This window comes from Gossypium raimondii, chromosome 7 (assembly GCF_025698545.1).
Source record: "Gossypium raimondii isolate GPD5lz chromosome 7, ASM2569854v1, whole genome shotgun sequence".
In the NCBI taxonomy this organism is placed as follows: Eukaryota; Viridiplantae; Streptophyta; class Magnoliopsida; order Malvales; family Malvaceae; genus Gossypium; species Gossypium raimondii.
In genome coordinates this window covers 17,877,296-17,949,384 of record NC_068571.1, presented here as the reverse complement: position 1 = coordinate 17,949,384, position 72,089 = coordinate 17,877,296, and the positions used below count along the sequence as shown (strand labels likewise).

At 34.2% G+C, this 72,089-nt stretch overlaps 1 non-coding gene across 1 annotated transcript; it reads left to right on the top strand.

Annotated features, from left to right (window-relative positions):
- Positions 1–52,374: 52,374 nt before the first annotated feature.
- On the top strand, positions 52,375–52,481 carry LOC128042669 (small nucleolar RNA R71). The gene has a single exon (XR_008198184.1). It is a non-coding gene; the product is annotated as a small nucleolar RNA R71 (small nucleolar RNA).
- Positions 52,482–72,089: the final 19,608 nt, after the last annotated feature.

The window sequence follows — 72,089 nt, the reverse complement described above, 5'->3', positions numbered from 1 at the left end:
GTATCCTTAGTATTCCAAGTGATTCAACGGGCTAATAAATAGATGATGTTACATGAAAGTTCAGGTAAAAGCCTAATAGGCAAGTGCAGGTGAGTTAATAAGATTAAGAGTATCTCAGTTATCAGTTGAGAAAAGAAATTTCAGCAATGAAGGAGTAAGTTAAGCAAGCAAGAAAGTACACGAGTGTGAGAGTAAGTAAAGAAGAAAGTAAAGATCTTAATGCTTAATAAAAATTTATGAATATAATTGTTTATGATAAATGTTGTTATTTATTTACTTGTAAACTTACTAAGCTTTATGCTTATTTCTTTTATTTCTTTTTCTTTCATATATTATTATCAAGCATAGTCGGGATCTTGAAGACGTCAGAGAGCGTTCACACTATCAACCACCACAACTCGGTATTTTAAGACGATAAATGTTTTGAGCTATGGCATGTATAGGGACTTGGTCATTTCGATTGTATATTCTTAAGATATGACCAAAAGATGATATGTAAATATTTGATGATGAATAGTTACTAAAATGGCTAAGTATGAAGGTGTTTGTTGTTATAAATGTCTAGGTGATAAATTATGCATAGAAATCATGAAAAAGTAAAAATTGGTAGTGAATCAGTTTTGAGACAGTAGTAGTGACGTGATTTTGAAAAATCACCAAGGATAGTAGAAAATGAATTAGAAGGTGGATGAGATATATAATTAAATCTTATTGAGTCTATTTTCATTGAAAAATAACGGTGTAGACAAAGGAATTATGTATTCTGAGATATTTGTATTTTAGTTAGACAAGGTCAAAGTGGTTTTTGGAATCCCCTGTTTTGACTTTGTAAAATCATTAAAAATTGTACAAAAACATTTATGAGTTTTAATTTATATTTATAGATTCCTTATTGAGTCTATTCTCTGTAAAAACAAGTGAGAACACCATATGAAGTTTGTACAATGAGATAATTGAATTTTAGTGACGAGAGGTCAGGACAATCGATCAGTGAAATAGGGGAGACTTTAACTAATAAACTGTACTAATTGGCTGAACTAAAAATTCTAAAAACTTTATGGTAAAATGATATATGAGTCTAGGTTCAGGGAAAATTTACGGATCTAAATTTTGAGTTTTGTATCTCGAGTTATAATTGATTTAGTGACTGCTGCGCAGGTGGACAGCCTTATTATGAACAGTGAAATAACTTTTAAAAGTAAACTTTTATGCCCCGAACTTTTAAGTTAAGTCAAGTAATGCCTCATGCTCGACTCTGGAAATGGTATCAGGTAAAGGGTGTTACAAGTTTTTAAATGATTGCTATGCCATTGTCGAAACTGCTTCAAAAAGATGTCAAGTTTGAATGATCTAAAAAGTGTCAGCAAAGCTTTGATCAATTGAAAATGTTGTTGACTGAAGCCCTTGTATTGGGTCAGCCAGAGTTCGGTAAGGAATTTGTGATTTATAGTGATGCTTTGTTAAATGGTTTAGGCTGTGTGTTGATGCAAGAAAGCAAAGTGGTAGCGTATGCTTCTCGATAATTGAAATCGCACGAGAAAATTACCTGACTCATGATTTAGAGCTTGCAACTATTATATTTGCTTTAAATATTTGGTGACACCATTTGTACGGAGAAAAGTGTCATATCTTTACGGATCACAAAAGCTTGAAGTGTTTGATGTCACAGAAAGATCTAAATTTGAGACAATGTAGGTGACTTGAATTGCTGAAAGATTACGATTTGGTCATTGATTATCACCCAGGAAAAACTAATGTCATTGCTGATGCTCTAAGTAGAAAATATTTGTTTGCTTTTGCGAGCTTTGAATACACAGTTGGCATTGATTAATGATGGTTCTATACTAGCTAAATTAAAAGCTAGACCAAAGTTTTTTCAACAGGTTTGTGAAGCTCAGAAAAATGATGCTGAATTGATAGCTAAAAGAAAATAGATTGAGTCGACACCTGACTCAGACTTTCATGTTAATTCAGACGGTAGTTTGTACTTCAGAACAAGATTTGTGTTATGAGGAATTCTGATGTCATTCAAAAGATTTTACATGAAGCTCACAGTAGTAGCTTATTGATTCATCCTGTAGTAATAAGATGTAAGGTGATTTGAAACAAATGTACTACTGGGCAAGTATGAAAAGAGAGATTTCAGAGTTCATATCAAAATGTTTGATCTGTCAGCAAGTTAAAGCTGAGCATCAGGTACCTTCTAGTTTATTACAACCTGTGATGATTCCAGAGTGAAAATAGAAATGTGTTACAATGGATATCGTACCGGGATTGCCTCAAAGAGTTACACGGCCTGGCACACGGGCGTGTGACACGGCTGTGTGACCCTACTCAGTGAGTTACACAGGTTGAGGGTGTTACAATAACCCTGTATGTGATATATTGTATGTATCAAAAAGGGTAAGTTAATATTACTCTGTATGTATTATATTTATGTATAATTGCTGATAGAAAAGAAAAGTTGAATGTTGAGTGGTAAGTTTTGAACCCTGTTTGCTGTGTTGGAAACGTAGTGTATTTGTTAAGTATTTGTATTTGGCATATAAAATCTGCCCTAATGAAGGTGTGTACGGTTAAGCCTAATGAGATGTCTGAAAGGCAAAGGTATCTGTTAGAAAAGGTAATGTTTTGTCGGGAAGTGTCAGCTCTGTTAAGGTTTAAGTTCTCTTTGGTGTAAGGATGAAAGTATACGATTGAGATTAAGGGAAAAGGTATGCGCTCGATGTTAGTGTTCACCTGGAAATGTTATCTGCCATGGTTAAGTATTCGCCAATGATATGGGAGTGTCTACCCAAATGTCTCGGCATGTAGGGTTGGTGTATTAGTCTATGTGCAAGAGTTTACTATTGTAATATCATTCTTTCTTTTGTATTTCATCTAAAGGGTTGAGTCTTTTCTTTTCTGGAACTCACTAAGTTCTTATGAACTTAACTCTCTTTTCTTTTCCCCTCTTCTAGGTGGTACTCTATTGTAGGTTATGGAAGGGACTCAGCCAGAAAGAGTAACCTCTAAAGTGAGCTTCGCCTGTGTTTTTTCTTTTAACATGCATATGATATTTGGGGGTGGCATGTATTTTTATTTGAATTTGAATCTGTAATAAAGTACCTTTGATCTAACTAAAGTTTTATTTGAATGTTACACTTGGAAGGATTGAATGAATTTTATGAATTATGTTATGTAAAGTGCTTTCTATTTGTTTACGCTAAATTTCTTTATCCACAGCTAGAAATATTGTATTTTCAAAAGAAAGATTTTCAATTGAAAGTTTAAAACTCAACTGTGTATACATTATGGTGTATACCAGTTTGGTTACGTGTGTTTTCAAAATTACTTTCTGAGTTATCGTTCAGTTCAATTGTTAAGCTTTGGAACTAAGTTTAAGTCTACTTTCCATGTAACACCTCAGTCGACCATTGGGATTTGGGTGTTACATGTTTCTAGCTACACCCTTATAGTTGGAAAATTGTGTTTGTGTGTGTGTAGTTTGTGATGTCTTTGAATTTGCGTAATGCTGTTGATAAAGGATTGGAGAGAAATAATTTTTAGACTCATGGTTCAGAACTTTCAGATGATTTAAAAGCAACTGATTGTCCAAGCAGGATCCGAAGTATCTGGCTTATTGGGTAGAATGTCTTCCGCTGTGGGTTATCAACCCACCATTAGTACCAGAATGGGTTTTTTACAAGAAATAATTACTTCTACCAAGGAGGGATCCATAACTTCTATTCAAGCAGTTTATGTACTTGCGGATGATTTGATCGACCTTGCCCCTGCCACAACATTTGTGCATTTAGATGCTACTACCGTACTATCAAGAGGATTGGCTACTAAAGGTATTTATCCAGAGGTAAATCCTTTAGACTCAATGTCCACTATGCTCCAACACTACAAAAGATGTTTTTGCCAAGATGATGGAGTGATGGTATGATCAATTTATGGGAACTGTTCATATGCCTTCACCTTAGTCTCAGTCAGAAGCTATACCACAAGGATGGGCTACTCTAGTTGTGCCAGCTGCGAATCAGTTTTGAGGAGACCTTGTGAGGGAGTTATGCAAGCCTCATGCTAAGGAATTTTTAGGGGATAAAGGTGATGATCCTACAATAATAGAGCAATGGTTATGTTACTTGGGAAGAGTTTTTGCACAACTAAAGTGTACACCAGAGGATAGCTTGTTATGCGCTGTTTCTGTATTGGAGGGTGAGGCTTGTCAATGTTGGGAAAGTTTAGTAAGTGTAACCTCAGAAGAACTCGTAGATTGAGATTTCTTTGTAACAAAATTCAGAGAGAAATATGTGAATCTGATGTATGTAGAGCAAATGAAAAAGGAATTTTTGTATCTTAGACAAGGGTAAATGCCAGTAATGGAATATGAGTGAGAGTTTGTCAGACTTAGTCGATAAGTAAGGGATATGTTCTAGAAAAAATAAGTCTATGTGACAAGTTTGGATAGAGTTTAAGAGATGAAATTCATGCTTTGATAGCAGCTTCAGAAGTTTAGAGTTGAACAACTATGATTGCGTAGGTTCACAAGATGGAAATGATTGTACAAAATAAAAATAAAGGACAGGAGGGAGGGAAAAGTGAACATGAGAATGCTAAACTGTTTCTTGTTTCAAGTTTTGAGAAGCCTAATGATGTGAGAAACTCCTCTTATGAGTCAGTAAAGCAATCTCAAGTGATGAAAAATCGTATTGATAATGGTGAATATTGAACTACATATAAGACGAGTTCTGTTGGATCGAAAAAGATGAAGACTCCTGTCTGAAATACTTGTAGAAGAGGAACCATGTGAGAATTTGTTGGAATACGAAGAAAGTTTTCTATGAATGTGCATCACTTGATCATTTCGTACGAGACTGTCCATCAAGAACTAGAGGCCGGCATAATCGAGCAACACAAACATTTAGTATGAGTCGAAGTGATATGAGAATAAGGACTATTGGGAGATTGAACTCTGCCCTAGGAACTTCAAGTAGAAACTATGCTAAGACTCGTTTGATAGTATCAACCAGTGTTTGTGATTTGAGAAATCAAGATGATGGTGTGCCTAATGGTAAGAATTTCGTGGGTGAAATTCCTTTTAGGGTGGGAGAGTTCTAAGACTCTGTTCGGTGTAGTCTTAGATGATTGTTTGTCTGGGTGGATAGTTAGCAAAGATTAATCTAAGGAAAGGTTGATTTGTGTTCTATATGCCAGTGTTGAATTTTTGAAATGTTTATTGCGCCATGAGTGGCGAATTCTTTAATTAATCTGGTAAGTGTCTGCCTTCTGACGTACCAACGTCGGAAGTGAGAATACTGCAACTAAATATGTGAGTTAAGACGGTGTTCACAAGTATACGGGTCAAGTTGTAGTATAGTTTGTTTACAATGAAACACTTGGTAAGTATTTTAAGGATCGTACCCTAGGGATTGTAGTTTAGGGAAAACTACTATTAAGCCAATTTCAAAAATAACTACTAATCTAATCCATTCACGAATTAGTAGTGTTAGTTTGGAAGCAAGATGATAATAATAACAAAATAAATTGAATTAGACCTAAATATATTTCTAAGTTAATGTTTCAACTTCTCGTATCCCTTGTTTAGACTATATGAGTTCCTTTTGTCTAGATCCAATTGTTTTACCTAGTTAATTATTGATGTAGGGTTCTAAATAGTTGGTTACTAATTAACTTAGTAGGGCTTCTCAGCCTTCTACTAACCTAACTAGTCAGTAAGAACTACTCACCTCTTGATGAAATAGTTTAGACCGGGGTAGGGTAAGGTTTTCATGATAAGCAATACCGATTTCGAGTTAATTCATTCCTATATGACTTATTAGGGTTTAAATTCTTTCTTCCCTAACCACAGATCTGCTAAGTGATGCTTGGTAGGCAATACTGATTTCGGGTTCATTCCTACCCAAATGACTTTCTAGAGTTGTCAATCTTGGGGTTTAATTGTAGTCAACCAGATCCAACCAATTTAAATGAAACTCTACCTATCAATTGATTAATTAGATTAAAATAGTTGAAACATATGAAATATGTATAAAGTATAAATTGATTCAAATATTTACACAAGCATTCAATTAACAATGTTAAAGAAAGAGATATAAATAGTAGAGTAAAGGAAATAGATGCTCATGGATTTATCGATGAAAGCGTGGGTCTAGAACAATCTTCGCTCGCGAAAGTGTCACTTCGGGATAGGATCTTTCGATTACAAGAACATGACGTAAACTAGATAAAAACCAAGAATGAAATAAAGCCTAAGAATAATTTCTTTCTCCCTAAAACTATGTGTTTAAACTATTTACAATAACCTTTATATAGGCTAAATTCGGAATATTAAAGTGCCTAAACTATCATTGAAGTACTTAGAGTTTGACTAAGAAAAATACTCCTAATTACCCTTAAAAACTTAGTTGGCATGTACAGGGACTTTTGGATAGTATAGAAGCCATGTTGGAACATAGGCTTACGATGTTGCAACATAGGATCTGGTGTCGTGACACAACAAGCAGTTTTGCTCCAGAACTTGTTTTTGCTTTTTTCTTCGATGCTGTGACATTGGTGTCTTGGTTTCGCAACATAGGCATCAATTTTGGCCCAAATATGCATCTTTAGCTTCTGATTTGTCCTACAATACCATGTAACCTTATTTAGATATGTAAAATTTAATTAAAAAATACAAAAAAACACAAAATACTACTTCAAGCATGAAAACCTAAATATACACTAAGATGCTTTGATTTACTATTAAACAAGCCACAGTTATATGAAAATGTAATTTACGAAAATCTTAAGACAATTTTAATAAAAAAAAGAGTTGACATAGAAAAAAAATTTGAGTGAGAAATTAAGAGGGAATTGAGAGAAATTTGAGAGATGATCCACTAGTATAGATGATCCAATAGAGCAATGCATCTCGAGCATCACCTCGACCACCATGTCACCTCTGAGCTCGAATATTTCATATGTAATGAGGTCCACTAACGATAGATATCTATATCTAACGGGGTTTACCTGAGTTCTTCCAATTTTGGGGAAGTGTTTTTAACACTAAGTCTTCTGATCAGGAAGATGATAAGCCACTCACATATGACGAAGCGATGTAGAGTGTTGATTCCAAGCTTTGGGAAATAACTATGAAAGTTGAGGTGGACTTTATGTATTCGAACTTAGTGTGGGAACTTGTAGACTTACTGGAAGGGATAAAACCCATAGGGTGTAAGTGGATCTACAAAAGGAAAAGAAATGGGGATGGAAAAGTGGAAACTTATAAGGCTAGACTTGTAGCAAAAGGTTATACTTAGAAAGAAGGCATCAATTACAAAGAAATCTTCTCTTTAGTTGCCATGCTCAAGCCAATCCGCTTATTACTATCCATTGCGGTGGCTCTCTACTATGATATCAGCAAAATGAATGTCATGACAACGTTTCTAAACGACTATCTTGAAGATAACATCTATATGATGCAACCCACTGGATATGTAGTTGAAGAAAACAAACATAAAGTTTGCAAACAACTTAGATGAGTTTATGGACTTAAGCAAGCATCTTATTGATGGAATCAAAGATTTGATCAAGCGATCAAGGCTTTTGAATTTGAGCAAAATGTAGATGAACTTTGTGTTACAAAAGTTTAAAGGATGGAAAGGTGGTGTTTCTCATTCTATATGTCGATGACATTCTACTCGTTGGGAATGATGTTAGGACATTATCATTGGTTAAACTGAGGTTAACTCAACAGTTTAGCATGAAGGACTTGGAATGAGCTAATTTTGTTCTAAGCATTTGAATCCTAAGGGATCGAAAGAACAAAGTGATAGCATTATCTCAGGCTTCATACATAGAATAGATATTTGAGCGTTATGCAATAATCGAATCGAAGAAGAGAAATCAACCCTCTATATCGAGATTTCATCTCTCTTTGGAGGATTGTCGTAAGACAGTGGAAGAAATAGAGAACAATAGAAAGGTTCATTATGCTTCGGCAGTAGGAAACCTCATGTATGCTATGTAGTGCACATGCCCAAATATCTGTTTTGTAGTGGGGTTGGTAAATCCATATCAGGTAAATTGAGGACCAAGACACTAACAAGTAGTTAAGCATATACTCATGTATTTACGGAGAATGAGAGATTGTATACTTGTGTATTCAGGAGGAGATCTTACTGTTGGAAAAATCCCTATTTGAAAACTTGCACAGCTAAAAAATAACTTTTGAAACTGACCTGGTTTGTGATATTTATAGAAATAGACCTTAATTGAATTCGTACATGTGTTTTCGACGACGTTCATTATTCCCGGCTTTCAACCAAATGATCTTCTCTGTTATTCTCATACCACGAACTACTTCGAGTGCAGACTCAAACCAATGGAATTGAAACACAGAACTAGAAAATGTTCTCTTCTTTTGGGGCGAAAATGAAAATTCTCTCTTCTTAATAGAAACTGGTAGAATTGTTATTTCGAAAAAATATATGTAATAGTTGAGAATCAATTCTCTTTATTTTTTGATAGAATAACAATTTCTCAAAGTTGTGTTCATAGCTTTACCAGTGCTATCTAGTTATAGGAAGAGAAGGTAGAAACCTTGTTGAGTTGTAATGGTTTATTTCAAAAAGAAAAAGAACATCGTACTTAGAATAGGACTAGGGTGGATGACACAACCTAGTATTCCTACTTGGGTTGCCACACCCTTCATGTCCATGGGGGTTTTGGGTCTTTCTCACATCGAGCCCACTTACGAGTACTTCTTGGGCCTTTTTGACCAGTACTATGTAATGTGATCCAACCCGATTAAGTTTTTCTATTTCTCAAAGTAAACATTAATATTTATATATAAAACAATTTTCTCATCCTTATTTACCCCAACAAAATTTTGGTGATTTTATCCCATGTAAAATTTTGATGATTTTGACCTTGATAAAATTTCGAGAAAATCAGTTCAATATTTCATAACTCAACATGTTCACTATGACTGAATGGTTTATTTTCATTTTTAGGCTTCAAAATAGTCCAAAAACATAAATTCATTCTTTCAATCATTTTTAAAGTAATCCATATAGGATTGCAAATGGGTCATTTCCTTTTCCATTTTTGGAAACTTACATTTACTTTTAAATGATTCCATTTCTTCATTTCAGAAAAAAGTATAATCATTCATGAATGTTTCCCATTTCTCTTTATCTATTCATTCAGTTTATTTCTATTCAGTTTATCTAGTATCAACGAGCTACTGAAAGAATTGACTAGACATATGTAGTTGAGGCTCAAATGATTTATACTGAAGTTTTGGCTTTTCGCCTATTAATTATAAACTAATTTAGTCATGAAGTCATTACACTATAGTATCGTGGCTGAGCTCTCCCGAATGACATACCATTACGAAAGTAACTACGCAGTGCTCGTCCAATGACCTTGTCATAAGTGTGTTACCCTCATAGGATAACCTTGATCTCTTTGGGATAATATTTATTCTCCCAATATGATTCTATTTTATCTCATGGTAACCATTATATCTTCCTCCATGAAAATTTAATCACTATCAAATAGTGATCAAGTCATCCATCACAAAGACGAACGACATGTGGCCATGTTTACTTTTCATCAACCATGTAATGCCAATGAGAGGATATAATTTACCCATATTTTGGGCTAACAGTTACACTGTTGTGAATGGTGTTACATACTATATAAGTCGTACACCCAACGTACCAGTTTTTGGTTCCTTATCTATTTTAACTCAGGCTTTTACTTACATCAAAGTGTGCGAGTCACACCTACATGGTCTGCCATCCACTCAAGATTTAGGTATGCCACACTATGAATGTCATAAGTGAATAAATCCATAAACGGATAAATGATCTATTCTGCTTGGGTCCTGTTTGATTACTGTTAGTCTAGTCAGTCACATCTATGTCTCTATCTTTTGGGAGTCATTCGCTCTGATACCCAAGACAAGACATCTCCCAAATTGGACTTGATAAATGACATATTAGTCTTTTAATCAGTTTGCCCATTTTCGATTAGACTAAGGACATGTTTAGGTTAGTCAACTAATAATAGTTATCTTTTCGTACTATAATCTGACCATGTAATATCGCTTATTATTAGTTAAACATGTAGACGACCAATGAGCAACAATTGCTTCTATTTTTCTTTGCATGCAAAAATCATGTGAAGAAAATTATACAAAGTATATTAATGTAATCAATGAATTTGTTTTATTAACCAATATGTTTTAAAAAATTACAAGTTTAAAAACGAATATACTATCCTCAGGGCACCAGATCCAATAGACTTCCACTTGCTCTAGTGAAGTAGATAAGCCAGATTCTGCATTACCATGCTCTCTACGTGTTTCTCAAAACTCCTAGTTAGTATAGTCTTGGTAAACGAGCTGACAAGGTTGTCCTCAGATGCAACATTGGCTACATCCATGATTCCATCTACAACTGCCTCATTTATGATATGATACTTTCAATCGATATGTTTCGTGCTCTTATGATTTATCGTCTCCTTGGTATTAGATATTGCCGTACTGTTGTCACAATACAGTGTGATAGCTTTTTCCATACTAGGAACAATTTCAAGATCTGTAACGAACTTTTGAAGCCATGTCGCTTCTTTGGTAGCTTCAAAAATAGCCACATATTCGACCTCCATAGTGGAGTCAGCAGTACAAGTCCTCTTTACACTTCTCTACACAATGCACCCATCACCTATGACAAAAACAGAGCCCGATGTCAATTTTCTCGGATCTCGACATGTTTGAAAGTTAGAATAAGTATATCTGATAAGAGTAAGGTCTCATCTAGATTACACAAGCATATAATTGCTCGTTCTCTGTAAATACTTGAATATATACTTAACTGCTTGCCAGTGCCTTGATCCTGAATTAGTCTAATATTGACTTATCAACCCCACTGCAAAACAAATATATGAGTGTGTACATAGCATACATGAGACTTCCTACTACCGAAGCATAAGGAACCTTTCCCTTGTTCTCTCTTTCTTTTGCTGTCTTAGGATAGTCCTCTAAAGAGAGATGAAATCTCGATACGGAGGGTTGATTTCCCTTCTTCGAATCGGTCATTCCATAACGCTCCAATATCTTCTTTATGTATAAATCTTGAGACAATGCTATCAATTTGTTCTTTCGATTTCTCAGGATTCAAATACCTAGAACAAAATTAGCTTCTCCCAAGTCCTTCATGCTAAACGGTTGGGTGAACCACAGTTTAACCGATGATAGTGTCTTTACATCATTCCCAATAAGTAGAATATCATCGACATATAGAACGAGAAAGACCACCTTTCCATCCCTAAACATTTTAAACGCAAGGTTCATATACCTTTTGATCAAATCTAAAAGTCTTGATCGCTTGATCGAATCTTTGATTCCGTGATCGGGACACTTGCTTAAGTCTATATATGGATCTAAGCAATTTTCAAACTTTATCCTCATTTCCTTTAGCTATATATCCGGTGGGTTGCATCATGTATGCTCTCTTCAAGATAGCCATTCAAAAATGTTGTCTTAACATCTATTTGCCAGATCTCGTAATCAAGAGCCGCCACAATGGATAGTAATATGCAGGTTAACTTGAGCATGACAACCAGTGAGAAGGTTTCTTCGTAATCAATGCCTTCTTTTTCAGTATAACATTTTGTTACAAGTCTAGCCTTATAAGTTTCCACTTTTGCATCCACATTTCTTTTCCTCTTGTAGGTACACTTACACCCTATGGGTTTTATCCCCACCGGCAAGTCTACATGTTCCCATACTGAGTTGGAATACATAGAGTTCATATAAGCTTTCATAGCTATTTTCCAGAGCTTTGAATAAACACTCTGCATTACTTCGTCATATGTGAGTGGGTCATCATCTTCCTGTTTGATTGACTTAGTGCTAAAACCAGTTCCACCAGATTGGAAGGACTTAGACCTACAAGAGACCCTCCTACTGTGACGAGGCGTCCTATGTTCCTGATCATTTGTAGGTATACTATTAGAAGTTGGTTCTTGAATCATTTCAGTAGGGTTTTGTATTTTTTTCTCGAAAGCTCCTCTAGTACCTTTTTACTCCAAGGTTTAAAGTCATTCAAGTAACTTTATTCAAGGAAAGTAGCATGAGTTGTGACTATAATAGTTTGCTCTTTCAGGTTATAAAACAAACCACCCTTTGTTCCCTTTGGATATCCTACAAACATGCACAACTTTTTCAGTGATTCCAACTTCCTCGCGTCTTTATCAAATACGTGGGTCAGGCATCCCCAAATCCTAAAATGATTAAGATTCGGCTTCCTAGCATGCCACAATTCGTGCTACATTAGTTGACACATCATTCAAAATATAACAAGCTATTTGTACAATGTATCCTTAAAAAGAGATTGGCAGCTTGTAATAACTTAACATCGAATGTACCATGTCTAACAATGTTTGATTTCTTCTCTTTACCATGCCATTCTGTTGTGGAGTGCCTGTAACGCTCGGGTTTGTGCAAGTGTACACAGTCGTTATCAAGTAATAAGTAAATGAGTTATCGTCTCCACAGGGATTGTGCTTGTGCTAAGTCACTTAACTTGTAAAATTATATTAACAATTTGAAAAAAATAAAAACACAATATAGTTGAGAAGTGGTGCCTAAATTAAATTAAATGCAATGATCCCTAATGCAAGTTTTCCTAAGTATGCAGACTATATGTATGAAGTAGATTTTAGCAAAATTAAACAAAATTTGCAACAATTATAACATAAATAAACTAGGACAATTACTTTAATTAAACTCAATTTATTATCATCATGCTTAATAATATTCGGAAAAATATTCCATGGCAACTCGATCTTTCATGAGTTTGGAAACCAAATTAGGTTCTTTCGGAATCCTTTACTTAGTAAATACGCATTTTACTGATCCTTATTTACTAAGGGTTTCTTAGCATTCGTGTAAGGTAACAGAGACGTGTTAGGTTTGAAACAATTTAATCACACAAATCTAAAAACTATGCAGATAACAGAGCCTAGTTAGGGTTGTTATGCAACCTATAATTTAATCGAATTAGGATCTAAATTTAGTATGCAAATTTCAATTATGTGTCCATTAGCCGTCGTCTTGCCAGGATCGCTCAGCTAATTCAGGTGCAGTTCAATCACGTATGAATGAAATTCAGACTTGATTTTAATTGAAAACATATCGATTGAGGCACAAACATTATAAGCATGAATCAAATAAATATTATTTAATTAAAATAATCATCCTAGCTTAAATAAAATTAAGCTATCATTGTTGTAAAAAAGAACAAAGAACTCATAGCAAACATCTTTAAATTAAATTAAAGAAGAGAAAGATTAAACCCAATTCAGGGTGGCTGTCACCCAAGACTCTAACTGACGAGGCTCTTTCACTCTTTTGCTTTGCTCCTATGCTAATGGCTCTCCAAGGTGGCCGACCAAAGGTTCTTTAAGAGGCTAATTTGTTGAAATCCTTTATGCAAGGATGGTGATAGGCGCGAGAGCTAAGAGAGTTGAGAGAATTGAGAGAGGAGAGAATGATGAGAAGTGAGGGATGATGGATGAATGAATGAGAGGGTCTTATTTATAGGTCAGGAGAGGGGGATAGTTTACTAAAAATAGGGGTGTTCATCCTTTGAAAAATCTCCCATGGTTGGCCGGCCATAAATCAAGGAAATGAAGCTGATTTTTCCTTGATTTTTGGTTAGTTTGGATGCCACAACAATTCAGGATTGAGACTTGGTCAAGTGCAAATCTTCAGGTAAATCTCTAATTTCGTCAAATCTTCGAGGACCTTGTATAATTAAACCAAAAGTTGGTTTATAATCAGCCATTTGCAGCCAAAAATTGGGTTGACTTGGTCCCCACTTGGACAGTTTTGCAATTAGAAGAAAATCCTTAGACCTGTCAAAGATAGCAAATAATTTAGAGGACCAATAAATTAATTTAACAACTTTAATTAATCAATTTACTTATTTAATTAAACCCAATTTTTATTAATGAAATAGTAAAAATGAATTATTAAAATATAACATTATATTTTATTATTTAATTTAATCATGCATGACTCACTTCATAGCTTAAAAATATAATATGCTTAAATTAATATAAAATAAGCCATTTTATGCATGAAAACTATATAATAAAACATAAAATCACATTTTAATAATTTCTATGTCCTAATTTCATATTTTCACATATTTCATTAATTTATTAAACAATTACTTGGTTTTAACAACAATTCTAATTAAAAGGTGATGAATTATATAGGAAAAATCCTATATATTTTTTCGTTTACAGTGCCCGACGCGTTAATTAGGATGGAATCCTATTCTCTATGAGGTACCCTAAGAATCATTTTGGAAATGAATGTGGGTTTCTAAAATAAAAATGGAAATGAAAAGTAGAAATGAGAAATGATCCATTTGCAAATATATATGGATTGCTAAAAAATTATAAGAGAAATGAGTTTATGTTTTTCAGCAGTTGTAAAGCATGAAAATAAAAATAAGCCATTCGGTCATAGTGAAGAAGTTGAGTTGTGAAATATTTAATATATTTTCTTGGAAATTTTACCAAGGGTAAAATCGTCATAATTTTACTAGGGGTAAAATTGGGATGAAAATTTATTTAATAGAAAATTATGTATTTGGTTGGATTAAATTATAAAGTGTTGGGTTAAAATTCCAAAAAGCACATATATTTGGGCTCGATATAATGAGAGGCTCAAATCCTCATCATAATACATATAAGGGGAAACACACCTTATTAGCCCCTCTACCTGTTCTAGTTGGACAAGAAAGTTCTTTTTCTATTTAAGATAAACCTCTACAATTAAAAAAAGGTTTTTACCTTCTCTCCCTATAAATAAATGACACTGGTAGAGTTATTTAGATAACTTTGAAAGATTTTCACTTTGTCGAAAAATCGAGGGAATTTATTCTTAACTATTAAAAATATTTTTCAAAGTAACAATTCTACTGGTTTCTATTAAAAAAAGGATAATTTTTTTTCACCCCAAAAGGAAAAGAAAACATTTTCTAGTTTTGTGTTTTGAGTTAATTGGTTCGAGCCTACACTTGAAGCAGTTCGTGATACAAGAATAGCAGAGAAGATCTTTTGGTTGAAAGTTGAAAAAGATCAAGGATCCACTTATTTGAAAACACATGAATGATTTTGGTGTAAGGTTTATTACTATAAATATCACAAACCGGGTCAATTTTCAAAATTTTAATTTTTCAATGTGCAAGAAAACCGTTTTGAAACAGGATTTTTCCAACACATTGAACATTTGACTGGTGACTCATGCATTTACATGATTTATATTATGTTATAATGTTCAATTATAGAAATACCACCGAGATTATACTCAACGTATGATATTGTTTTTTGTACGCAAGTTAGGTCTTGTTCGTGATATTGATTATCAACTCAACATCCAACCAACAATCCCAGACTTAACAAAGTTTGTAACCATTTACTTTGTGTTTTGAAAGGGTATGTACCTAGGTTTATTAGTTTTGATATAAATCTTGTTTATATGCTTTAATATATTATAATGATGAAACATGTTTTAACCAAATGAAAGTAAATTGTATATAAGCTTGAATATAGTATGAAATATGGTTGTAGATAGTTAAAGTTTGCTTGATGATTCTTAGTAATGACATTACTAAGAAATGGATGAATGGATTGGTTAGTAAGGTATAAGTGGCTATTAAATATTCTTATTTAAGTTTGTGTTTGATTTGGTGTGTATGACCATGATATGGTAATGATGAAATGTAAATTTGATAAGTGAGAATGAATCTTAAGAACTATGAATTGGTATTAATAGGTGGATTGTTTTGGAAATTGTATAAATGAAAGTATAAATTGATGAATAGGATGTATATGGGTATGGTGCGTGTTTTGGATATGTCTTGGTATGTTTCATACATCATCGCAATGAGAATTGACCTATAGGGTCACGGTGCGACTAGAGCTCGTCATCTCAAAAAGGCTATTACATTGGGTGATGTTAAGATGACGATTGGACTGGCGTCATGATGTGACAAACTGTTTGTTGTCATCTCGACGTGTATTGAATGATGTTACGACTTCGAACCCACATTTTGAATTCTTACAATTAGGTCCTATTTGTTTCTCGGTTTAGCTGTAAAGCTCATGTAAGCTCGTAGACCAGAATTGACTTTACTTCATGTCAAATGTATGTTTTACCTGAATTTTAATTATTGATTGCTCTGAATCATCTATGTTTTAATTGTTGGTACTCCAGAAACAAATGTGACATCTTGTAACCTGGACCCGATGATCAGGACGGGTGTCGGGGTGTGTTTTGAAATGGTTCGATTTATGTGCAGGTATACACTATCATTGACAAGTAATAAAGTGATAAGTATTTCGAGTATTGTCTCTACAAGGACTATTTATGTGAATCAAGTATTGCAAAATTAATTACTAGCAAATTGGTCAGTGATGAAAATGAATTTAAGTGATGGGTTTGATTAAATTAAACTAAACTAAATATGCTTAAAATTAAATTAAATAAATAAAGTAATGGGTATGCAAGTCTTTCAGAGAAATCTCAAAATCATGCATGTATCGAATAATTCACCTTCCTAACTTAGAAATATTTAAATACTATTAATGATGTTATGGAAAATTCCATGGCAACTTGATAATTATTAATCCTATTTTAATTACGAGTACTTTGTCTTCTCTTGAAGTCCAAATTTTAACCTCTCGTCTACATATGCCTATATCTATTATGACTTCAAGGTTACCTTTTAGGCATTGTCTAAAGATTCAACTTATTAAATTATTAAGCATTATATATATCTATGTCAACAACTTAGTAAAATTAATAAGCAACAAAACAAATTCATGTGAGGTAATAGTAATTTTTCGTACTAAAACAATTTAATCACATAAATTCTTCTCTCGAATATAAATTAAACATGCACCATTAAGATAATGTGTCAATTAATTACAGACGATTATGATTTAATAATTAATTCAGTTGCATTCCCCACATTTATAACGCATGAATAACTTAGTCATATTTTTATTTGAATGCATAAACAGTAAGCGCACATAACATCACTAACAACATAAATAATCTAAGCTATGGAAATTAAATTATTCTAAAGTATTAAGCAACCATAATTATATTTAAAACATTAACTTTAGTTCCACATATGTTTTTTAAATTGAACAATAACAAATTAAAAGAGTAAAGGGAAAGAAATGCAAAGCCATTTCTGGTGTTTCTTTGTGGCACAACTTCTTTACTCCTTCTTTGTGCTTCACTCCTTGTTGTAGAAATCAAGCCAAAATGCTCCTCAAATGGATGAATGGGCTGCTCTTAAATCCTTGCACAACTCACTTGAAAAATGGGAAAATGGGAAAGGAAAGTGAAGAGAGAAAAGAGAGAAAGATAACTGAATGAGAGATGATGGATGATGAAATAAGGGAGTGAGGGGTGGTATTTATACTAGTAGGGGGAATCTTATATTTTCTAAAAATAGAAAGCCAATCCCCCTTCCTATGGCTGTCTAGCCACCTTGAGAAAAGGAATGGGAAGGATGACTTTGCTAAAAATAGCTAGTCTAGGGCATTTTTCAAGGGGGAGTTGAATGGTCACTTAGCAAAGTTGTTGGGTCTACTTTGTAATTTTTGAAAAGTTTAAGGATCATAAATTAAATATGAAATGAACGGTTGGGCTGCATGTAGCTAAATTTGGCTCTTTCCTCCTTAATTGGACTGTTTGGCTTCAAAATTGAGCAGCAGGCTTGACTACTTCACTAATCCAATATCTAAGCTAGGTCAAGTCTATAAATTATCCATAATTCTAATTAATTTTGGATGTCCATATTTGATTAGTTATTAGCCCTCCTTTGCACAAAACCGTGTCAAATAGGCAAAATTATGTCAAATTAGCATGTAAATAACAAAAATGAAAATTTGTCTTTAATTTTTTCCATATAAGTAATTTTGTAATAAAATTACAAAATTATTTATTAAAATACTCAGAACTTGCATGAATTACTAGTAAAAAAATGATGAAAAAGTCTATATAATTTACAGTTATCAGGGTGTTGCACATGGTATACAAGAAATAAAAGTAAAAAGTGAAGACCATCTCCTTAATTGAAAGAATAATCAACAATGTCATGACATGCTCAAGCAATGTCACGACTTTGGCTCCAGTCAAGCCCTTTACTTTTCATTTCCTCATCAACTAAGTACATGAAATGTCTCATACACAAATTAAGGTCATATAGAGATGTAAATGAAACTTTTATTCATAATATCATAAAAATAACTAAAAAATACACAAACCATAAATTCTACCTAAAATATAAAAAAAGTGATTACAAGACTCGGAACATTACTTGAAAATAAGCTGTTTAGGTGTGAAAAGAAAGCTTAATTTTTCATATAAAAATATGACATACCAATTACCCCTAACAAAAATGTTGTCATGTCTGCTGTAGGATGATGCACTGAGTTCTTAGTAATATACATTACTATGCAGGCTGATTGTATCTGACATGGGGAGGAAATTTGAAAACTCGAGGAAGTCAACAAACAACTACAGTCATCCGTGGAAGGTACCAATGAGAAATGACAAAAGGAGAAAGAAGATTTGATTGCTCGTCTTCATGCTGAGGAGAGGAAGAGATGAAAGCTACAATGGGAGTTAGATAGACGTAACAACCAACTGGAGAGGAGAACGCGGGAGTTTAGGAGGGGCAAGTCAGGTGGGTGGGTGGCGAGAAGCTTTTTTATCTAGCCCAAGTTGTCATTCCCACTATTACTATAGAATGGGTAATTGCCACAATGCAGGTGTCATTTGGGCCATTAAACACCAATGGCATGAATTTCCAGCCCTTTTTTAACATGATTGAAGTGTTTTACCATCACGATTTCAATATATACTACCTGCATGGTCCTGAATGGGAGAAGTTCTTGGAGTACTTCAAGATATTAGTATTCATCCTGCAAACACGACTACTCAGGCAGGACCTTCTGAGGGTAGACCTATGGATGATGCTCTCGAGGAAAACTTACCTGACCTTTCAATTGATAATGCTTCAGGTTCTACTTCTTAATCCAAAAAAGGAAAAGGTTCTGCTATTCCATGATAGATACTTGTCTTGTAATTTTCTTTTAGGGTAGGTTATGTTGTAACTATTTTCCTTGTATAGACTTCGATTGAATGAAATACACATTTATTTTCATCATCTTTGTGCTTTTTTTGAATATTTGCATTAAACCTATCATTCGCAAGATAATAAAGTTAATAAAATTAGACTTAATGAAGTTAAGCTTCAAGAGGTAATCTTTTTGTAAGATAAGTCAGGATGCTGCTCTTTGTTTGCAAGATTTTGTTTGTGTAATAAATGCCAAATATAGTTGGGTTGTTAGGTTCTGTTTTCGTTTTTAGTGTAGCAACAGGTAAGCTTTAACTGAGATAGTCATAACATAGTGATAAATGTTAAGAAATAGTGTTGCATTTGTAATTTTAACATAGTTATTGAAGGAAGTGAAGTTAGTGGCTGACATGCGGTTCATGAATTATTAATTTTACTTTTTGGTGCATAACTTTTAAATAGATGACACTCAAGAGGACAAGATGAAGCACAAGAGGTTGAAGCTATTGTAGAAGACACTAAAAATGAAAAATAAGGTACATTTAGAGAACATTTAATTCGAGGTGTGACAGAGACTCTTGGATAAGCAAGCAAATGATGACATCTCATGTAACAATCCAATTTTCAGTGGTGTTAAAAATATGGTTTTAGGACGTCATTCTCATTGACTTCCTCCTTCTAGCTCGAACATATTGATTTATGTAGTATTCATCCTTCCAAATTAAGTCCTTCCATTTATATTTTTCTCTCGAATATATCTATTTTCTTGCGCACATGAGCTGACAAGCATACACTTGACCAAGGTCGTTAGTGGTACGATATGATAGTACATTATGATTCTCCACTAATTACCCTATTGGTTCCTCATCCTTTAAAGGATTACCACATTTGAACACTTCCACTTCCCCATAGATTTTCATTTTTTTTTCATTTTTCTCCATGTCGATGGTGGATTTGGATGTGACTAGAAACAGTCTTTCCAATAGGATAGAAATCTGATGATCTTCCTCAAAGTTAAGGACAATGAAATCTATAGGAATAATGAATTTCCTAACTTTGACCAATACATCTTCTAATACACTGCTAGGGTGTACGAAAGACCTATCGGCCAATTGTAGTATTATTGAACTACTCTTTAGTTCCCCTAATCCAAGTTTTCTATAGGTAGATAGGGGCATTAACTTTATACTGGCCCTTATATTGTATAGGGCCTTACCAAAGTTCATATCCTTATCTCTATCGAAATTGTGAAGCATCCAGATCTTTTAATTTGGGGGGTATCCTTTTAGTAATAATAGCACTGCATAAGGTATTAATATTTATTTCTTCCATTTTTTTAAGTTTCCTATGTCTAGACATAATTTCCTTTAAAGTTTTGGAATATTTAGGAATTTTTTTTCAATTAATCCTAATAGGGGAAAATTCACATTTAAGGATTTAAACAAATTAAGAAAACTTACAAATTCAGTTGCATCGCTTTTTCGTTTACCATCGAGCCTCGATAGGAATGGTACACTTTTGGCAATCAGGTCAGCACTCAGTTTCATTTTCAGTTCAGCAACCTCTTCAACTTCTTGTGGCTTATCATCATTTGGGGAGTCATCAACATGATCTTCATTAACTCCTTCGGATCTGGGAGTTTAGGTTTTCTAGGATTGTACCCGAATAGAGTGAAATAGCTTTCATGTGCTCCTTCACATTTCTTTGAAGGTTGTTTTCAGTGTTACTTGGGATGCCTCTACCAACTTTCCTTTGCATCATACCTATCATCTGGCTAAGTTGGGCTTGGATGTTAGCCAACTGTGTGTTTGTTTGGGTACATTCAGTCTGCACCTGTCGTAGCTCATTATGTATTGATTGCATCTCCTATTCTAATTTATGAATTCTTTGACCACATGAGGTGTAATCTGCACTCATAGAGCGTCTCTCGTATTCTTGAGATTTTTGCATATGTGGAGGTTGATAAGGAGGGTTTTGTCGATTTTGCATGAAAGTTCTGCCTCCTTGATTACCTCCCCACTTAATATTGGGATGGTCCTTCCAACCCGGATTGTAAGTTCTGGAATAGGGATTTCCGCCCCTATTTCCCCGATAGTTGACCTATTTGGTTTACTCTCAAGATAGTTCCCACTAATATGAGATGATTCATTCATGGATGGTCGGGTGGAATTCATCTCCAAACGGTTCAACTTCTTAAAGATTTGCTGATATTTGTCCTCTTCATACACAACATTCACATTGGTGGTCTAAGGTTGCACGTAAATCGTTGATTTGACCCCATGTATCAGTTCATAGCCATATATTCAATCAACTGGCAGGCTTCCTCATAAGTTCTGTTCATTATGGCCTCTCCTGATGCCCCATCTAGTTTGGACCTTAGGTTTCGACCCAACCCATTGTAGAATATATGAATTTGTAGCCACTCCTTCATGCCATATGGAGACATTTTTGTAACAACAACTTGAATCATTTCCATGCCTCGTACAAATTTTTACCCTCTATTTTTCGGAAGTTTACAATATTTCACCTTAATTGGATTGTTTTACTTATTTGGAAAATTTTGGTTAATAATTTCCTTGTGAGCTCCTTCATGTAGTGATTGAACTTGGAGCCTACGAATCTAACCAATTAAACGGGTTATCATACAAGGAAAAGGGGGACAACTGAAGACGAATAGCTTCATCGGTGACTGTCTCGTCGCCTGATTACGTGGTACACAGTTGTACAAGTAATGAGTAGTAAGTAAAAGAGTTATCGTTTCCACAGGGACTTTGTGGTAATTATTTGTAAAGTCAGTGTTAATCAATTGGGTTAAACAAAATAAAGGAGAATCTTGTTAATGAAACGTCACGGTTTAAATTAAAGGATGAAGTCAATATTCAAATACCCACAAAACAAAACAACATACATTGCAAAAAATGATCACAAAAGGAAATAAATATAAGGAATAATATAACACAAAATGAATAAACTAAAATAAAATGTTTCACTTTAACAAGAATTCATTTGCAGTCATGAAAAGAATATTACAAAAGATTCGTGGCAATATGAAAATTCATTAAACCCATTTGATTTAAAACACAAGCTTCTCCCGAAGTCCTATTACGTTCCTAAGTTAATTAGCATATCCCTATGTAAAAAAAACTAACTTAGAAATCACCCTCCCGAGAATTTAAACAGTTTATGCATAGTAGCAATTATCTTTCGAAATCGACACGATATGCACCATTTAGGTTTTATGTCTATTAACTATTACCTCTTCCCAGATTAAATAGTTAATTCAATTACCAACAAATGTTGGCCATACATTCACTAGTATAGACATGATTTAAACAGAAATGAATGAAATAATCATTTTCACAGAATATTCAAGAGACAATCACCAATGAACTCAAATCAAGATTCATATCTATTTTGAATTAAAAAAATTAAGTCATGTCATATTAAACTGAAAAAATAAAGATGAGATGCAATCTTGTCTCTCGACATAGAAAACAATAATTTAACATTAAAGAGAAGGGTAAGAAAGAGTAGCTGAGGGGGCTATCCATGACTGTTTCATAATGCAAAGAGTAAATAGCTAAATGTAGGGGCCTATCTACGGCTGTTCCTTGTGGCTTCCCATGGTGGCTTTCCTCCTCATGTTTAAGTTAAAATCACCTAAACATATTCAAGTCAATCTTTTAACTCTTCTCATTTCGGCAAGTGGTTGCCTTATTTTGTGGCACTAAGTGTTTAGCAGGCCATGAATAGGGAGTTAACACTTAAGAAATAATATGAAAGAATGGTGTGAAAGTGCATTGATTTTGATCTGAAGCCCTTGAATGATGGATGAAGGCCTCCTTTTATAGCCATTTGAACCTATGCCAAAAATAGCAAATTAAATCACCATAACCTTCATGCTTTGTGTCGTCCTTTGTATGGTGCAAGACTAAGTCTTCCTTGTTAAATTTCGCAAGAAAGTTTCCTTGATTCCCTCTACCCTTGGTTGTCGTCCCTTGGTGTCAGGAAGAATGAGTCTTTCTTGCTATTTTTAGCAAGGAAGCTAGCTTTGTTCTTTCCTTGTATGGCTAGCCAACATGTGGTCAAATTGTGATGATTTTTATTACTATTTTTAACAGTTGATGGACGGTTGAACGCTTAATTCAAGGGATATTGGTGTTGAATTTTGTTTTGTACAATATAAGGTCAAATCTACTATATATAGGAGTTGAATGGTTGGTTAGGGATTGCTAATTTAAGTAGTGGATAATTGCCAACTTATTTTTTTTGGTAAAATTGGGTAAATGAAATTGGTTTAGGGCCTCCTATTTAGGCAATACTAGGCCTCCTTGGAATTCATACTAGACCATTACGACTTTAAAATCCAAGTGATTAGAATATTAATCTTTCAAGTTGTTCATGTCTAAGACCCAAATACAAGAAAAAGTCTACCATCCTTTCCCTTAGCCCAATTAATCCCAAAAAATAACAAAATAACAAGCATCTAACATAAAATTCACAATCTTAACACAATCCCATAGAAATAATAAAATATCATGAAATCAAGTATAAAGCTACAAAAAGTGTTATATTTGTACTCAAGATTAACATAATTTATAAATAAAAGAGTGTTGAAATATGTATATATTTTGGAGTTCACACACCCCAAACTTAAATCATTGCTCATTCCGAGTAATGCTAAAACATGTCATCATGTGGAATTTTATTTATCCAAGTAGTTATAGAAAATATAAATGTTATTCTCAAATTAATCTTGTAAATATGTAGTTCATAAACAACATATCATCCAATATTTATTCAAGAAACTAATATGCTAATAAATCATGATTTAAACAAATAATTTTAAGAGTAGAGTAAGTTCAACCATGAAATATTAATTTCCAAAATTAAATAAGCATCATTCCTTAGATTTAACATATGTCTTCAAATGTTGACTTGATAATTCCCTCACCACTAATGTAGTTAACTTAGCGGTTTTAAATCAATAGGTCTTAGTAAAGATTGTAACATGGTAAGGTTTAAGGTATGGAGAAGAATAGATATTTTAGGTTCATTAACCTTAAACCTAGTTTACCTTGGCCTTCAAAATTTTGTAATCACCCACCAACTCTTTTCTTTTTAGCACTTGTGACCAATGATACTTTTTTTTTGAATAGATCAAAAAGCACCTTTCAAAGCATAATTTTGTATATGTAACTCATCTTTGAGTGTTTTACACCCAATGATGTTCTTAGACTCTAATCTACCGTAATTCGGTGTAGTAGGTTAAACTAGTTTTCACATTTAAGGAGCTTGAATACAAGCTTTTTCGTTATGTTTTAATTAAGTTTCTTTAGTTTTACTTACATTTAATAAAATGTGCAAATATCATCTTTTATTGACTTTAAGGGTGAAATGAGGCCTAAAGGAGAGCTAACGTATTTCATGGGTGTGCATGAGACCATTAGAAGGCATTGTGGGCCAATCCTATAAGCTATGTCGCAACATGAGAGATTCAATATCGCAACATAGAGAGCAGAATAAAGAAAGTAAGAAACTACCTTCAATGTTGTGACATAGGCTGTAGGTGTCGCGACATACCCTTAAAGACAACTGTAGAGGAGTAGACTGGTTGCTATGTCGCGACACAGGTCCTGATGTGTTGCGACATTAACTCTGTGCATAGAATAAAACACGAAGAAGGGGTGTTTTAGTTTACACAATAAATAGAATAAAACACCTAGGGTTAAAGATGATAGCTACCTAAAGGCTATAAATAGGCTCCCTTAGCACACATTATAGACATCATTCGATTAGCTGAGATTCTCTCTTTAGATTTAATTTTGTTTTCTTAGGTTTTCAGAGTTTCATTTATTTTATTCTTTATTTTCTTTTAAGAGATTTGAGTTGTGAAGGAGATCAACTCTTTTGGATTCACATTCATTATCAATATCAATCAGGCTTTTCTTAAACTCTCTACTATTCATTCATTATGATTAATTGTTCCATTTACTCCATGTTGTTTATGAAAGCCTTGAGGAACTAATCCTTCTATGGGGGATTAGCGAGTGGAAGCATGATTTTTAACTGTTTTGTAGGGTTATTCAACGGATCAATTGTTTGGGAAAGGAAGAACGTGAAACAAACCCTAGGTCTGACAACCCTAGGAAGTCATCAATGTGGGAATTAACCCAAAATTGGTATTGCCCATTCGTGACCACCTTGACCCCAAACCAGTTTAGACTGTGAGGTCAGAGGATAAGAAGTTCTTCTTGACTCGTTATGTTAGTGGAAGACTAGAAGATCCTACTAGGGTAGCGACTAGTTGATTGACGAATAACCCAAGACGACATTTGGTTGAGGTTGCTGAGGTGAGCTAATCATCCATCTTCATATTTGATTCACTTTATTTCTCCCAATCTCTTACTATTTTAATTCTTTTATGTTATTTTATTTATTATTAATTTAAAAACCTAAAAAATATCTTGCATTTTACTATTGTACTATAATTGATTTAAAAGTACTAATTAGATCTTTAAGTGTTTAGGTCAAGATTGATTTAGTACTCGCCTCCCTGGGGTACGATCCTCAGAATACTCATTTACTTCATTCAAAATCTATATTACAACTCGACACGTATACTTGCGAATACCACCTCGTAATTCTCCATTCTATTGCAATATTCACACTCTGGATGTTAGTACATTCAGAGGCAATCAAGTTGTTGGCGCCTTTGTTTAGGAGGCAACATCACTAGATTGATTTTAAGTTTTTCATTTTAATAAATAATTAGGAAATTTTTAGGTTATAGTTATGACTTTCAATTTATTTAGTTAATTAACACTTCTAAGATTTGGTTATTTTAGGCACAAAACAATCAGTCAACACAAAGTCATAGATGATTTCTATTATATGTGGTCCGATGAAGACTTTGATTATGACGAAGATATTTACGAAGAAGGAGTCTATGAAGATTGGGAGATCCTGGAGAAGGAACGATTACTCATGCTCGAATTAGGTCAACTCCAATAAGAAACCCCAGTTCGTTCCCAAGACGATAACGACCAATTGATATACATTCAGAAAGGTACCAGGAGGTGCTAAGTCTGAAGTTAAGCAAAGAAGGAAAACTCTTAGACTATTACCCATCTCAGTAGACAGAAGAATATTTAGATGAGTTAAGCAAAGAAGAAAAAGACATGTCATCAATGAATGGAGGAATGAAATAAATAAATAATGAACGAACTTAAAAATCTGCAGAGCTAGAATTTAGGAGGTTTAGTACAAATTTTGTTGCTGATACCTTTAGTAATGCCCGTGCCAACCATTAACTATAGAGCGATTAGAGAAGAAGAGACATGATAAGTGACAAGTTTGAACCATGCTTTTCACCCTTTTTACGAGGTAAAAATGCTAAGTGCGGGCTAAGATGGTTGTGTAATTCTGAGGCGCTGCAAATCATTAATCATTTTGACCTGCGAGAAGAGTTGTCTGTTGTTAAAGCAGGCTAAAAAGGTAAATTCAAAGAAGGGGACAATCACAGATAAATAGAATGACATGATGGGTACTAGACTAATATAGATAGAAACAAATTACAGAGAGCCCATTAGTGCATATTGAATGAGTTGACGAACAAGTCTTGTAGCAAAACCCAACATTTTCTTATCATTTGATTATTACAAACTATACTAAAGGTATATCCCACTAACCTAGTTGTTAATGTAGGTTAAAGACAAGCGCTTAAAGCATTCTGGAGATCAAAAATTTAGGAAATAAGGTCAGCGTCGTGACACAGATAATTCTGTGTCACAACATCAAGCACAGGTACAAAGAAATTCAAAATTCGACCCGCTGTTGCGACATCACTAACCTATGTCGCGACATATAAGACAGTACCTTAGAATTTTAAAACTGTAAGGTGTATCGCGACATAGGTAGTCTGCAAGGGATGTCGTGATATGGAACCCCTATGTCATGACATTGTTGTGATTTTCTACGGGGTTGACCCGACTCAATTGCGCAATCTGGCGGCATAACCATTATTTTACCCGAATTTTAACCCTAAAAAAACCCTTTTAAAACATAAAAAAATACCATCATAACTTCATTTTAAACACTTACTCTTATAAAACCTCTCCAAAACCTTTAGCCTTCAAACCTCCTTTCCTCCTCAAAAACCTAAGTTCCAAATTCCTCATTCCTAATCCAAGGAGCTACATTTGAGGAAATCAACATCAACAGACACTAAGAGGAAACACAAACGAGTTCAACAAGCTTTGAGGTTCAAGTATTCTCAATCCTTTCTTTTACTATTCCATTGAATATTGATTTACTTTTAGAATCTAGTAAGAATGCCTCCCCGTAAGAGAAAAAGAACTTGTTCCAAAAACCCTACGTGTTTTCGACTCTATTCAATTCCATAATACCAATATGGAAAAATATTTTCTAGAGTCACAAAGGAGACATTTAATGCAAGAACGAGGGTTTGAACCCTTAATGACCCACTACAAAGAAATCTGGACTTTGGTCTGTTATCATCAATGGGAGCAGTGCTGTGTTACTCCCACAAAGAATGTAAATATATCTATGGTTCAGGAATTGCGTCCCTTAAAGACCAAATGATTAAGCAATAATTCTGTAATAACTGATGTTTAAGTGTGAAGGTAAGACATTCCAATTTTCCCTAATTATATTTATGAAAAAGATTTTATTGATAATATGGATTTAGACAGATTTCAAAATATTGAAATGGAAGACGTTATAAAATATGTAACACAAGACAGGGGTCGTTAGAACTACAGGCCAGACACTGAGCTTCTCAAAAATTTTAATCAAGCTATTATGTTTCTTGTTGCTAAAATGTGGATGTAATTCATTGGCACTAGAATTGCACCCGCATTGAATGTTTCTAATGTTAATGTGTTTTGAGCTGTCTTTTTATATGGTATCTTGGAGTGAAAACAATTTTGTGTAGGGTGCTAGATCTTTCGAGAGACGAAATGGTGCGTGCAGAGCCAAAAATTTGGAACCTTCTTCCCCCACCTCATAATAGCTCTATGCCACCAGGCAGAGGTGCTAATGAGTGAAAACGAGCAATTTATGAATCAACAAGTATCATTGAAGATACCTTCTATACCCAATATGTCGAGCTTCAATGAAAGCAAATAACTAAATGGAATCAATGGAGAAAAATGAAAGTGGATGTACCGACATCACTCAAACAGAAAGTGGCATTTCAGCCGCAATTTTCTACACCAAAGGAGGAAGCACCCACTATTAGCAATTAGAGCGACTACGATCAATCAGGTAACTTCCTTCCTAATCTATTATTGGGCTACACATTGAGGACAATGTGTCGACTAAAGTGTAGGGGTAACATAGAAAATTTGCTTCAAAATTTTCCATTTTCTTTGATTTTTCTTCTGTCTTGTGTGCTTGAGCTTATAGAAATACAAGTGATTGGTTAGGAGCACGTACATACGTTGCTTGTGTTTATGAATAAATTTGGCAGGATGATAGGTGATTTTAAAATTTTTATTATTGGACTACTAATGTTCAATATGTTAAATTATAAATAGGTATTAAGCCATCGTTTGTACCAAGTGATATGGAAAATACAAGGAAACGAGCATGATAGTATGAATGATAAATGGTTGAATTTGTGTTGATTAAATTTGTGTGTGATGAGATATTTAGGGATGACCTAAGGCATTGTTTGGAACACATCCAGAGCGAAAAAGTTATCCTATTTATATTTCACCTTTAGTACCATTTCTTGAACATGTTGACACTTCTTGATGAACCTCATTACAAACCCAAGCCTAAAAGAAAAAATTGTATGTACCATTTTTCTTTGGTCCTGCATTGCACGATTATAGACATCTGGCCATACGTATTAAGGGTTAAGTAGATGCATTAAGGCAGAGTTTGTAATAATAGAGAGAAATAGTAAGGATCAATGTGATGTGGGAACTATAGGTTAGCCCAAATGTGTAAAACAATAAGGAAAATCCAAAAATAAAACCCATACGAGTAAAAAAAGTACATAAAAAGCCAAAAACCATTCTTGAGTGAGAAAAATTTTAAAAAAATAGTGAAAAAGTTACAACAATTGAAAAAACTCGTTCAGTAGTGCATTGAAACTCGTAGGCTAGCCATAGTTACTATGTCATGCTATGATTACCTATCTGGAGAAACACTGAAGGTGAGAGAAAGATAAATAAGGAAGTGAGTGTGTAAGGGTCACTAAAGGGGGAAGAATAGGGACCAATACGATGTGCCAAACTATTTTTATGTTTATAACCTTTGGATGCTTACTGTTTTTGAATTCAATATCTGTCCTAAGCCTTAAAATGTTACAAGCTGAAAAGCCCTATGTGACCTAAATATCCTTAAACATGAATGGACATCATACTAAACAGTCACATAAATGACTATTTGTATTCTGTTTGGATAATCAAAGTACTTGTATGATTTTTTGATGGATTCCTATAGCTGAGACAATTAATACTTGTATATTATGGAACATACTAAACTTAGATGTTTGTGGTCAAAAGTGATAAGTCAATTACTCATCATGTTGAAATTGTTAGTAAGCATGAAATGCCTAAGTCATATGCTCCAAAAACAATACCTGTATCATACTAGCTCAAGGGTCATCATTTTTTATTTGTCATCATTGTTTATGTTGCTTGAGGACAAGCAATGACTTAAGTTTGGGGGAGTTTGATCTGTCATAATTCGATGTAGCAGATTAAACTAGTTTTCACATTTAAGGAGCTTGAATACAAACATCTTCTTTATGTTTTAATTTAGTTTCTTTAGTTTTACTTAAATTCAATAAAATGTGAAAATTGCGTCTTTTATTGACAGTAAGAGCCGAATGAGGCCTAAGGGTGAGCTAATGTACTTCGTAAGTGTGCATGAGACATTAGAAGGCATTTTGGGCCATGCTTGGAAGCTATGTCGCAACATGGGAGATCTGATGTCGAAACATAGAGAGCAGAATAAAGAAAGTAAGAAACTACCTTTAATGTCCCGACACAGGCTGTGGGTGTCGCGACATACCCCTAAAAAAAGTTGCAGAGGGGTAGACTAGTTGCTATGTCGCGACATAGGTCTTGGTGTGTCACGACATTGACTCTATGACGAGAATAAAGCACGAAGCAGAGGTGTTTTGGTCTGCACAATTGAACTTAAAGCTCAGAAACATTAGTTAACCTAGGGTTAAGGACGGCAACTACCTAAAGGATATAAATAGGCTCATTTGGCACACATTATATACATAATTCGATTAGCTGAGATTCTCTCTTTAGATTTAAGTTCATTTTCTTAGGTTTTTAGAGTTTCGTTTATTTTTTTCTTTATTTTCTTTTAAGAGATTTGAGTTGTGAAGGAGATCAACTCTTGTGGATTTGCATTCATTATCAATATCAATCAGGCTTTTCTTAAACTCTCTACTATTTATTCATTATGATTAATTGTTTCATCTACTCCATGTTGTTAATGAAAGTCATGAGGAACTAATCCTTTTGTGGGGGATTAGCTAGTGGGAGCATGAACTTTTAACTGTTTTGTAGGGTTATTCAACGAATAAATTGTTTGGGAAAGGAAGAATGTGAAACAAACCCTAGGCTTGACAACCCTGGGAAGTCATTAAGGTGGGAATTAACTCTAATTTGGTATTTACCATTCGTGAAAACCTTGACCCCAAACTAGTTTTGCTTGAGATGCACTCAAAGAATTTGTTAAAGAGGAGGCAAATCTTGACACCGCTGATGGTGCATTGTCTCAAGCGTTATTTAGGGTTTTACAATGAGTTGTTAGAGGCCAATCTGGAACTAGAGGTTGTAAGTCTATTACGGAGAGGCTTCAATCGAGTGGAGTCGAAGTGTTTGGGGGAGTTGCTGGGATGACCCCTATGGTAACTGAGTACTTGATGGCATCTACCAAGCTGATCTTGAATGATTTGGACTGTGCCCTAGAATCGAAACTTAAGGGTACAATTTCTCTTCTGAGGGACAAGGGCTATTGTTGGTAACAATCCATTATAGAGGGTACCCAGGCAAATAGAATTACTTGGGACCATTTCTAGATAGCCTTTTGAAATAAGTATGTGGGCTCAAGGTATGTTGAAGCCTAAAGACTTGAGTTTATTTAATTAATGTAAGGGGCAAAACGTATTCGAGTATGAGGCTGAGCCGTGATGCACAAGGGATGGTTACTTCAGAGCAGGACAAGTGCATGAGATTTGAGAATAGGTTGTGGTATGATCTCAAGGTTCTAGTTTTTATGCTACAAGAGAGAGTCTACGAGACTTTAGTAGAGAAGGTAAAGATCCTTGAAGAGGTAAAAGGGGCTGAGCATACAAAAAAGATAAGACCAAGACTCCAATAAAGAGGGATTTTGGTTCTAGAAATTCTAATCCGCGTCTAGTTAAGAGGTCCGTGATGATAGACCTCGACGGTATCATGCTGCTGTGGGTAAAAAAATCAGATTCTTGAATGTGCTCACTGTAGAAAGTCTTATAGTGGAGAGTGTTGGAAGAATAAAGGAACGTGTTTTAGGTGTGGATCCATGGAGCATCAGATTAAGGAATGTCTGCTGATGAGGGGTTAGAGACAAGCCGCATAACCCGAAAAAAATTAAAATCAAAGGGGGAGTGGTAATAACAGAAATGGTAACTCTGGGCAGAGGACAACTGACCAGGGTGTGAATCGTAGTGATGCTAGACAACCCACCTTGGTTTACACAGGAAGGCGCAAAGAGGACCGCGATGCAGCTGATGTTATCAAAGGTAATTTTAATATCCATTCTAATTGTTCGTTACACTGATTAAGAATGTATATTGCCAAAATGTTTGTTTTTAATAGTGTATCTGTGAAATTGAGAATTTGGGAATATGAAAATCATTAGTGATCTTTCTATAGATAGTCCATTTAGAAAATCTGTTTAAATAAATAGGAAATCTATTGGAGATTTAGGGTGATGTATTAGAACTACATTGGAATCAGAGTTGCGCAGCGAAAGCGTGATGGTTGGTTTAGAAAGAAGAGTTATGAATTTTATTTATAAGTGAATTGGCTTGGCAACAGAAATTTCGAGGATGAAATTCTTTTTTAAGAAAGGTAGAGTTGTTACATCCCAAAAATCGGGTTAGTAGAAATTGAGTTAATGAACCAAGAATGGTCAGGTCTGAATTTTTTTAGACGACCTTAGAACATTTGATAATAAATAAATGTCAATTGTGGTGATTAAGTAGTGGTGGAGCTGTCCTTGATGATTTGAGTTCGAATCCTTTCCCTCTTGCTAATTTCTATTTGGTGCAAATTTGTTTTAAACCCTTAACAAATGTCATCCCATGTTTCTAAAATTTTTTTCTGATAAAATGATAACAAGGAAGTGAGTGGTCAAGTGGTTAAGTGCTTAGTTAGTGTCTTAAAGGTCTTAGGTTCAAGTCTCCTCATTAGCATCTTTTAAATTGATTTTTTTACAATTATTCCCATGTGCTTAATGTGCCTTGCCATCCACCCCTTACATACCATACATAGGATATCCTTTTCCATTTTTATGAGTCAAACTTACCTTATGAAGATGAAACATGATCCCCTTTTCACTCCCTTGTCTCCCTTTCTTTCCTTTTCTTCCATTTTTACCTTCTGCAAGGTAACTTGAACCTAGACTAGGTTGACAACTTTTTGCCATCCAACCTCCCGTTCTCCTCACCATTTCCTCTTCTTTTTTTTTCTATTTTATTTAGCTCTCAACCTCTCCCTTTTTCCCTTTCTTCTACTTTTTCCTCCACCTTTCCAAGTTGTGCACCACCAATACCTCACCGCTGAACCACCACCAACCATCTCTCTCCTCTCCTTTTCTCCCCAAACACTGCCCTAAGCACTTACTCCTCCACCTTGAAAACCACTGTACGCCATTGCGGTTTATCTTTTCTCTTATACCCTTTCTCTTTTCTTCTCTTCTCCACCCTTTTTTATTTTCCAAACCCTTTAGTTATTTTCCCTACACCCTCTATTGGATCGCCTCCCTTCTTTTCGATGGACCACCGTCACCACCGTAGCTCCATCGTCGGTGGTTGAAATTTCTCCTTTTATCTTCTTAAATCATCCATCTTTCTCTAATGATCAGACTTAATCCTATTGTTTTGATGTTTCTTTCTTTTTAGACTCATTAATGTAGTGATCTTTTAATAAATCCCTCGACTCCTCCATTCTTCATCAAGACGAATCTTTGATCTTATTGTGTTGACCATGTAGTGTAAGTATAAGAGTAGTATTGAAATCCCTAGCGTTTGAGACAAAATCGTTGATCCGAGTGTTAGATCGTAGGGTAAGTAAAATGGTGAGACTTAAGTTATAATGTATGATGCTGTTGATAAATCCTAACTTTTAATCATCATTTGATTTTATTAGATAAGATTTTGAGGCTAAATCTAAGTGAGAGCATTCATAAGGAGTGTTTCACATCGGATCTACAAATCAGGTGTAGGTTTTAACATTAAACAAATAAGTCTATGGTTTTTTTTTTGTTAAAATCATGATTATTTAAATTATGATTAAATATGGATACTAGTTGTACCCTTAATGTGAGATAAGTCATTCTTATGGATTTTTATCAAGTAAGTATCTTTCCTAAACTGTACACTTGTGAAAAACATGTTGTGTGTTATTAATGTTTGTTAATAACATGAAAATCACGTACATCTCATTCTCATCTTATGTGATATTCGTATGAAAATAAAAAGTGAAAATTTGTTACCTTGAGTACGTATGTGATTTGCATGTTAAACATGCCTATATGATTTGGTGTTAAACATGGGATGGGATATGTGAAAGGTGGAAGTATATGGCAGTTTATCTGTTTTTGTAACACTGTTCACAATTTGATGTGCTAGTTGTTCGAGCTTTGGGAAAACTCAATTATGGCGTGTAGCGGAGATGGGTAGGACCGTTTTCCAAAAATCTGTATCGCTTTTACGAAATATGTATTGACACGATCATGCATGATAATGTCATTTACCCCCAAAATTTATTTTGTTTTTCTTAAATTATGAACAAAATAATAATTCATAAACTTTCTAAATAGTTTTATGAGACTCTGCTACGAGTTTCTTTATAAAAACCATTTTTATAATTATAATATAAGAATCTTTATTTTCCAGTAAACAAATAATTTTGCACATCATTAATGTAATTTTCGAGATTCGACCATAACATCTAGGTCAGGTTTAAGGTGTTACATTGGGAACCATCTCAATTAGCTCAATTAAAGGTGGGCTATCATTTAAGGTTTTAAACAAGTTCAGGAAACTTACGATTTCATCCTCATGTCACTTCTGTCTTTCTTCTAATCTTGATGGAAATGGGACTTTCACGATTTCGGCATCTTTAGATGTCTCTTTTCCTGTCTGAACTGCTGGGGCATTCTACTCTTCTGATTCAGGTGTGTCTTCTACTTCCATGGAATTTTCTTGAGGTTCATCAACATTATTCACAGTTACCTCCGGGGTCAGAGTGCTATAGCTTTCACATACTCCGTGGATTATCTTCCGTGTACTGGGAATGCCTTAACCAATTTGAGTTTTGATATCGCCCATCATTCTCATCAATTGGATCATTTGATCCTCGAGCTTATTCAATGTTCTTGTTAAGTTGGTGCACTCAGACTACACCTGCTTGACATCTTTTGTCATTGACTGCATCTCTCCCACAATTCTATCCAAACGTTGACCACATACAGTACGGTCACTTGGGTTGGTTCTGTTCTGGGGTTTCTGCAAATAAGAAGGTTGGTAATTAGTATCTTTAACTTGATTTAAATTGTCACCTCCTCTTTGGTTTCCTTCCCATCTCAAGCTCGGGTGATCTCTCCATCCAGGATTATATGTATTTGAATAGGGGTTTCCACCCTTATTCCCAATGCAATTCACATCTTCGATAGTATTTTTGATATAATGGAAGAGTGTCTTATCTTCTCCATACATAGACGGTGTAGCAGTCAATTCAATAGGGTTTAATCTATCCACTATTTACTGATACTTATCATCCTTTTGAATAGCTTTGACCGTAGCAATTTTCTTGCCATATGTGAAACATTCAGTTGGCCACTGACAGGAGTTTAATGCCATATTTTCAATAATTTTGTACGCATCCTCATACGTCCTATTCATGAGGGCTCCTCCTACTGCTCCGTCTAGTCCAGATTATGCGTTCGCTTCCAACCCATTGTAAAATACCCGCAGCTACATCCACTCAGGAAATCTGTGGTCTGAACATTTTTGAATCAACATTTATGAAGTGTTCCCACACCTCATTCAAACTTGCTCCTTCCACCTATCTAAAGACAACAATCTCTCTTCTTAGTTGAACTGCTTTGCTAATCAGAAAGAACTTTTGTAAGAACTTTCAAATTAGTTCATCCCATGTTGTGATAGATTCTGGTGCCTGCGAGTCTAACCAAGAAAAAGCGTTATCAATCAAAGAAAATGGGAATAATCAAAGATGAATAGCATTATCAGTGACCCCGTTATACTTAAAAGTATCACAGAGTTGGAGGAATCGTGAGAAATGCTGATTAGGGTCCTCTATCATAGTGACCCTAAACTGTAGATTATTTTGGATCATTTGTATCACCGCCGGTTTGATTTCAAAACTATTAGTTGTAACCATCGGCCTTGCTATACTATCCTGAACCATTTCTAAGCTTGGCAGGGCATAGTCCCTTAGAGTCCGCTCATTTTGCGCCATTTACACGTTTTTGGGTAACTGCGGTGCTGGTAGGTCTCTTAGGGCGTTATCGCCAGCATCACGGAACAATAGATTGTTACGTGGTACGTTAACTACAGCTGGTGGTTGTGGATCTTGCATTTTTTGTTGCTGCTATCGATGATTTCTTTGGATTATTCTTTCTAGATCTGTGGCTGCTACAATAGGTTTGCCTCTACTGCGAGTCATACACCAATCCCAGAAAGAAAAGATTATTAGTACTAACATAAAATAAAATCATATCTATAAATGAGAAATTTCTTATTACTCTTTTAATAGAAAAAATTAAAATTAATCTAGTAATGTTGCCTCCTCAGCAACGGCGTCAACAACTTGCCTGCCTCTGGACGTACTAACATCCAAAGTGTGAATACTACAATAGAATGAGAGTTATGAGGCAGTATTCGCAATTATATGGGTCGATTAAAGTACAAGAGTAAAATAAGAAATATGTTTAGGGTTTGTAAAATAATAAAATCAAATAACATAAATAAAGAAATTTAAATTTAAAGAGACAAAGATAAATAGAATGAATCAAATCTAAGAATGGGTGATCAGCTCACTTCAGCAATCCCATTAACTGTCGTCTCGGGTTCTTGTCAACCAACTAGTCGCTACCCTAGCAGGATTTTCTGATCTTCTAACAACATAACAGTCAACAAGAACTACTTATCTTCCGACCTCACAGTCAAGAATGACTTGGGGTAAATGTGTTCACGAATGGGAAATACCAATTTTGGGTTAACTCCCACCTTGATAACTTCCCAAGGTTGTCAAGCCTAGGGTTTGATTCACGTTCTTCAATTTCCAAACAATTGATCTGTTGAGTAACCCTAGAAAATAGTTAAGAGATAATGCCTCCACTCGCTATCCCCATAGAAGGTTGATTTCAGTTCTTTTCTATTTTGTGTTCGTCGGAGAATACGAGTTGTAATTATGATCAAACTATAGTGGATTATGCGCTTCAATCAATACAATTCAGGATTCTACTAAACCTTTCTCTTAATTTATTATAAATGCTTATTATCAAGATTATTATGTTCATGAGATCCATAATGAACTAATCTTTTTATGGGGGATTAATGAGTGGAGGTGTGATTAATTAATTGTTATGTAGCGTTTTCTTAGCGAATCAAATTTTTGGGAGAGGGATAACTTAAACCGTAGGCTTGATGACCTTAGAAAGTCTTTATGTGGGAATTAACCCAAAAATGGTATGGCCTATTCGTGAACACCTTACCCCTTAACTAGTCTGGATTGTGTGGTCGAGAGATAAGTAGTTCTTACCGACTCGTTAGTTTAGTGGAAGATCGAGATATTTTGCTAGGGTAGTGACTAGTTGATTAAATAGAAACCTAAAATAGGAATTAGTTATGATCACCAAAGCGAGCTAATCACCCATGCTTTGATTTGGTTAAGTTAGAATTTAGTTTTTCAAAGTTCTTTTCATTGTTGTTATTTTTATTTCATTAGTTATAACCACCCAAAATATTTCTTTTCATGTTTTATCGTACTTTAATTCATTAAAAATACTAATTACTTCTATTTGCATTTAGGTTTACATTAATCTAGTACTCGTCACCGTTAGGTACAACCCTCAGAGTACTTACCTACTTCGTTGTAACTATATTACAGCCTGACCCGTATACTTTCGGACACCACCTTAATTCTATCTCTTTTAGTTGCAATATTAATACTCTGGACGTTGGTACATCCAGAGGTGGTCAAGTTGTTGGCATCGTTACCAGGAAGGCAACGCTACTAAATTGATTTTGATTTTCACGTTCTAATAAAATAATTAGGAAAATTATAAACTATAGATACGATCTTTAACTCCTTGTACTTATTTATTCATTTTATAGTACTAACATTTTTTTTCTTTTCTTCAAGAGAATCCCAGCACAGACTTTTGGAAAGTGGGAGGAAACTTGCAGAGATAGTCATTGAGACCGATTTAGCAGTACCATGGATAATTTTGACTATATGTGGCCCGATGATGAAATAGACTATAACAGTGAAATCTATGAAGAAATGAAGAATGGGAAATTCAGGGAAATTAAATATTGCTAATGTTAGAATTGAGCCAGCTCAGGGGTGAAGTCTTAATAAACTTAAAGGATAGTGATAGGGGCATAAAAGTGAGTATAATATGTCATCAATATAAACAAGCTCTGGAAAAAACCATAGATGAAGAGGAAAACCAAACAGTAACAATGCTTGGGGAAGGTGAAATCTTGAGTAGCCAAGAAACCCCAAGTTGAGGAGGTAATCTGTAACATCCTGATTTTGGGCCTAGTCGGAACAGTGGTTTTGGGACCACAAATCCGATGAGGAAAAATTTATTTTTACTATATTTTTATGGCCTACAATTTCACGGAATGATTTCATGAAAATTTTGTTGAAAAATTTCGACGTTTGGGAACTTAATTTAGTCAAAAGGACTAAATTGTAAAAAGTGCAAAAGTAGAGTTCTACATGTTAGAGGTGTCCAATTGTTATGAAATTTTAAATTGGAGGTCTTTATATGGTAATTAGACCATTGGTTAAGTTATGGACAAAAATGGACATGAGATAAGTGAAATAGGAAATTTTTAAGTTATGGGCATTTTGGTAATTTGGTAATTAAAATGAGTTATAAGGGAAAAATACCTAGGGCATTTTGGAGGTCTTTACGTTTTTGGAGTCCCGGTAACTTGATTTAGCTTATTCTAGCAATAATTTAACCTAGGGTTTATATTTGGAAAAATACCCATAGGTGAAATGTGATTATTTTGATGTTTTATGGTTGAATATGAAGCTTGAAATTTTGTTAAACAACTTTTGCTAAGTGATTTTAAGTGAAAACGAGTAAAACGACATAATCGGTAAAAAAACCTAATGTTCATAAGTGTTAGAGTGGGAATTCGATGTTGCCATAGAAAGGAAAAATGTTCAGCATGTTATAAAACATAAGATTATGGGATGAAGTTTAATTTTCGAGCTTTGGGGAAAAAATGTAAATATGTAAAAGTTTAGGGGCAAAATCATAATTTTTCCAAAGTTAGAGTCGAGGGCTATTTTGATAAATGTGAGTATTAAATAAACTAAATGTGCTATTATAGATCAAGAAGAACGAAATCTGGGGTTAGACCGAGGAAAGAGAAAGGTTGAAGACTAAGTTGATAGATTTGGTCATATTTTGTACCGAGGTAAGTTTACGGTAAATAAATACAATATTTCAATAATTATTATTTATGCTGCTATTTTCCAGCAATTATATATTATTTTATGAAATTATTTAATGTTGACTCAAGTATGAGATGATAGAGAATTAGTATTAAAAAGTCCCGTTGAAACATTAGGAATGTATCGGGTACAAATGTCATGACATTTGGGTAAAGAGATCCCATGTAAGACCATGTCTGGGACATGGCGTTGGCACCGAGATGAGAGGTCCACCGTAAGACCATGTCTAGGACATGGCATGGACACCGATATGAGAACTCCCATGTAAGACCATATCTGGGATATGGCATTGGCAGCACAAGAAACATCCCATATAAGACCATGTCTAGGACATGGCTTTGGCATGTTATTATCAGAAAAGAGACCCAAGTATCCTTATTATTCCAATGTGGCTCAACGGGCTAGTAAACAAATTATGTTCCATGAAAGTTCAGGTAAAAGCATAAATAGCAAATTCAGGTGAGTTATAAGAGTTAAGAACATATTATGTTATCAATTGAGAACCAACATTTCAGCAGGAGAAGAGTAAGTTATAATCATGAATTATCTAAGTAAACAAGTAAGTGAACGAGTAAGAGAGTAAGTAAAGAGGAAATTAAAGATCATGACATTTGAGTATAATTATTTGTGTTAAATGTTGTTATTTATTTGCTTGTAAACTTACTAAGCTTTATGCTTACTCCTTTTATTTTCCTTCTTTTATAGTATTGCAAAGCTAATTCGGGGATCTTAAAGACGTCGGAGAGCGCTCACACTATCAACAACAACAACTCGGTATTTTATGATGATCAATGTTTGAGCTATGTCATGTATAGGGACTTAGTCATTTTGAATGTATGTCCTTATGATATTGCTAAAGGATGATGTGTAAATATGTGATAATTTTTAGCTATTAAAATGCCTAAGTAAGAATATGTTTGGTATTATGAATGCCTAGGTGGTAGTTTATACCTAGAAATTATGAAAGAGTAAAAATTTGCAATGAAACAGTTTTGGGACAGCAGCAGTGACGTGAATTCAAAAAATCACCAATTATAGTATAAAATGAATTAGAGAGTGAATGATATATAGAACTAAATATTATCGAGTATATTTTCATAGAAAAATAACGGTGTGGGTAAAGGAATTTTATATTCTGAGATATTTGAATTTTGGTTAGACAGGGTCAGAATGGTTTTTGGAGTCCCTGTTCTAATTTTAGAAAGTCATTAAAAAATGATCAAAAATAATTATGAGTTATAATTTATATGTCTCGATTCCTTATTGGGTCTATTTCCTATATAAACAATTTAGAACACCATATGAAAATCATACGATGAGAAAATTGATTTTTAGTGAATAAAGGTCAGAACTGTTAGGCAGTGGAACATGGGAGAATTTAATGAATAAACTCTACTAATTGGATAAACCAAAAATTCTGAAAATTTTATGGTAAGATAATATATGAGTCTAGTTTCAGGAAAAACTTACCAATCTAAATTTTGAGTTTGTTAACTCGAGTTATAGTTAAATTAGTGACTGCTGCGCAGGTGCACAGCATTATGGTGAACAGTGAAATAAATTTTAACAGCAAATTTTTATGCCCCGAACTGATAAGTTAAGTCAAGTAATGCCCCATGCTCAACTCCGGCAACGGTCTCGGGTAAGGGGTTTTACATAATCAAATAGAATCCAATGAGTTCAAAGAAGAAACAATTATACAAATGGGTGTCCAAAGTGAGACAAATCCAACATTAGAATTGGAAACTGAGTCAAACACTGAAATTACTCTCTTGAGAACATCAATTTCATCCAAACTAGAGTATAAACAACATCAAGCTCTAAATGACGAGGTAAGTGTCTTGACCCTATTTTAAATTTTATGTGAGATGTTAACTTTTATGGAACCGATAGAGGGATCACTAGAGCTTTCAAATCCTATAAAATAAATTAAGAATTACATAAAGGAAGACTCATTCAACATGGATAAACTTTGTAAAATAATAATCCTTAATCAGGCTCCTCAAAAATTCAAAAACCCAGGGATTTTACAATATTAATCAAGTTAGGGACCATATGTATTGATAGAATTTTGAGTAACTTAGAGGCTACTCTTAACCAAATGACCCTACCAAGAAACACAAACCTAGAGTTAAAAGAATTAGAAAGCACCCACTTTTTATTAAAATCATATGATAAAATCAGAACCCAGTTAATAAAACTATCGAAAGAGGGCTTAATCAAACAACGTAAGTTTAAGATGTGGGATTAATACCTGACTTTAGACTTTGAGTTGAATTTTGGAAAATCAATGGTGTTGGAAGATTGTTTAGGTCCTACAAGGATTATCAAAAACCTTGAGAAAGAAAAATTAATAGTGAAAATTAAACATATCACAAGAATACTCCACGGAATCAAGACTATAAGAGGTGTTTAGAACCACTAGGTTACAGAATATGTACAAATGTGGCTAATTACTTTAATTTGCAAAAGGTATTTTCAATGATAAATGCAGGACGAAATAGTATATTCAAGGAGTAGGATAAATGAAGAAAAGTAGAGTGGCATGATAGATGTCGGGCTAATTCCGACATAAACAAACCAAAAAAAGCGCCCACATGTACACTAACATAGCTGACGACCGAATTCGGGAGCAAAACTTAACACTTTAGAACTGAATTAAAATTTTATGTATATTATTGTATTTTTAACTAACATGTAGTTTAGACTTTAATTTTTATTAAATTTTTGTTCAAATAGAAACTGAGATGCTCTGAATAAAAGGAAGTTTGGGCGAAAACAGAGTGGGTGCCGCAACACAGCACCCCCATGTCGTGGCATCTCAACTAGAATCGATAGAATCAAGAAAATCACCTCGATGTTACGACATAGCACCCTTGTGTCATGACACAGAGGACAGTTTACCCAATTTTTCAAAATTTCAGCGTGTGTCGTGACAAAACCCCGATGTCACGAGATCGCTGCAATTTTTTGTAGGGTCAACCCAACCTGGTTGGGCAACCCACCAACTTTTAACTTCATTTTACCCAGTTTTAACCTTCAATTTCCCTTTTTTTAATTTTAAACACTATTTTAACTAAACCCTAAACCTCTCTTAACTTTTAAACTCTCTCAAATCACCTTAAGATTCTTCAAAACCTAACTTTTTCTTCTTCTTCCTTTCTCTTATATTTTGCTATAATTTCTTTTTCATTTTATTTGGTGCAAGTGTGACTATAATCACTAACAAGGGAAGCCATCACAATCCTATGGAAGAGAACAATAAGATTTCAAAGTCAAGAGAAAATAAATACCTGTTGGGAGATGGATACATCGAAATATGAAGCGATCCATTAGTAGCTAAAAGGTCGGGGTCTTCTTTCCTCACCTTGTGACAACCTTATGCAAAAAGGCTAAAGTTTCAAAGGAAGACAATGAAAAATACATGAAGCCAACAAAGAGTTTGATTGGAGACTCTATATACACTCCATATGTTGAGCTTCAAAGAAAACAAATTACAGATTGGAACCAAAGAAGAAAGAAAAAGATGGACATTCTCGTATGATTAAATAAATCAACAAGAAATACTCAAAAGGAAAGAGTGAGCGAGACTACAAAGTTAGATTGGATGATCTACTAGATGCAAGAATCAGGACAAGTCATCCAAGAGTTTGAGTGACAAAGCAATATCAAGGAACCAAATTTCCCACCAAACCTGGATACATTTCGATAATTCAACACTAGATTTGGGGAACAAAGGAGTGAAGAGGAAGGAGAAGAGGACAACAAAGTTATTCAATGAGACTTCCAAAAGGAGGAGGATGATTACGAGGTGACATTCCAACCGCAGTATTCCATGCAAAAAGGGTCCATCATCCTTATCCCGATCAGACATACATATCCATTAGGTGGTGGCACTTCTAAAGGATATGTCTTAGGAAAGGGAAAGACACCTATGGAGAGGGTGAAATCACCGCATTTTGAGGATTTAGATGATGGTTGAACCAAATTTTTAATTTAAAGACTGTAACTAATTTTAGGATGATTTTTTTGGAGTAGGATTAACAATAGATTAATATTTGTTTTATTTTCCTGGTTTAAGTTTTTTGTCTAGGAACCTCACATGAAAGGGACACAATAACTATGAGCTTTCAATAAAAAATAAAAAGGAGCACCCACCAATAGAAGTATAGAACAACCATGATCAATCGAGTAATTTGTTTCCTTATTTTTCCAAGGCTACACATTAGGGACAATGTCTTATGTAAAGTGTGGGGGTAACATAGGAAATTTATTTTTATTTTTTATGTTTTTCTTTTAGTTTTTATTTTCAAATGTGTGCTTGAGCTTGCAAAAATATAAGATATTGGTTAGAAGTATGTAAATAGGTTGATTTTATTTTCTATAAACTTGGCATGATAGTAAATAACTTTGAATTTTTTATTATTACACTAATAACTTCTATATATTGCACTGTAAATAGGTATTGAGTAATTGATCATACCAAATGAAATAGAGAATTCAGGGAAGCTAGCATGCTAGTATGTATGATAAATAGTTGAATTTGTGATTATTTGATTGATTAAATTTGTGAATATTTAGATACCTAGGGATGACCTAAGTCATTGTTTGGTGTACACCCAGAGCTAAAAAGCTAACCCTATTTATTCATTTTTAGTACCTATTTTGAGCCAAAAAACATTTCTTGATGAACCTTCATACAAAACCTGAGACAAAAATGTTAATTTGTATTTACCCTTTTTCCTTGGTCCTGAACTATACGACTGTAGACGTTTGGCCATATATATTGAGAGTTAAGTAGATACATCATGGTGTATTTTGTAAAAACAGAGTGAAATAGGAAGGATTAGTGTGATATAGTAATTATAGGGTAAATAAAAATAGTCTTGAAACTATTTTGATGCTTCTTGTTCTTGAATTTCATACCTGTCCTAAGTCTCAGAATGTTACAAGCTGAAAAGTCCTATTTGACCTAGGTAAACTTTTTCATGAATTGACATCATATTAAGTAATTGCATTTACAACTGTTTGTATTCTGCTAGGATAATCAAATTACTTGTATGATTTCTTGATGGATGCATATGCTTGAAAAGCTTAATGTTTGTGTACTTTGTAATATACTAAACTTACATGCTTGATGTTAAAAGTGGTAAGTTGTTTATATATCATGCCAAGATTATGTGTGAATATGAAAATGCCTAGTTATGTACTCCAATACCAATCTTTGTATCATTCAAGGGACGTCTTTTTATTTCTATCTTGCTTTGCTTAAGGACAAGCAATGACTTAAGTTTGTGAGAGTTTGATCTGTCCTAACTCGGCGTAGCAGATTAAACTAGTTTTCGTACTTGAGGAGCTTTAACATGAACAATTAAGTATGTTTTACTTATGTTTTCTTAGTATAGTTAAATTCAATAAAAAGTTGATTTTGAGTCTTTTATTGACCTTAGGGGCCGACCGAGGCCTAATTGCGAGCTAACATACTTAGTAAGTGTGCAGGAGACCATTCAAAGGCATAGGAACTCAAATTTGGTCACTATGTTGCAACATAGGGAGTTTGATGTCGCAAAATAAGGACCAGAATGCCAAGATTGCTATACTACCTTGGGTGTCATGAATAGCCAAGGGATGTCGTGACACACCCCTGAAGCTACCTCTAAACCATGCATACTGCCTTTGATGTCGCGACACAAGAACTAGGATGTCACGACATCAATCCTATACGGGAAGCACTTATAAGCCAGAACATTCTGGTCCGCATAATGAATATTAAACACGAGAACATCAACTGAACTAGGGTTAAGGATGACAACCCTAACTCTATAAATAGGCTCTTAAAACACTTGTTAAAGGATAACTTTTGATATTTTAAGTTTTTCTTTTTAAATTTATTATTTAGTTTTTTCCTTTATTTTAGGCTTTAGGTTTATTTCAGTTCTTTTCTATTTTGTGTTCATCGGAGAATGGGAGTTGTAATTGTGATCAAACTATTGTGGATTCTGCAGTTCAATCAATACAATTTAGGATTTTACTAAACCTTTCTCTTGATTTACTATTCATGCGTATCTTTATTATCAAGATTAGTATGTTCATGAGATCCACAAGGAACTAATCTTTTTATGGGTGATTAATGAGCGGTGGTGTGATTAATTAATTACTATGTAGGGTTTTCTTAGCGGGTCATCTGTTTGGGAGAGGAAGAACTTAAACCCTAGGCTTGACGACCCTAAGAAGTCATTTAGGTGGTAATTAACCCAAAATTGATATGTCTTATTCATAAACACCTTATCCTCGAATAGGTCTGGATTGTGCGGTCGAGAGATAAGTAGTTCTTACCAACACATTAGATTAATGGAAGATCAAGAGATCCTGCTAGGGTAGTGGCTAGTTGATTGAACAGAAACCCAAAATAGAAATTAGTTATGATCACCAAAGCGAGCTAATCACCCATGCTTAGATTTGATTAAGTTTTCTGAAGTTTCATTCATTTTTGTTATTTTTATTTCATTAGTTATAAAACCGTCCAAAATATTTCTTTTCATGTTTTATTGAACTATAATCTATTAAAACTACTAATTACTTCTATTTATGTTTAGGTGGACATTAATTTAGTACTCGCCTTTTTTCGGTACGATCCTCAGAGTACTTACCTACTTTGTTGTAACTATATTACAACTTGACCCGTATACTAGCGATCACTACCTCAATTCCATATCTTTTAGTTGTAGTATTCATACTCTAGATGTTGGTATGTTTGAAGGAGGTCATAAACTACATATTTCATAGGTTATTTCCAAAAATATATAGGCCATACATCTCAAAATTGGTTTTCAAAGGATTTAATTAATAAGGTAGGCTTGAAAGCTTAATCGATCCAAAGAAAATGTGTCTAAGTCATATTTAAACCCCCTTTTTATCTAGGATTTCGCCTCAAGGAAAATACCAAACCAATTCTAGAGACTAAATCCTCATGCATGTTTAATTTCCAAGGGATATAGAACAATAATGGTGAATCTACACTTTCATAAAATCAACTTTCATCACATAATTTATTTAACATAAAAATACTTGAAATAAATAAAAAAATCATACTTGAATTTGAACTAACATACCATACTCAATTGGTGTCTTTTCCACTTTATTGTCTTCCTACATGAATTCATCTTCTATAAAAAATTAAGGTAAAAATTGAAAAAATTTGTGGCACGACCCCCCAAACTTAAGCAAAACAATGTCCTCGTTGTTCAAAACATCCATCAGATAAAAAGAAAGAAAAAACACTTGAAAAATAATTACAGCTAGAAATTTATTTTCAAAAAACTTAAAACAAAAAATAAATAAAAGTAATGTTTTTTAAAAATCAACTAAATGTCTTAAACTAAAGAAAACTCCCTCATTTATGTATTGACCCATCACTATCTGTGTTTGTCTCCCACTACATGCTAGTATCTTGCCTCGGTGTAGTGGAATCCTCAAGACTAGTTCCGTGAGTTGGGTTCTATAGCTTGATTATTGAATCTGGAAACTCAAGAATGTAATCAAAGGATTTAAATAAGCTCTAAAAAGAAAGTTAATTGAATTCCTCTCGAATCTTGGCATACTTCTAGTACTTCTATTACTATTTGTTTATATGCTGCAATAAATCCATAATTTAAGCTTGTGCTACCAAATTGGTAGAAGGTTGAATAGACATAAAGGTTGGTGCAGGATCATCTGGTGGTTTGGTACTACTGGAATCGACTTTTGATTCTACCATCTCCTCCTCATCGATCTGAACTATCTATTTTTTCCTTGTGATGTCGCCTACTGCCTTTGAGATGTCATACGCAGTGATCATACCCTTGTTGTAAGGTTCTTCAATGTGTCACATTGGTATGCTATTTTTGTGACATATCAACGTAATGAGTGATGGGAAATAGCAATAACCTGTCTTTCTTTTTGTACATTCTCAAATTTTGTTAAGTATTATTTTCCCCATATTAATTGACTTTCTGGTCAATATACAATATAGGAGAATCATTTGAGTCATCAAAACAGTGCAACTTGAAAGGCAGGAATAATACTTATTTGGATAAAATAGAACCATACATTTTCCTATTGGGTTAGATATTCCCTATGGCAATAACGAGTACCTTGTCTTGATGTCGTACATTTGGCTCCTTGAGTCATGACGACTTTCAGTATGTCTTGAATTATCTCTTCAGTGACATTGGCTACCATGGTAGAATAGTCATGATCATCAATATCTGGCAGGTTGAATATGGCATTAATTGTTGTTGATGATAAATATAACTCCTTCCTTCGCACTTGTTGCGTTGCCAATGTTGGCGAATTCAAGTGGGCATAAAACTCTTTGACAATTTCTTCATCAGGAGGAGGTTGGATATCACATAGAAATTTCTACCCTCATTTTTCAATTATTTCTCGGATGAATGTTGGTACATCATATTCACTATCTAGCTAAAAACACTTTTATGGAAATAGGGTTTCTTTTTAAATATTCTAATGCATCTGGCCCATATCGCTGGGGTTCAGAACCAAGGTTAAAACTCTTCCTCTTTAATCTTTGAATTCTTCCTTTTTGGATTCATCTTTCAAAAATAATCAAGACAAAAACCACTTAGTAGAAAAAATTTAATCCCACAATTACCTCAAGATGGGTTAGGGCCGGGAATTAGGTTTTGTTGAGTGTTAAGGGGTCAGCCACAATCGGCAAGGGGATTGTCAAAAAAATCTGTTGTTCCCGCCAACTACTGGTGCACACAACTCGACAGGGCTTGATGGGTTTCACTTGACAGAGGCTGACGAGTATCGCAAGTTTCCGTTGGTGGCCAGATCGACAGAGGATGAGGGTGGGTGAGGACTACTGCAAACGGTCGATGGTGGTTGATGGTGTGCGACAGAGCAGCACACAAGGGCTTGTTGTTGGAGGGTGTACGCTCACATGGGTCTGCGAGGCTAAGGAGTCAGCTGATGCTATGATATGAACCAGCTCAAGGACTTAGCTAACTACAATCGAGCTTATTGGACCAATCACCCGAGCTTGAGCTAAATTGTTTAAAGAGTCAATCTCAGCTCTTGTGGATCGAATGTGGGAGAATGCTGCTGAGGAGCTTGCTAATCAAGTGTTAGATGATTCCACAAGGAACATCTACAATGTGTTAAGGCTGAATTCGAAAATCAGCTAGCTAACTCAACTAGCTAAACTTAGACATTTTTAGTTATTTTTAGCTAAATTAGTTTCGTTTAGTTTCCTACAGCCTTAATTATCTATTTTTAATTGTTGTTTTGTTTATTTAAGTGTGTACTTGCCAGGACGACATCTAAAGCAAGTTTAATTCTGATTCATTAATGTGTTTCAGTTTGGACCGATTTAATGCATTAATTAGCTAATCAACTTACTTAATGATTGTCCTAGTGAAATACATGTGTTTAATTTGTTCTATTGAAGCTTTAACCATGTGTGTGTTTAATTGTTTCTTACAGGTTGCTGGAAAGGAGCAGCTCACATCCATCTATGCGGCTGAATATACATGAATCTAGCTGATTCATTGGAGCTCATTAAATATAGAGCATGCACCCGAATTATGCATGAATGTTGGGGAGCTGAACTTAGCTGAACATTCATGTACTTAGCTGATGCAATGAAGCCATCAAAGTGAAAAAGCAACGTACCTAGTTGTGCATGAATGAAGGGATGGATGTTTATGTATCTTGTTGATACATTGTAGCTAATTAATGAAGGATTCATGCAATCGATTGTGCATGTACATTGGGGCTGCTTGGTGCATTCATCAGCCAAATTATCCATGAACCATTGCCAAAGGTTATGAGCTGATTAGCTAGCTTTCTAAGTGATTCTTTGATTCTTGCTGTTCACAACTACATAATCGAATGGTCACACTTAAAACACCATTGGCTGCTAACAAGTTTATTCATCAGCAGGCCTCACATTAGGTGCACCTACAAACATCAACTCCATTCATCGAATTAAGCTACATTCAGCTCACCTATTGAAGCCATGAACCAAGACTGATCAATAATAGCATTCACCGAGTTCAATGGATTGTTTCAGCTGAACATTTAAGTTAGCTTAATTATTTTGATGTCTGTCTATTCGGCTGGTCATATCACAGCCTATAAATAGTTTCTCTTGTAAACTTTGAAGGAACCTTTTGACCTTTGATCATTTTTATGAAATATACATTTTTGAGTTTATCACTCTCATTGTTATTCGAGATTCAGCTTGACTTATCTGGCTAAGCTAGTGGCGTCAACCTTGTTTCTTTTCTGAACCTATCACTCGTCCAAGTGTGGCGTTTATCCTTGATACCGTTGGTTCCTATCTCATTAGATAGTGGGTCACTGTCTGATTTCAACATACCATTTCACCTTAAAACTTATAAGATTCGGGTCCTTAATTGCTATTAAAGGTTATTTCTTGTTTTAAGTCCACTCATCCATCTTTCTATCAAACTATCTTGTTTTTATTCGCTGCTTATTAAATTATCTTCTTTAACACTTAGCCTCTGTTAAACCGAAAATAAAACTACTTAAATTACAATCGGGCAAAAAATGACTCAATTACATCCCGTAAGCGATTTTGTATCATGTTGTTTGGATCGCACCATGCTGGTGCTGGTCGCGGCGGTGGATCAAAAAAAAACAAAAGAAAGAAATAAAAATAGGGAAGGAAAAATAATAATAATAATAACACTAATTTCACTTAAGTTAAAAGATTAACTTAATTTTAATTAGGAGTTCTGTTTACATTATTATTTCTATTCACACATTTATTTATTTACAAAACTTATCTAAGAAAAAGATGTACTTAAAATTAAAATAAAAATAAACATAAAGATAAAATTATTTATTTATAAAAGTAATAGTTTTCCGATAGAAAAAAAATTCATGGATCGGTTAAAATGAGCGAAGTGTGAAGTGTTTTCTTGCTTGATTTTACCGGTCCAGTAATTTTTCAATCATTGACCATTAAATTTAAATGTACCTCCTTTATTATTTTGGAGTTCAACAACTCCATACGAAAAAACTTGATTAATCATAAAGGGCCCTAACAATCGAGATTTAAGTTTACCTGCAAAAAACTTCAAACTCAAATTGAAGAGAAGGACTTGTTGTCCTGCTTCGAACATACAGGGATGGATGTGCTTACCATTCCATCTTTTTTTTATTTTTCTTCAAAAATTTTGGCATTCTCGTAAGAGAATAATCTCATCTCTTACAATTCATTCAGTTGTAACATTCGTTTGTCTCCAACAGATTTTAGGTCAAAATTGAGCTGTTTAAGAGCCCAATAGGCTTTGAATTCAAATTCCAATGGCAAATGACATGCCTTACCATAAAATAACCTATAATGAGACATCCCTAAAGGAGTCTTAAATTCCATTTGGTAGGGTTACGAAGTGAATCCCTTCAATTTGGCTTCCAATTCAACTTGATCTCCATCTTCATCATCACTTAGCAACTCTAGTGCTGAGAGTTGTTCCCACGGATCATCCATCGAGAATGAAGATTCTGTCTCATCCATAGCAGAATATTCTTTTCCAGCATCAGGGTATCTCATAACTTTGAAAACATTAAAAGTTACCTTATCGTCTTGGACTCGTATGGTAAGTTCTCCCTTCTGAACATCAATTCATGTTCTTCCGGTTGCTAGGAAATGTCTTCCCAAAATGATAAGGACTTCTTTATCTGCTTCAAAATCTTAAATAAAAAATTCAACAGGAAAGATAAATTTATCAACACGTACCAGAATATCATCAATCTTTCCTTTAGGATGTGCTATTGATCAATCTGCTAGTTGTAGTGTCATTATTATTGGTCTAACTTCAACAATTCCCAAGTTTCTAAACACATACATAGGCATCAGATTTATGCTCACTACCAAATCATATAGAGACATAATAGGAATTATCGACGTCACACGGTATGGTAAAGCTTCCAGGATCTTTCATCTTCGGTGGCAACTTATTTTGCAGGAATGCACTGCACTCTTTAGTTAGAGCTATTGTCTCAAACTCTCCCAACCGTCTCTTCTTAGAGTGGATATCATTCATGAATTTAACATAATTCAGCATCTGTTCTAGAGCGTCTACCAGCAAAATTTTGATATGTAAATTGCTTAAGTACATCTAAGAATTTTTTTTAAAGTGTACCTCTTGTTGTAGCTTCTAGAATCTCTGCAGGTAAGGAGGTGGTAGAGATTTTACCTTAATCGGACAACTTTTCAGGGGTAGTGTTAGTTCTGCATCTACCTTGGGTGTTGATTCTTCAGGAATACTCTAGTACGGTTGTGCTTCAGTAGGGATCACAGGAACAGGATCCTACAGTGTGGGAGATTCAACTTCTAGCTGAACTTCTTTCTAATTGTGGACAACAATAGGCTCATCTTTGGATTCAACAAATTTTGGTTCCAACACCTTTCCACTCCTCAAAGTAACAGTCTTACACTATTCTTTGACGGTGCTTTTGGGATTCTCCATATCACTCGGCAAAGCACCCTGAGGTCTATTTCTTAGCTATTAGCTAACTGTCTCATCTGGTTTTCCAGACTCCTTAAAGTCACATCATTTTTAGCCATATATGCTTTCAATAGGTTCTCCAAACTACTTGAATATTCAGCTAGATGAGGTTTCTGCATCTGTTGAGAAAAACCTGATAATTGATTTGAATGAGAATGTATACAGGGATTACCTAAACTGGTACCTCGATTACTCCAAGAGAAATTAGGATGATTTCACCATGAAGGATTATAATGATTCAATTGTGGACATGGTTCATTCCTATTTTGATGTTGATTTCCCACATAATAAATGGATTTAGGATTGGATGGACATTCTTCGAATGCGTGACCATCACCAAAGTAAACGCATGCGATGCTCTCGAATTGACTAAGTTGTTGACTTGTCATCTTAGTGTTGCAACAATTAATATAAATATTCTTAAGCATGGAAATCATAGTATATACCTAACCTGCTAAAGATGTAAGAGCGTCGACTTCGTGAATTCCTGCCACTCTTATTCCTGTGGCTGCTCAATGAGTAGGCCACTGGTAGTTGTTACTCAAAATTCTTTCAAGAATCTCATACGCTTCATTATATGACTTTGAAAGAAGAGCTCCGTTAGCTGAAGCATCTACCACCATTCTCGTATGAGCATTGAGACCATCGTAGGAGGTCTCTAGTTGAATGTAATAAGGAATTCCATGATGAGGGCATTTTCATAATAACTCTTTAAATAGTTCCCATGCCTTATACAAGGACTCATCATCGGATTGCTGAAATGTAGTAATTTCATTTCTGAGTTTGGTATTCTTACTTGGTGGAAAATGATTCATCAGAAAATGTTCCACCAATTCTTGCCATGTGAAAATAGAACCGGGTGGTAAGGAATTCAACCATGCTCATATGTGATCTCGTAATGAATATGGGAAAAGCTTCAATCTTAAGGCATCTTCAGATACTGCTGATAACTTGAAAGAGTCGCTTACGTCCATAAATAGGCGGAGGTGCAAATGAGGATCTTTAGCATGCATCCCACTGAACTGTCCCATTGTTTGCAACATCTTGAACATTACTAGTTTTAACTCAAAATGAGGGGCGGGTCTTACAATCCCTGGATTGAGTTAAATAAAACAAAGGCACAACATATTTCCTAATCACTCGATCTCTGTCATCAGCAACAAGGATCAGACTTTGATTATTACAAGTTGCATCTTCTCTCAGATTTTGATTCATCTCTTTGACTTGTCTTTGGGCTAATCGCTCATTTCTTCTTTTCCTAAAGGTACGTTCAATTTCTGGGTCAACTAACAATAAATCGATAATTTGGTCTATGTTCATGAAACCTAAAAAAACATGAAAAATCAATAAGTTAAAATTAAAATAATAAAAATAAAATAAACCAAACTAAAAAATAAATATCTTCACAAGTAATAACAAATAAAATCCCCGACAATGGAGCCAAAATTTGTCTTGTCTGGTCATTACGTGCAAGTTTACATGGTCGTGCAAGTAATAAGTAGTAAGTAAAAAAGTTATTGTCTCCTGAGGGACTGTGTGGTAATTATTTGCAAAGTCAGTGTTAAACAATTTGGTTAAACAAAATAAAGGAGAATATTGTTGATGAAACATTGTAATTTAAATTAAAGGATGAAATCAATATCCAAATACCCACAAAACAAAACAAAATACATTACAGAAAATTCTCAAAACAATAAATAAACACAAGGAATAATATAATACAACATGAATAAAATAAAATAAAATAAAATGTTTCACTTTAACAGAACACTTTAGCAATCATAAAAAGAATATTATGAAAGTTTCGTGGCAAATTGAAAATTCATTAAACCCGTTTTATTTAAAACATAGGCTTCTCTCGAAGTTCTATTTTGTTCCTAAGTTAATTAGCATATCCCTATGTCAAAAAAACTAACTTAGAAATCACCCTCCCAGTCATTTACACAGTTTTTGCATACAAAAATTATCTTCTGAACTCAACATGATATGCACCATTTAGATTTTATGTCAATTAACTATTACCTCTTCCCAGATTAAATATTTAATTCAATTACCTACAAATGTTGGCCATACATTCACAAGTATAAACATGATTTAAACATAAATGAATGAAATAATCATTTGCACAGAATATTCAAGAGACAATCACCAATGAACTCAAACCAAGATTCATATATATTTTGAATAAAAAAAACTAAGTCATGACATATTAAACTGAAAATATAAAGATGAGATGCAATCCTGTCTCCCGACATAGAAAGCAATAATTTAACAATAAAGAGACGAGTAAGAAAAAGTAGCCGAGGGGGGATATCCACGACCATTTCACAATGTGAAGAGTAAACAGCTGAATATAAGGGGCTATCTATGACTGTTCCTTGTAGCTTCCTATGGTGGCTTTCCTCCTCATCTTTAAGATAAAATCACCTAAACATCTTCAAGTCAGTCTCCTAACTCCTCTTATTTCAGCAAGTGATTGCCTTATTTTGTGGAACTAAGTGTTTAGCAAGCCGTGAATAGGAGAAGAACACTTAAGAAAGAATATGGAAGAATGGTGTGAAAGTGAATTGATTCTGATCTGATGCCCTTGAATGATGGATGAAGGCCTTATTTTATAGCCATTTGAACCTAAGCCAAAAATAGCAAATTAAATCTCCATAACCTCCATGCTTTGTGCCATCCCTTGTATAGTGGAAGACTAAGTCTTCATTGCTAAATTTAACAAGGAAGTTTCCTTGATTTCTCTACCCTTGGTTGTTGTCCCTTGGTGTGAGGAAGAATGAGTCTTCCTTGCTATTTTTAGCAAGGAAGCTAGCTTTTTCCTCTCCTTGTGTGACCGGCCAGCATGTGGTCAAATTGTGATGATTTTTTATTACTATTTTTAGTAGTTGATAGATGATTGAAGGCTTAATTCAAGGGATATTAGTGCTAAATTTTATTTGGAAAAATATAAAGTCAAATCTGCTATATATGGGAGTTCAATGGTTGGTTAGGGACTGCTAATTTAAGTAGTAGATAATTGCCAACTTATTTTTCTGGTAAAATTGGGTAAATGATATTGGTTTTGGGCCTCCTATTTCGGCAATATTGAGTCTTCTTGGAATTCATACTGGTTCATTACCACTTTGAAATCCATGTGACTAAAATATTAATCTTTCAACTTGTACTTGTCTAAGACCTAAATACAACAAAAAAACCTACCATCCTATCCCTTAGCTCAATTAATCCCAAAAAAAATTGTAACATCCCAAAAATCGGGCTAGAAGAAATTAAGTTTTGAAACCAAGAGCGGTTATCTCTTGATTTTTGAATTGAAATTTTAGAAATTTTGACAAGTTAATCTGATTCAGTTGTTTAGTGTTGTATTTGTGTGTGAGAGGTTATGGGTTCGAATCATTTCTTTGAAAAATTTTGTTACTTTTTTTCTAAACTCCTGTTCTTGAGCATTTAGCATAATTATTATTTTCACTCAGTTGATGGCAAGAATGAGTTTGCTGGTTCAATGGTTAAGCTTCTGTATACCCTGTGGTCCTGTGTTCAAGTCCATTACAAAGCAATGAGACATTTTTTTGTTATGCTGCCTTGCGAGTTAGTTTCTATTTTTTGAAATTAATTAAGTTTCTCCCAAAGAAAAACTTCCTCTCCTTTTAATGTTTTTTTTATTTTCCTTCTATTTTTCTCTCTACCGTTTCCTTTTCTTTTCTTCTTGGTTGGGATTTTCTACTTTCCTTAGTTTATTTTCTGAATCCTTTCGTATCTGATATTCAAAGTTCTCTTATGATGTAATTCTTCAGTCGGCTTGTGCAAGTGTTCTTTGTCAAGTTTTTCTGTGCATGAGTTTTGATGAACAAAGTTATATTTTATGTATGGAGTAGCTTTCTTATTTGGGATGTTTACCTCAGCTATTTGAGTTGCATGTTTCAGTTTACGAGCAAGGGATCATCTCTATTGCTTCTACGTAAAAATCGTATTACGTGGGTACCAAAAACCCAAATTTTTGCGATTTGCGTACGTCGAAAAACATGGCCTTCGATGTCACACGATCGTGTGTTAGGCCATGTGGTAGACCGTGTGAGGCACTGTTTAGAGTCACATGGGCTAGTGACACGGGCATGTGTCCAGGTCATGCAACTCACTATTTTGGGACCATACGGGTGTGTGATTCACTAAGAGGGACACACTGGCATGTGCTAGGTTGTGTGGGTTACACGAGCCATGCACCCAGGCCGTGTGTATCCACATGGGCATGTAGGTCAAAATTCTGAAATTTTCCCTAGGGCCATGAATGTCATCTGGATCGAATGTAGGCCTTCCGTAGGGTCTGTATTATCTGTATTAAGCTATAAAACTCAGGCAGTGTTGATCTATTAGTGTATAATCTACTATCTGTATGTACATCTATTTTGATTTAAGATAAGTAAAAATTATTTCTAATGTATAATGTACCCCTGTTTGGATGCATTGAGGTATGTGAATTATCTAGGTACGGTTCATATTTTGTTAAGCTTGACGGTACACCTTGTGTTACTCTGTTGATTAAGAATATGTGATATCCAAATATATGGAACCGATTGGTATTAATTCTAATTTATAACCATGCACATGACTTCATGGCCATATGATGTGATCTGTTGAGGTTTGATACATTTTTTTTACAAAGCATGGACTCCAATGCTTACTGATTCTGTTATTGTATGATAGCCTGATCTACATGCTTATCACTCTGACTCTGTATATGCATGTCATGACATATTGCATGGGATTTGGGATGATGTGAAAGGAGGAAGTTTTTGGCAATTTAATTTTTTGCATTATTTGGTGGTTTATCCATAATTCTGTTCTGGCAACTTGACTGCAATTTAATGGCTTGACCACATGTATCTGATATGGCTATTTTAAATGAAAATTCAGGTGCACTGTCCACAGTTATCTATTGGTGTGATTTGGTCAGGCAAATTTTGGGGAACTCTATTTTGGTGTGTAGCAGAGTTGGGTAGATTGTTTTCTGACAAATTTGCACTCTGATTGTTTTGAAAAATACTGCATCGACATAGACATACATTTATTTTTCTGTTCTACTCTATTCTATTCTGTTTTGTTCTATTATACTACCATTTTTGAATTCTTTGTGATACCCTAGATCTGTTCCATATAGGTTATATGACCACTATTAAGTTCTCTTCATTACTACGATTTATATGTTGTGATTTGTTTATTTGTATTTGAGTTTGGTTATATATTGTGCTTTGTAGCTCACCCATTTGTCTTATCTTTGTCTATTCGGGTAGTCTTCTGATTTAAGACCGAACGGCGTACAAGAACTCAGATTGTTTTCGCACTGATGTAACTATAATTTGATCTTTTAGATTTTTAATATGTTTTTAAACTCACCTTACTTTTTGCTAATCTCATCAGTAACTGACAATCTCTAATACGAAACTACAAAATCACTAAGTCAACTAAAATAGATTTTTGGTTTTCAAAGTTAAAACTTCGAAAAGTTTTATGCTACAAATCAAGTACAGTTTTGAGTGTTTTTTTAGTTCTTATCGAAACACGTTTCAACACATTGGTGTAACTCTTCTAGATTGGCTTAAACTACTAGGTCGGGTTTGGGGTGTTACAAAAATAACAAAATAACATGCATTTAACATAAAATTCATAATCTTAACACGTTCCCATAGAAAAAATAAAATACCATGGAATCAAGTATAAAACCACAAAAAAATTTATATTTGTACTCGAAATTAACATAATTTATAAATTAAAGAGTGCTGAAATATGTACATATTTTGTAGTTCATAGTGACCCCATTAAATTTAAAGGTATTGCAGAGTTGAAGGGAATATTTTAGATGATGATTCAGGTCATCAATCATGGTGCCCCAAAACTGCATATTACTTTGTATCATCTAGAATATTGTCAACTTGATCTTGAAATTATTAGCATTTATAGTTGGTCGGTCGATGCTGCCTTACACAACATCCAGAGTAGGTAGTGCATAGTCTTGTAAAGTACGATTTTGTTCTGCCATCGATTTTTCCATTTTTGGTAGTGTTGGTATCTATTCTATAGGTACTGCTAGCGGTGGATTTTGTTTGGGTGGCTACTCGAACAAGGGATTTTCACATGGTAGATCTATTACTGGTGGATTATCTTGCAATAGCTACCTCTTAGCTCATCTTAAGGATCTTTCCAATTCAGGCTTGGCTTGACCAAATTGCCTCTGCTTCGAATCATAAACTAAAATCAAAAACAAAAAATAATAATAAAGTTAGTAAACAAATAATTAAAATTAAAATTAAAAATTGTACCTATAATTTTTAGCTTTCCTACTTAGCCTATTAGTATGCAAAAATTAACAATCTAATCTAATGTCAAAACCTCCTCAGCAACAGTTCTAATAACTTGACCGTGCGCTGACATGCGTGCATCAGGGCATGTAAATCTTCAATCAAATATAAGTTTCTATTTTTTTTGTAGGGTTTCAAGTTGGAAATTTGTGGAGAAAGATTTATTTGTGACCAAACTTTAGTTCTTCTAGGTTTCTCTTAGTTTTTTCTGCACTTTTCTAGGGTTTTCATTTCTCTTCTTCCTCCATAGTTGTAGAGTTCATTTTCTGCATTTGTCTTCTTGTTTTTGCTGTTGTTAAAGTTAGTTACTGTTGTAGCTTAGGTTTATTTGCACTTTTATTCCTTTCCTTTACTTGTAATGATATATCAATATTTTTTTAATGTTACTTCAGTTTCTTTTGTTTTCAGTCGTTAAAGATTTCACCTTTCATGTTTATTGTTCTTTATCTTGTTGTTAGTTTATCATCTTCTACTTTCCTTTAAGTTTTCTAGATTAAAAATCGAAACTTTCATCTTTTTCTCAAGTTTTATTTTAATAGCTGCAATGAGTTTTCCTTTTATGTTTGTTAGCTTAGCTTTTCATATGGGTAACTAAATCTTTAAGGGAGTTGGTTGATGGAGATGTGGTGAGCTGATTTTTGGATGATTGACCAAATTATAATAAATTGGACTAATTTGAATGAACCTAAAAACTTAGGATTAACGAACCTAAGGGAAGATTTAGGTAAGCGAGACCGATAGGAGATCTTGTTGAGCATCAATTCATTAGCCCAGACTTACCTATTGAGATTGAGAGATAAACTGGATTAATTTGTCTAACTTGGTAAAATTGAGACCGAGAGATAAAATGAAACCATTTTAGGAGTTTAAGCAATTTGGATCCCTAATTCGAGGATGAGTGAACTACGTCAAGATCAATCAACCACCATTTGTTATTTATTTGTTAATTTTGTAATTTTACACGTTTTACATTTTAGTCCTTAGTAGCTAGATCGTAGATTAGTATAATTATCCTTGACTTCATGATTTGTCGTACTATAATTTTTAGTGAATAGTTGGTTAGACTCTCTATTTTGAATGCTCGTTAGTAGAAATTGTTCAATCCCTGACGCTCTTGGGTTCAATCCTTGCAGTACTATTGTACCCCATTGTACAAATATATTACAACTGACATGTCACACTTGCAGACATGGCACATATTAGTTTTATTCTATCTTTGTCTTGTTTGTTGACTTCTTTCTCTCCCTCGTTCGCGAGAGTAAGGGAAAGGGTGGCCAGCTTCTAAGGCAATGGTTCCATCTTGACCCGATAGATGAAATTTATGGGTCTCTAAGCGCCATTGCATTTTCGTGAACTCAAACACACCTTCAAGCTAGCACATTGTCTCCCTCAATTACAAATAAATATTTTCGTTAAAAAAATTCAACACTTAATAAAAAACAATTTAGGTGGTGGCCGGTAAAGTTTATGGAGTACAACCCCCATTTATATAGGCAATCGAGTGGGCAAGAATTGAAAAAAAAACAAAAGATGTAGCATCCAAATCTGAAATTATCCCAGGATTTCCAAGATGGGGACTCCCGATTTTTAGAAACTTGGGGCGTAGGTTGAAAAAGGGAAGGGTATCTCAGCTAAAAACGCATCCTACAAGGCGTGCTTTTAGTGAACATTTTCTACCACCTCAGTTGAAAACGCGTCCTCTGGGGAACGTTTCCCCCTCCCCTTTTCAACCCCCACCCCAACCCGTGAATCCCTGTCCTTATTTTTCAAAAATCCTAGGAATCTTGGGATGATTTTAGATACATGTGCTCCATTTTATTTAATCTAAATGCTTCTAACAAGACAAGTTTTTTTTTAAAAAAACCACTCAAATTTATTATTTACAATCTTTTCGAACCATTTGAAGTTATAGTATTTGGTATAAAATGAGCACCCATTCTATTTGGGACCTTCCATAATGAAAATTTATGGTAGACTATCAGTATAAGGATATTTTCATAAGGATAAGATTGTTTACGTTAAAGAGCTGAATTTCAAAAATCAACCCAACACACTAAATTAGATCAAGTTTTATGGTTGTTGTTATTGGATAATTAGGACTCTTCTTTTCTACATAATGTTTTTGTTTTAAACATGTGAAACAGGTTATTTGGTTGAAGATCAGTGGACTAGTTAAAATCATTATTTATTACGGAGGTTAAAATTGTAATACCGAAATTGGGGTCTTTTTTGCATCAGCCCAAATAGTGGAGTTGGCTTTCAACCGAACCATACAATTGCCGAAGCTTCATTCCAAAATTAGGCAAAAAGTGGAGAGTTTGTATCTGGATTACCTGTTACTCCGAAAAAGAAAGATTCAATCTGGGTGATTGCTAATAGATTGACTAAGTCAGCACATTTTATTCCGGTCAGAACAGATTTTCCACTTGAAAAGTTAGCAGAATTATATGTGTCAGAATTTTTGAAATTACATGGAGTGCCAACGTCCATTATTTCTGATCGAGACCCGAGATTTACCTCGAGATTTTAGAGTAAATTACAGGAAGCTTTAGGAACTATGTTAAAATTTAGTACAGCTTTCCATCCTTAGACAGACGGTCAATCTGAGCGAGTGATTCAGATTTTAGAAGATATGTTGAGGTGTTGCATACTCGACTTCGGTGGTAGCTGGGAAAGGTATTTACCTTTAGCTGAATTTGCTTATAATAATAGCTACAAAACTAGTATCAAAATGGCACCGTTTGAAGCTCTGTATGGAAGGAAATGTAGAACCCCATTCTATTGGTCTGAATTAAGTGAATCGAAGTTAGTGGGAGTGGATTTGATTTGGGAAACTGAAGAGAAAGTCAGGATTATTCGAGATAGTTTGAAAGCTGCCTCCGATCGTCAGAAGTCGTACGCAGATTTGAAGAGAAGAGATATAGAATTCAATGTGGGTGATTGTGTGTTCTTGAAAGTTTCTCCGTGGAAGAAAGTTTTACAGTTTGGTAGAAAGGGAAAACTTAGTCCACAATTTATCGGGCCGTAGGAAGTCATAGAAAGAATTGGTCCAGTAGCTGATTGGCTTTGCCTCCGGAACTTGAGAAGATCCATAATTTGTTTCATGTATCTATGTTGAGACGATATAGATCAGATCCTTCACATGTGATTCCTCATACCGAGATAGAAATACAATTAGACACGACTTATTCGGAGGAACCAGTGAAAATTTTGGCTCGAGAAGTTAAAGAATTGCGGAACAAATGGGTACCGTTGGTAAAGGTGCTATGGCATCGACATGGTATGGAAGAGGTAACTTGGGAAACAGAAGAATCAATGAAATCACAGTATTCAAACCTATTTTCAGGTAACAAATTTCGAGGACGAAATTCTCTAAGGGGGAGAGTTGTAATAGCCTAATTTTCAGTGGTGTCGGAAACAGTGATTCGAGATCACTAAATCCGACCATTGAGTCTTAAATTTTAATAAACTAATAATTATGGGTCAAGTGTGAATTTAGAAGAATTTTTGAATTAGTAAATTTTGTGATTTATTGAATTTTGTGATTTAAAAAGAATTTAATAGGTAAATTGGGTCTAAAATGAGGTATTGAGACCTCGAGTTCATAAACCAAGCCATAAATATTTTTATAAATATTTATGGAGTTCCATTGAGTTAGTATAAAAGTTTCATTACAAAATTTTAACGTTTGGATATCAATTAATTAAAAAAAACTAAATTGAAAATAGTGCAAAATTTGTTAAATTGTGATTAAATAGCTTAAGTGACTAATAAGGGGGATTTAAAAGGCAATTAGGCCCAAATTATATGGGCTGGAGGGTTGGGCAAGAAAAATTAGCAAGAAAGTAAGGAGAAACAAGGGCAAAATTGGAAATTTTACAAATTAAATATATAAAACAAAGATAAAAGTGAAACATCTAGAGATTTCTTCATAATTTATCAGCAAAAACGCCATAGGAGGTCTGAAACAAGCTGGTTTCTCATATTTTTATACCAAGTGAGTTCAATTCTTTCTTTTTCTTTGAAATTTTTATGTTTTGTGACTTTTACAACTAGGTCCAACTATTGAATTCATTAGTTTTTGATTCCATGGTTGATTTCGCAAGTTACTATGAATAGTTTCTGGAATTTTATGATAAATTAATATATATTTGAAGTTTTAATTTCATTATATTATGATTTTATTAAGTGATTTTAGCATAAAATGATTTTTAGGACCTAATTGTGAAAGAGTTAGGAATTGGGGTTTTGTACAGAAATTCTTAATATCAAAGGCCGTATAGTAGTCTAAAATGGTTGTACAAGGTGTTAATTGAGAAAAATTAGATCAATTGAAGGGTTAATTGAGTAGGGACCAAATTGTAAAAATTGTAATTTTTGGGGGTAAAAGTGTAATTTCAAAAATTGAAAGGCATAAATTGTGAAGTAAGTTAGTATTGAATTAGATGCTAATGAATGGAAAATTTTATATTATATATCGGGAATCCGAAGATAAACGCGGAAAAGAGAAAGTATCAAACTAGTTTCTAAACCTTTACAACTTCTACGAATTGGCCCAGGTAAGTTCATATGGCTGAAATTTTATGATTAATTGTTAATGCGGGAATGATATAATGTATCAATCCATATATTGCTGTTGAATTATGATTATGGTAAAAATGAGAATAAAATGAGATTGTTAGTTCAAATTAAAGGATATGCAAGATTGAGTACATACATTCAGTAACCAGTGATGAATTGATAAATAAGTACATGGTGGATCCATGGCAAAGTGTGGAACGTAGGTATGGTATTTCAGTAAAGAAAACCATACTGAGTTGTGAAAAGTAGGTATGGTATTTCAGTAAAGAAAACCATACTGAGTTGTGAGAAGTAGGTATGGTATTTCAGTAACGAAAACCATACCGAGTTGTGAAAAGTAGGTATGGTATTTCAATGAAGAATACTATACTGAGTTGCGAAAAGTAGGTATGGTATTTCGGTAAAGAAAACCATATAGAGTTGTGAAAAGTAGGTATGGTATTTCCGTGAAGAAAACCATACTGAGTTATAGCCTTGTGAAAAATTCAAGCAAATTGTGGTACCGGGCAAACGATGTACTCAATTCCGTAAGACGATCCTTAATTTGACAGGTATTTGTAAGTGCAATTGAAGCTAAATGTCAGAATAGAAGTTGACATCTGATATTGAGCTCGATTGGATAGATTCATTGTTTTAGATTGTGGTTGGCAGGAAATGTTGAATTTTTATTTGTTTATTAATGTTGTTAGTGAAATTTTGGTAAGATTTTATTATGAGCCTATGAACTTACTAAGCTTTCTATAAGCTTGCTTGTGTGTATTTATTGTTTCTTGTAGATTGATGTATATATATATATATATATATATATTCGGAGGATTGGATCTACATCAATGATCACACTATCCAGATTTACTCCGGTAGATTTTGTTAAACAACTTTTTTATTTATATGGCATGTATAGGGAGTTGGTCAATTTGTGTGTATTCTTATGATCTGGCTAAGAAGTAGCAAGTAAATATTCGATAATGATTAACTATTGAATTGGCTATATAAGAATGTGTTTTGGTATTGTGTATGCTTAAATGATAGTTAATGCAAAGAAATTATAAAAGAGTAAAATTTGCAATGGAACAGTTTTTGGACAACAGCATTGATGTTATTTTGAAAAATCACTAAAATGGTGGAAATTGAATTAGAAGTTAAATGAGATATGAAATTAAAGATGAATGAGTCTATTTTAACATGAAAGAAATAGAGTAAGCAAGAGAGTTGTATATCTTTAGATATTTTAATTTTAGTGAGACAGGGTCAAAATAGTTTTGAAATCCCTGTTCTGACTTTAGAAAATAATTAAAATTTTACAAAAAGAATTGGGAGTTGTAATTTATATTTTAGATTCCTTCATAAGTCTATTTTCAATAGAAACAAACGATAATGTTATCCAAATTCTGTACAATGAGATAATTAATTTTTAGTGAAGAGGGCTCAGAGTTGTCAAATAGTGAAACAAGGGAGAATTTAAAGAAAAACTGTACTAATTGGCTAAACCAAAATTCTGAAAATTTTAAGGTAAGAAGATATATGAGTCTAGTTTTAGGAAAATTTATAGATCTAAATTTCAAGTTTTTAACTTGAGTTATAATTAAATTAGTGACTGTTATGCAAGTGGACAGTTTTATTGAGAATAATGAAATTAATTGTTTTAATTTGTTTTAGTATTTGAAAAATTATTAATGTTTCCGTTTGGACTCGAAGTGTTTCTATTGCATGATTTAGGGTCTCGAGATTCCTTTTTAGGGACATATTGAATGAACGAGAGTGAATTAATTTTTTTTAAAGTAAATTTTTATGCTCCGAACTAGTAAGTTAAGTTAGGTAATGCCTCGTGCTCGACTCCGGCAACGGTCTCGGGTAAGGGGTGTTACAGAGGTGATGCTCGAGATGCATTGCTCTAGTGGATAATCTATACTAGAGTTTTATGTCGAGTTTGTCGACATCAATGAAGGTGGTTCGAGTTCAAAAACAGTTTCAGTTAATTCCGCAGCAGAACATGAGTTGAAAGCCTAAACACACAGTTGTGCTGTGGGTTCACAGCATTGTTGCAAAGCTTGCATTTTAAAATCCTGAAATCATCATGGTAAGAAATTTATTGATTTTAGCCCTTGATTTCAATTTTGGCACACAATCTGTCCAATATTCGGGGTTTGTTTGTAACCCTTAGACACGGCCCAAACATTATGGCCAAATCTTAGAGATTACATTGGCCATGACAATATCCCAATAAAACATTTTAGAAATTCTCTTAAAAAAATCCTTTTGCGAAAATGGAAGGATGTGTTATTTAATTGTATTTAAAAATCCAATCTTATGTTTAAAAAATAAAAATGTCAAGATTTAACTAAAACATCGTAGCGGAAAATGTCATTTTGAAATTCATAAGTTTGGCATTGATATTTTGAAAATCATCAATTTTGGAAACATGTTGTGATGGGTTTCAAAAACCGAGTATTGAGTTAAAAATCCTTACTTTGGAGTCTAATAAATTTTATTTTAAAAATAATCTGTCGTTTTAGTTTTATTTCTTCAAATTATTTAAATCATAATTTAACAAAACAATTCATGCAGAAGCAACCCCAAAACATTATCCAAAGTTCCCAAATCAAAATCTATACCAAAGTCCCAAAATTAAAGTCCATATAGCATTAACACAACCAAAATGACCAATATCACTACTTGCAAACCTTTTCAGAAAAAACCAAGAGTACCTCCGTAGCCAAGCCCATCCTAGCCTCGATTATCTAAAAATCAAAATTTGAAGGGGGTGAGCTTAATAGGCTCAGTGTAGGTCTTAAATAACAATTATTTCACAAAATAACTCATCACAACATCATATTAATCAATCCATAACATATATAAATTAATCAATTATAAAATCAGATATGGTAGATTGTGTTGTGACAAAATCAATGCAACATTTTTCAGAATACAATACAGATATTAGAAATTAAATCCTACCCAACTCTGCTACACACCATAAAGAGTTCCCTAGAACTCATCTAACCAATAACACACGAAAATGTGGTCGAACCACCAGATATTGTAAATTTATTGCCAAATACAGAATATTGTGGACAAGCCACCAGAAATGCAGATCTACTACCAGATACTTCCTCCGTACATTTTTCCAACCCCATACATGTGTTATGGCAACAGGACAAATTTTTCAGTAGCATGCTTTACATGAGAATCAGATTATCAAAGTATGGCATGTTTAAAATGTAAACCAAATCTCATATTTTTACACATAATTTCACAATAGTATGTTTTATCAAGCAACTCAGAACATCATAGTAGGGTATAATCAACATACAAATCCTTAGATCAAAATTTAGTAACTTATATTATTTTCATATAAATCAGTTTACCATATTTTTATGAGTCATAAATCACATGACATGAGTGATGAAATAATATTATATCATACATCACACAATCATCCAATAAACCAATCACGCCACGAATACGTAATTTTGGGATTTACTTATTATTCTTGCTTATCGATTTTCTTGATTTACGTGAATACACTTATATTCGCATGGTCACATATATTAAATATCAAATATCCATAAGTAATACACTTAAAAAATATTTCCATTATTATTAATTTAATCATTGATATCAAATAATATCACTTAAATTAAAATATTTGATGGATTAGATCTGGATTCCACTTCGAAAGTGATGAATCTGATTTCCTTGAGTCACTATGATAAATTAAAATACGTGTTAGTACCGATCTAATTAAATAATAACATTCCCTTAATAAAATAACACTAATTCGGCACTACTTACGCAAAAAGATCGTCAGATATAACCCATTTCTACAATTGATGCGCGTATGTCGGGATTTATGAGTACTTTTCAATAAGGCACAAAACCGAATAGTTAGATCCTTATTAAAATAAAAATAATAGTACAAAAGTATAATGATTACGATATTTCTTCATACTTACGATTAAACAAAGAGAAAAGGGCTCGGCAACAAAATCCCAAAAAACTAATCAAAGAGAGGATTAGGCCCTATAATTGAAAAATAGAAGAGTTTAAATAAAATAATAATTTGAAAGATGAATTTCAATAATGAAAAATTAGATTCAAGAGTTTATGAGAGGATTTTCAAAAAGAATAAAAGAAAATAAGAAAAACTAGCGGGGACCGATAACGGTGGCAGTGGTGGTACAGCACCAGTGGTGGTAAGGAAGGGAGGAGGTGCGGTAGCCAAGTATGGTGGAGGAGGAGAAGATATTTGAAGAAAAATGGCTTCAAAAGTGTTGAAAAAGAATAGAAAAAGCCGAAAACTGTGGAGGAGAAGGTGATGGATGGTAAAGGAGGAGAGGAGAGAAAAAGAGGGAGTAACATAATAAAAAATGAGGTTTCAGGAGAGCTATGGCCGTCCATGGGTAGTCAACAACTTATTTTGGGTAAATTTAGAGACAAAGGGAGTGAAAAAGGGGATTTTGCACTAAAAGGAAAGTAGAAAGGGGCTTTGGAAGGAAATTTTGACTCAACAAAAGGAAAGAGAATCTCCCCCTTTTAAGGAAAGACTTGGACGGCAATGGGGAGTGTGACCTTCTAGAATGGTCAACAATTGCGGCTAGGATGAGAAAAACAAATAACATGAGTGTAGGGGAATTCGAACATGGGACCTCTAGCAATTAATTAACACACTAAACCACTAGGCCTTTTTCTTATTTGTGATACAAATTTGCATAATTTAATAAATAAATTCTAGGGCGTGACATTGTTGGTAACTGCAACTTTGACACCTCCGGCATGTCCTTCTATTAGTAGTTTTGAATTCAACTTGCAAAGTTTGATGTTCTTCACCGAAAACACTTATACGGGTATGCCATCAAGTTACACCGGTGGGCAATCCATAACTAATTTTGGTTGTAACAAAAAGTACACAATAAGGGATGATGTACTCTCTACACCCTGCACAAGCAAAGGGACATCTAACTGAGGTTTATAACAAAGAGGGATCTGAATCTGATAATGATTCAATATGGGAGTCTGGGCCAGATGCTTCGAAGATTGCATTTTTTTGAACCAGAGCCAGTTCCTACTAAACTAGATATGGTGGTTCCAATGATGAAGGTCCGGACAATGCTAGAGGAACCCATCCAAATTTTAGGGAATATGCATCTCTGACCCACATGCATAATGTCAAACTTAATGATGAAGGTGGGTTAGAATTTCCAAAACTCCCTCACAAAAGACCAGGCCATGTGAGTTATTCGTTAGATGTCGGTAATTTACAAGTTGGCATAGATTTTTCCTTAAAAGATTCTTTTGTTGCTGTAGCAAAGCATTACATGATAAAGCACGGGGTAAAGTTCTAAATTATAAAATCTCGATAAGAGAAATTTGAGGTTAAGTGCGCAATACGTGATAGTAGATGTTCATGAAAAATAATGGCATCTATGAGAAAAAAGACGATGTTCTAGATCATTAAGAAATATAGCGCTCGACATACTTGTGTTTTCGTTAGTACGTGACATGGTCATTTGAGATTTTATTCTGGCCTCATGTATGATATTGACTTTCTCATTTTGAAAAACTCGTATTCTTGCATGTATGACAGGAATCATCCCAAGTTATATTTTGACATGGTCTTCGACATTACATTACCTATACTTAAAGTGAGTCCTAGGATTCTCGTGTAGGTTTTAATTGCCAATATTCGTAGTCAGTACAATTACACGCCATCGTACTACAAGGCATGGCTCAAAAAAGAGAAAGCTCAGAAAAAGATGCATAATAGGTGGGAAAAATCGTATAATGATTTGTGGCAATTCTGTCAGGTACTAGAACGGTATGTACCAGTTTCTATAACCAATCTGCGAATGGAGCCTGCGTATTTCCACAATCGCTTGGCCCATTGGAAAAGAGTTTTCCATCATTTTTTCTAGACTTTCCAGCAATGTAGAACAACATTCTGGTAAAATAAGCCAGTGGTACAAATTGACAGCACGTTCATGTATGGGAGATATGAGTATTGGTTGTTGTTTGTTTTTGCACAGGATGGTAATCATAAAATCCTGCCAATAGCTTTTGCAATAACATTAGGAGAATCCACAGATGATTGAGATTTCTTCTTTACTTAGTTGAGAAGGCATGTTGTGCCATAACCCGATATATGCATCATTTCTGATAAGGAACTTGAGATAAAGGCAACAATTGAACGGCATGAAAGCCTCTGGGACCGTACACACCATAGATATTGTCTATGACATATAGGGTCTAACTACATGGATTGATACCATTCGGATGCTTAACAGCTACAAGTTATTAACATGGGTACGTAGTTGCCACTATTTCCTACTTAAATGTTTAACATGAAACAGTGTCGCATTCATGGACATATTTTTTATTTTCTTTTACTGGATATGAGCTCGTCCAACATCATTTTCATGAAATGTTGGAGACATTGTGGGATATCAATGACCGTGGTGCGGGGTACCTAAAAAACATACACTTCGAGTAGTAGGCTCAATCATATGATAGTGGTCTATGATACGGGCATATGACAACTAACCTAGCAAAATGCATAAATTCTGCACTGAAGGGGAAGCGTCATTTTTCAATAACCTCGATGGTCAAAGAGACATATTTCCACTTGGCAGCCTTATTTCCAAAGCGAGAGAAAAAATATGTCAGACAAATAAAGGGCAGTCACATCTGGTGTGAAGATGTGATGAACGAAATTAGAGAAAATGTAGAAAGAGAAAAATCTATGTCTTTAGTGTGTCACTCATGCCCAAACCTATCATTTCGGGTTATGGAGTTCAATAAACTGACCAAGGTATTATTAGGGGACCGTATCATGTATATCTTAGACGATGGACCAGTAATTTTGGGAGATTTCAAGCACCTTGTTTTTCATGTGCACATGCAATTGCTGCATTTGCCTCGGCACGACTGGATTACGTGAGCTATGTTAACAAAGTGTAAAAAATAGAACACATGTATAACATATGGAAATCTGAATTCCCATCGATCCCAGATGAAAGTATGTTGTCGCCTGTATCAGGCACTCCAATCGAGTTGGTATTAAATATTTTGTTGCATCGCAAGGCAAAATGTAACATCCCGAGATAGGGCTTGGAAATTTTGGCCTCATAAATGAGGGTTCGCCAATGTATCGATGACCTAAGTGTATGCCAAAAAAAATATCAGTAAGAAGTATTCTATAGAGACGATGAAGTAATGTACGCCAAAAGATGCGGTAAGGGGGTTCGCCAGATTCATTACACGTTGGGTTCGCCAGTTGGTTTGGTGATCTGGAGTTCGCCAGATTCATTACACGTTGGGTTCGCCAGTTAGTTTGGTGATCTGGAGTTCGCCAGTTGAGTTGCGAACTGGGGGTTCACCAGTCAAGTCAAGTCAGAATTAAATTAGGAAATTAAGATATTGTGTATCTAGGATACTTTTCATGCATTTAACCTTCTTCTAAACTGTCTAAGGTTTCCTAAGTCAAGTAGGGTATCCTAAGAATACGAAGACACTTAGTGCCTATAAATAAGTCCATTTTTCCTTGAAAATTCTCTCATCAATTATTTTGTTGTCAAGTCTCTGTTCAGAATCAAGTTCGTAGCAACCAAGGTAAGTCTCTATCCTGCTAAGTTTGCTTATATGTTAGTGTGTGTTCTATTTGTTAGTAATTTTTGTGTGTTTACGTATGTTGCGAACCAGCCGGACCATCTACCAGCAAGGATAAAGGCAAATCAAAATTCATTTAAAATTCTCAACTTTTCGGGTGATTGTCTAGTAATCGCTAGATGTGTGTTCACTATTATGTTTTTCAGTAAGTGTGTATTGTTATACTTCCAAAAAATTAAGGTTTTAAACTAAGTTCCAAGAGTAAGCTTTTCTATAAACTCTGTTTTCAAGTTATGTTTTATGCGTTCTCCTATGTGAGCCAATGTTTTAAAGATATGTTTTTAAAGTACGAATTTATAAACTATGTTTTTACAAGCTTTTGTATGAGCTCTATAAGAACAAGTGTTTTCAAGCAAGCTCCCTATGCGAGCTCTATGTGATAAGGATCCTATGCAAGCTCCTTTGTGAGCTTTATGTTGGATATATTGGTATACCAAAGGATTATGAGTACTTACCTACAAGTTTTGTGATTAGGGCATTGAGACCCTAGGACATGTGGAGAGATAAGGGAATGTCGAGCTAGGCTCAATTCATATGGACATTTTGGCATATAAGAGAGTGTTTAGCTTATGCTACACTTATGGGACATGTAAGGACTCTTTGAGTCATTCTGAGGCGTTATAAGGAGATTCGCTTGTCCATCAATAAGTTAAGACAAGAGTTAAAAACGTGTTTCATGTTCTTCAACTATTTTTATAAGACAAGTATAAGAGAATGTTTCATGCTCTATGGACAAGAATAAGCCAAGTTTTAAAGTATGATTTTCAACATGCACATTTGAAACTATTTTACAAACTTACATGTTTTTTTGTAAGTAGGACTTGCGAACTGAGTCTCGCATATTCACGGTGAACCTTGCACGCGAAACACTTTCCAAAATAAGTTCCTTTTTTATTTTAAACTCTGTATTTTAATCATACTTTGATGTTTCTGAATATTCACTTAGTTCTCAATGAACTCACCCACTCCTCTCTTACTACGTAAGTAAGTAGGTTGCGGATGGCAGTGGCGAGGTAGATGACTTGGGCAAGGTTAATTCTTGAATAGATACCAGCGAACTTGGGAGAAAGTCAATGGGATTAATTGTGTGGGCTTAGTCTTATTATAGTTGCTACTATTATTGGAACAATTTTTTCTTAAGTTTGATTTATTTTATTTTGTGAAATCTTAAATTAAACCCATGTTGTTAATTTCTTCTTTTCGATATAAATAAAGTTTGATGTTTCTTTATTTATCCTTACATGGGTGCCATATTGTATTCCTTTAATTTTTCCAAAAGTATGCCTTTTACCCTTTATACGAGCCAATTCTATTGCTACCCTTGTATGTTTGTGACCCCATGATGCATGCAAACCCGTAGTTGTGATAACCCTATTATTTAGCAAACCCTATATAAATATGAGAACCCTACATAAATGAACTTTTTGTATGTGAACTTAGGTTGTATACGAACCATTGATATTATGTGAACCCATGTTTTTGTATGAATTCATGCTTTACGTTGTTATACGAAGTCATGTGTTACTTTGTTATGTTAACCTATGTTGTATGATGTATGTGAACCTTTATAAAACTTCTATGTACTTGTATATGTTTGAAAGCGAGTACCTTAAAACTCTCTATTTAAATGCTTTCATGTGAACCCTTAAGTATTATTGTTCAAGTGACATGCAAACCTTTTTCTCTATTTGTTCGATAAGCTCGCATGTTTTACATTCAATGTATAATTTTATTCCATTGTTGTGTTATAACTTAGCACATTATATGTTGTATATACATGGTGTGTTAGAGGATATG